The sequence below is a fragment of the Eleutherodactylus coqui genome, chromosome 6, assembly GCF_035609145.1.
Source record: "Eleutherodactylus coqui strain aEleCoq1 chromosome 6, aEleCoq1.hap1, whole genome shotgun sequence".
NCBI classification, from domain to species: domain Eukaryota; kingdom Metazoa; phylum Chordata; class Amphibia; order Anura; family Eleutherodactylidae; genus Eleutherodactylus; species Eleutherodactylus coqui.
The window spans coordinates 95,238,194-95,310,282 of NC_089842.1; the positions used below are offsets into that span (position 1 = coordinate 95,238,194).

Sequence of the window (72,089 nt, forward strand, 5' to 3'; positions counted from 1 at the left end):
ACTTCTGTATGGCTCATATTTAATGCACAATGTACATTACAAAGTGCATTAATATGGCCATACAGAAGTGCTTACCCCCACTTTGTTTCGCGGGACAACCCCTTTAAGAGAAGTCACCTGAAAAGGTGTTAGCATCGTGGAAACAACTGTCTGTCTGCATTTCTGCACTGCATGTGAATCTAGAAAAACCTCCACTTACATCTCAATGACTTATTGTGATAACATTCTATTGTATTTCTTACCCCAGTGTGCTTTGTGCTATGAGATTCTCCCCAGAGTCTTGACTAGTTTGTCAGTGCTAACTCTGGCTGTAGTTTCAGTTTCAAACTGTTAACCTCTTAACGCTCTAGGACATACAAACCCTGAATGCCATAACTGTATGGAGGCAGATCAGGAGTTGATCCACTACATAAAATGCAGGTGCCAGCTGTTTCTTATAGCCAACACCCACAACAGCTACAATCAGCAGCGCCATTGATCGCAGCTGTTAACCCTTTAAATGTCACCTACAATTCTGGCAGCGGTATTTAAATGTCTGATGCACCGATGTTCGGGGGTCCCGAACAGCCCCTCGCGATGAGATTATGGAGTGATGAGCAGTTTCCATGGCAGCCAGAACCTTCTGAAAGCCCCCAGGGCTGCCATTGCAGATTGCCCATCAAGCTATGCCTGTCAGTGTGCGGTATAATGTAATACTATTGTATTACATCATACCGCAGTTCATGTCCCCTATGCGGACTAAAAAAAAATGTAAAAATCAGTTTAAAAAAATAAAATAAAATATAATAAAAGTAAAAAAAACAAACATGTTTTGCCATATTTGTAATTTAAAAAAAATCAAAATAAAAAACCCCAAAGACATATTTGGAATCGCTGCGTCCATAAGTCTGATCTATCAAAGTACTGCATTATTTACCCTGCACGGTGAACATAAATCAGAAAAAAACCTATGCCAGAATTGCACTTTTTTGGTCACAGTGTTTCCAATAAAAAATGTAATAAAAAGCAATCAAAAAGTCATATGCACGCCAAAATGGTACTCATAGAAACTACAACACGTCCCGCAAAAAGCGAGTCCTAGCACAACTGTGTCAATGGAAAAATAAAAAGTTATAGCTGACAGAAGATGGCGGCAGAAAATTGTTTAATTTTTTCTCGAAGATCTTTTATATTTTAATAGTACATAAATTTGGTATTGACTCATAGAATAGAGTTATCGTGTTATTTTTGCTGCAGTTTGTAGACCGTGGAAACAAGACTCCCTCAAAAACGGCAGAATTTCATTTTTTTTCCTATTCACTTCACGCAGAATTTCTCAAACGTTTTTCAGTACATTATATGGTACATTAGATAGTACCATATAATGGTACCAGTGAGAATTCATGTGTGACTGGGAAGTATGAGAAATCTTTAGCACAGATAACACCCTGGTGACCCTCTAACACTAATTCAGAGACCATAAAACTTTCACATCTTTATCAGTGGACTATTTAAGTATTTATTTATTTCTCTACTCATCCTGTTCTGGTAAAAAAATAAAATAAAATTTCAAGTGAAAAGTAATCACATCACGTCTCTGCCTTGTCATATGCATGTGTGTGTGTATAAATTATATATATATATATATATATATATATATATATATATATATATATATATATATATATACACTTCTTCTGATCTATTTCATTATGCCTGTTAACCATTAAAAGGTATCATAGCTACCAGATTACTTGGTTTCTCTTACTGGGAACAATCCAATTTTGAACTTTTTTCATTTTACTTAATGGAGGATACCAGAATGTGCCGTACACAAATGGAACTGAAACATCTTCTGAAGAAATTGGCACAACTGGACACCGACATTTTCCTTTTAACCAGATGTGGAACTTCGTGTCCTCTCCTGGGGACTTTCATTCTGTTCTACTAAAACGCTTGATAAAACAGAATTCTGCAGTGACATGGAGGAATATTTCAGAAGACTAAGACTGAAAGAGTTCTGCCATGACAAAGAAGAGACAGGACATTTAAGCACCCAAACAAAGGACAAACTAGGGGCTAAGTAGAGGTCTGATTGGACCACCCCTACTGGCCGGAACCCCACTTTGGACAAATATATAGATTCCTTTAGACATGTGGTGCAATCCACTATACTGGACAAGCAGAAAAAGGAAGCATTTAATATCAATATCTAGGAAAGAAGGGCCATCTATGCACTCAAAGACAACAAGGAGATCACTATTAAGCCTGTGGATAAGGGTGGTGCTAAAGTTCTCATGAATACATCAGACTACACGAAAGAAGCAGAGAGACAGCTGACGGACACCAGATAGTACACCAAACTGGATCAGGACCTGACTCAGAAATATGTAAGGGAATAGAGAAGGGTCATCAGAAGCCTATCTGTGGGCTCCACAAAACTTCTGGACTTGATACCCAAGAACCCGAGGGTTGGAACATTCTACATGCTTCCAAAATTACACAAAGCTGGCAACCCAGGGAGGCCAATTATCTCAGGTGTGGGTGTCTTCAAACTACTGCTGAGAAACACAACCAGCTATTTGCAGGATACCACGGACCTACTGAACAAACTGTCAACCGTAGGTTACCTCCCCGATGACACCATCCTGGCCACCATGGATGTGGAATCCTTATATTCCAACATCCCACACAAAGATGGACTGACCACCTGCCAGGCACACCTTGAAGCCAATGGGGTTGTCTCTGAATCCATGTTACAACTCCCGAGATTCATCCTCACACACAATTATTTCTCCTTTGGCAAAGAGATATTCCTGCAACTCACTGGAACTGCCATGGGCAGTAAAATTGCACCGCAATATGCCAACCTTTTCATGACAAAACTGGAGAGTGACTTTCTGGCCTCCTGCTCCAGTAAACCACTGGCCTACTTCCACTACATTGATGACATAATCATCTGGAACAACACCGAACCAGAACTAATAAAATTCTATGACAGATTCAATGCATTCCACCCCACCATAAACCTGACATTAAGCTACTCATATACTGAAATCAACTTTTTGGACACCACCATAAAAATTTCTCAATACAGACATCCCTATGCTGAAAACCGATTGATTGACCCACATACCTTAGCTGGGACAGTTTCCATCCCAAACACATAGAAACGTCCATTGTCCATAGCCAGGCCATTAGATACAACCGGATCTGCTCCAACCAAACAGACAGAGAGGAACATTTAAACTACCTTAAAAGGACATTTTTAAATCAGGGCTACCAACCCACCTCAATGATGACCAAATCACCAGACCCACCAGGATACCCAGGAATCAACTACTGCAATACACAGAGAAGGAAGAAAACAATTTCGTACCTCTAGTAGTGACCTGCAATTCACAACTAGAGGTACTTAGGAAAACCGCGAAGAAACTTCATCATACCCTACACAAGATGAGTGTCTGAAAATCATATTCCCTCCCCTCCCCTTCTCTGTTACAGGCAGCCTCCAAATTAGAGAAACTTTATAATCAGGAGTCCATTTCCCTCTGATACACAAACTGGAACTTATCCCTGTAATGTGAGGAGCTGTAAGACCTGCTCACATGTACTGACAACGGACAGGATACAAATCCCCAAAACACAGCAGGATATTCACATGTTCCATGTCCAATTTTGTGTACCTGATCCTGTGCAGTAAATGTCCCTTTATGTTGGGGGCCTTTATGTTGGAGAAACAGGACAAAAACTGAAAGCGAGGATGAGATCTCATCGCCACACGATTAAACAGAGAAAGATAGAATTACCTGTGACTGAGCACTTTTCTAGTCACGGACACGACATAGAACACATGAAAGTCACCATATTAAAAGGCAATTTCAAGTCACAAAGCCATAGAAGAATTTGGGAGTACAAACTTAGAACAACTTTTGATACTTTCAACAGAGGCCTATATTCTTCAAGAGGAGTCATGCGTAACTGGGAAGTATGAGAAGCCTATAGCATAGATAGCACTCTGGCATGGTGACCCCCTAACACCAATTCAGAGACCATAAAACTTTCACAACTTTATCAGTGAATCTTTAAGTATTTATTTCTCCACTCATCCTGTTCTCATCCTACAGAGAATAGCTGATATATGGGGATACCAGATAAAAGAATCCAGCATATCTACTTTTGATGGCCTATCCTACAGATAGGCCATAATTTACTTTAATTCTCCATGGATGTTTTACGCCTATCTCCCTTACCTGGCATCTATAGGGCAGAATTGATTTTGCTTACATTTAAAAGCGGATAGGAAGCAGATGGCAAGTGTATAATTTGGAAATAAAGATTATTGTTTTGTGGTTTCAGGAAGCCTCTAATGTGCATCATGTGGGCACATTGTGCCACAGGGCAGTAGCATTCTGATAGGGCACCTATTTTATCCAGAATACATGATAAATCTGTGCCTGCACTGGAAGTGGAGGAGCTTTTGACATTTTTGTATTTTATTTCATGAATCGTCTTTTTACAGGAGAGAGGAAAGCATTTGCTCTTAATTTTGGAAAACCTGCACTTACTAAATAGCAAAAATGGTACCAAATGTGACACACACATAATTATTTCACTAATTTGTCACATTATCACCATGACAGTCTGGTCCCGGGAATTACAGTCTACAATTAAAAGTAATAAGTCAACAAACTGCCAACTTAAATACACAGACTATAGACTTGAAGGGGATAAAATACGGAAGCAATTTAGAAATTGCTGTTATTAGTAAACAGTTTTTAACATGATGGACAAAGATGCCCTCTAGTGGCAAGATCCGATGACTACAGAAAGATATCCTGTTAATCTGAGGTCTATATACACAAATAATAGTAATAATCACCTTTTTTATATAGCGTGTGCATATTATGCAACACTTTACATCACTTGATCACCCACCAACCCATAATAAATCTTGTAAACCTAATGGATGGGAATTTCCTTCATTCAACAGTAACCCCCACACTCCTTGCACCTTAAATCGTCATTGTGTTTTAACAAGCTTGTATTAATATGATAGTCAGGCCGCCTGCAGACGAGCGGAAATCCCGCCGCGGGATTTCCCGCGGGATTTCCGCTGCTGAAAGTCTGCATAGGAGTGCATTACAATACGCACTCCTATGCAGACGGCCGCGGTTTGGCCGCGCGAAATCTCGCGCGGGAAAGAAACCGCGGCATGTTCTAATTTTGTGCGGGGCACGCACTCACCTGGCCGCCGGCTCCGGTCTGCGCATGCGCCGGCTGCGCGGCAGCCGGCACATCAAAGAGCCGGGGCCGCCAGGCGCGGGTGAGTACGCGCTCGTCCCTGCAGGCTCTGGGGTCGGATCGCGCGGCGAGATTTCTCGCTGCCGGATCCGACCCGCTCGTCTGCAGGCGGCCTCAATCTGATAACTAGGAAAATGTCATTTTCTTATTTACCAAAACTGACGCTTTTGTGTCTGAAAAAATTGCTCCGAGTGCTGGCCACTAGGGGTCTCCCTTCCTTCTAATATGCTGTACACTGCCTGTTGTCAAGTGATGCCTGTCTCTAGTAACAGACAGATTACATTAAATTGAGGCTAAACTATGATAAGAGAGCTCTATGTCATACACACAGCTCAGACATCATGTGTACTGACCAGTGTACCTCCTCTCCTCCGCTCTGTACAGTAAGTAGCCACAAGTCGATAAAGCCGTGTACATCTACAAGCCTGCCATGCTGTGTCTGCTGGACAGCTATGTTACTGCATATATAATATAGGATATGAAAGGTCTAAAGTCAAAAATATTTATTCCCACTTTCAGTGTGACCTATTTATGTACAATTCCATTGAAAGATAACACGAAAACCTTTAGCAGACTTGATGTAGGTTTGGGAAAAATGGTAGGTTATGGCCCTCTGCGCATGCGTGTGACGTAATGCCTTCTGACGCGCATGCGCGTCTTGCAGAACGCTGGGGGACATCGCAGAGGACGGGGGTGAGTATTCTCAGCTCTCTTATGGATCCGATCTCTGAGGAGAGTTGAAACTTTAACTTCATTTCTCTTTCTGTTCACTTTTATTTACTTTCTATTGACCTTAATGCAATCACCGGTATCTGGTGGATACCAGCGATCGCGTGACTGGGGGGTGGGTCCCGCAACCCAGGATGACAGCTCCAGGATGTCGGCTACCTCCAGTAACCAACAGCATGGAGCTGTCACGTCCAGAGCCTGCAGACTAAAAGACTGGGAGGGAGATATACTCCATCCACAACCTCACCCTTTAACTGCCTACATACCCCCCCCCCCCTCCTCTTCTCCAGACTGGAGGGCTGGGTCTTCTTGGTGATCAGACAATGAACCCTAGACAGGGCATCAGCATTACCTTGTGACTTGCCAGGTCTATAGTCGAGGGTGAACTTGAAGTTGTGAAGCGAAAGAAACCACATCGTCACCCTTGCATTCTTATCCTTGTTTTGCTTCATCCAGGTCAAGGGGGCATGGTCTGGCACCAATTTGAACTCTTTCCCCAAGAGATAGTACCTCAATGTTTCCAGTACCCATTTTACTGCTAAACATTCCCGTTCAACAATAGCGTAATTCTTCTCCGGAGGAGATAGCTTCCGTCTTAAATACAGTACTGGGTGTTCTTCCTCATTTATGTAGTTTTTATCGGCGCCATTTTTGGGTACATTGGCTATATTGTAAAACTTTTATTATTTTTTTTATGATAACAGGGAGAGAAAACGCATCAATTCTGCCATAGATTTTTTTTTTACAGCGTTAATCATGCAGCATAAATGACACAATCCATATTTTTCTGCGGGTCGGTACGGTTACAACGATACCAAAATTCTTACATTTTTTTTTAGGTTTTTCCACTTTTCTGCAATAAAAACCCTTTTTTTGGAAATCTTTTTTTTTGTTAATCGCTGCATTCAAAGTACTGTAACTTTTTTATTTTTCTATGTACAGAGCTCTATGAGGGCTTATTTTTTGCGCGACAAGCTGTAGTTTTTATTGGTACCATTTTGGGGTACATATAGCTTTTTTGATCACTTTTATTGCGTTTTTATGGAGGCAAAATGCTAAAAATTAGCATTTTGCCTCAGTTTTTTAGTGTTTTTTTTTAACGCTTTTTTCCCTGCACAATCAGAAGCATGTGCAACTTATTGTACACATTGTTACAGATGCGACAATACCAAATATGTGGGGTTTTAATTTTTTTTTACCTTTTTTATGCCAATATGAGAAAAAGCATTAAAAGGGGTTTTTTAACTTTTTTTTTACATTTTTCTTTTCTTTTTTTTACACAATTTGTGTCCCTCTGGAGCACATACAGTATAGCACTGATGATCGCTGAGATAAGGCATGGCAGGGCTTATACAGCGATCATAGGCTATGGCAATACAACCATAGCAACCAGCCGGGCTCTCTGTGATTATATCGCGAGAGCCCGGTGATGTCACAGAGGGAGCGCGCTCCCTCTGTGAACCCCTCCCATGCTGCGATCTACATAGATCACAGCAGGGAAGGGGTTAACAGCGGGGGGCGCATCTCCAATGCGCCCCCACTGTTGCAGCGGGAGGCCGGCTATGACTGACAGCCAGATCCCACTGCGGGATAGCGCAAGGTCATAAGTGATCTCGAGCTATCCCCAGGATGTAAGTTTACGCCCTGTTGCGGAAAGTACCCCGCTGCCAAGACGTAAACTTACGCTCTGGAGCAGGAAGGGGTTAAAGAGTTGGCACAATTCTTTTGTTACTTTGGACATGAACGGGGGTCCCTTGGTCTGTGAGGATTACTTTGAGAAAACCTATTCTGGAGAACATAAGGGACAACTCTCGTGCAATGTTTTTGGCAGTAGGGCTTTTTAAAGGGATTGCCTCAGGGTATCGAGTGGCATAGTCTAACACAACCAAAATGTATTGATGCCCTCTAGCCGACTTGACTATGGGACCCACTAGATCCATTCCAATTCTCTCAAAGGGAACCTCTATAATCGGGAGAGGCACTAGGGGACTGCGGAAGTGCGACACAGGAGCAGTGTTCTGACAGGTGGGTCACAACTCACAGTACTCTTTAATGTCCTTGTACACCCCTGTCCAGACTTCCTCTTCAAGCATCACCTCCAACCAAGACCTGTAAAGGAAAAGTTACATTCTCTGGTTCAACGTCCATCCTGCGAAGGTGTAAGTTCCGCTGGGTTTGCGCCAGTCTCTTTGGAAGGGACTATCATTTTTCCCCACAAGTTCCAAAACACAGGAAAATCACACGCCAATATCATGCTGTGCATTAGCCCTTTGACAACACCTACATCGTAGGTCACGGTTCCGAACCGAGTTTCAAAGTTACATTGTGCCACAGGATACACCCTTGTATCACATGTATACATACCACACTTAGGTGCTTACCCGGTATAAAGCCTTCTGCTACCAGACTAGCATGCACTAGGGTGACCAGGCTACCCAAGTCCAGCAGAGCCTCCACAGAATGGTGGTTTACACTTACGTGGGGCTTAGTCTCTAGTCTCTGTGAGGCATTGCAAACAGGGCATGCAAACAACGACCAGTGCCAAGCACTGTTACACTCCATAGGCTCATTAGTCATAGGGCACTGAGCCAACACATGCCCGAGCCCCTGGCATCTCCAGCACCTCAAAGGCCCTGGTTTCTTTGACTTAGGAAACTGGTTGGGGCTATCAGAGCCTTTCAACTCCAACGGTGCCCCTTCTGGTGGCCTTGACCTCCCTCCCGCCATGCCACAGCTTTCCTCCGACATCTAGTGGTTTCTTACCCCGTGTAGGTCTGGAACTCGTAGCAGGTCTGGGCACAAAGGTAGCTCTCAGTCACAGTGTAGCTGTCGACCAGATCCACCAGCTGGTTAGCATCCTTGGGTCCTCCATGCCCGACCCAGCATTGCAGATCTGCCAGCAGGGCACGGATATACCGATCCAACACGACCTTATCGACCATCTGGGCGGGTGTGCACACGTCCGGTTCCAGCCATTTCTTTACCAGATGGTACAGGTCAAACATTTGTGACCTGGCTGATTGGTCGGACCTGTAGCTCAAATTATGTACTCTCAGAGCCCGGACCGCCGCCCTAACACCCAGATGAGCCATGATCTCTGCTTTTAACCTGGTGTAGTCAGTTTCATCATAAGCACTGAGGTCGTGGTACGCCTTCTGTGGTTTCGCAGTGAGGAACAGTGATAGAACCTCGACCCACTCAGCCTTGGGGAGTTTCTCTCATTCGGCGGTTCTCTCAAACACCGTCAGATATGCCTCAATTTCATCATCAGGTGTCATTTTTTGTAAACATTTTTGCACAGTCTCTCTGGGCCTAGGTGCGGTCAGAGTTCTTTACTTCCATAAGGCAGGATGCTTTAGGGGGAAATCCGTCATCCGATCCATCCGTGCCAATAACTCCTCCATAGCTGGTGTTGGCACTTGCATTGCAACTGCAGTCTTTACCCAGGACATGCAACAGGGGCCGTGCCGTTGCCCTTAGTCGTCAGGATTGGTGCTTGCATCCAAACACCATATGTGGCAATGTCTCTCAGGGGGTGGGGTCGGCAATGACACTCTGGACTCCAAAAGTGCATAAAAACTTACTTCAGTCTTTATTTAAGGTGTGCTCCAGGCAACAAAGAAAAACAACACAAAAGTCCATGCAGCAAACAGATGCAACACTCCACCACGCAGGGTGCTCAGATGGATTCCTCCTCAGGCTGTTAGGCACTGACTCCCTGGAGCTGCAGTCGTTTATGCTCCAGTAATGGGGTCAGTGCCGACAGCTGAGCTTCCTTAGAACTAGGGTGAAGTTGTGGACTGGACTGCCACCCTGTCCAGACTAAAAGCCTGGGAGGGAGATATACTCCATCCACAACCGCACCCTTTAACTGCCTACAATATATATATATATATATATACTAGCTGATATACCCGGCTTCGCCCGAGTTAATTTGGTACTGGTGTTTATCTGGTGTTCACACGGAAAATCTTATGAAGTCGTGGTTACTTTAGAGATACTGAGGAAAAACATATGTTCACCATTTTGCATAGTTCTCTGCGTTACCCAGGAAACACCACGTGGAGGTAACCATGCGACGTTTCCTTCATATAAAATGACATCGGGAAGTGAGAGAATTAGATCACGTACATAAAATTTGGACACTAATTATTTTGCGCTTAGAATTGAATAATCGAGTTGGGACCTATTAACTTTTCATATTTATGACACAATCAATGCTTGTGCCAAATTTCATGTTTCTATGACATTGGGAAGTGAGAGATTTAGATTATGTACGTAAAATTTGGACGCTAATTCTTTTGCGCATAGAATTGAATAATGGAGTTGGGACCCATTAGCTTTCCCTATTTATGACATAATCAATGCTCGTGCCAAATTTCCCGTTTCTATGACACCGGAAAGTGAGAAAATTACATTCCGCACGTAAAATTTGGACGCTAATTCTTTTGCGCATAGAATTGAATAATCGAGTTGGGACCCATTAGCTTTTCCTACTTATGACATAATCAATGCTCGTGCCAAATTTCCCGTTTCTATGACACCGGAAAGTGAGAAAATTACATTCCGCACGTAAAATTTGGACGCTAATTTTTTTGCGCATAGAATTGAATAATGGAGTTGGGACCCATTAGCGTTTCCTATTTATGACATAATCAATGCTCGTGCCAAATTTCCCGTTTCTATGACACTGGAAAGTGAAGAAATTACATTCCGCACGTAAAATTTCGACGCCAATTCTTTTGCGCTAGAATTGAATAATGGAGTTGGGACCCATTAGCTTTTCCTATTTATGACATAATCAATGCTCGTGCCAAATTTCATGTTTCTATGACACCAGAAAGTGAGAAAATTAGATTCCGTACGTAAAATTTGGACGCTAATTCTTTTGCGCATAGAATTGAATAATCGAGTTGGGACCCATTAGCTTTTCCTACTTATGACATAATCAATGCTCGTGCCAAATGTCCCGTTTCTATGACACCGGAAAGTGAGAAAATTACATTCCGCACGTAAAATTTGGACGCCAATTCTTTTGCGCTAGAATTGAATAATCGAGTTGGGACCCATTTGCTTTTCCTATTTATGACATAATCAATGATCGTGCCAAATTTCCCGTTTCTATGACACTGGAAAGTGAAGAAATTACATTCCGCACGTAAAATTTCGACGCCAATTCTTTTGCGCTAGAATTGAATAATGGAGTTGGGACCCATTAGCTTTTCCTATTTATGACATAATCAATGCTCGTGCCAAATTTCATGTTTCTATGACACCAGAAAGTGAGAAAATTAGATTCCGTACGTAAAATTTGGACGCTAATTCTTTTGCGCATAGAATTGAATAATCGAGTTGGGACCCATTAGCTTTTCTTACTTATGACATAATCAATGCTCGTGCCAAATGTCCCGTTTCTATGACACCGGAAAGTGAGAAAATTACATTCCGCACGTAAAATTTGGACGCCAATTCTTTTGCGCTAGAATTGAATAATCGAGTTGGGACCCATTTGCTTTTCCTATTTATGACATAATCAATGATCGTGCCAAATTTCCCGTTTCTATGACACCGGAAAGTGAGAAAATTACATTCCGCACGTAAAATTTGGACGCTAATTCTTTTGCGCATAGAATTGAACAATCGAGTTGGGACCTATTAACTTTTCCTATTTATGACATAATCAATGCTCGTGCCAAATTTCCCATTTCTATGACATTGGGAAGTGAGTGATTTAGATTATGTACGTTAAATTTTGACGCCAATTCTTTTGCGCTAGAATTGAATAATCGAGTTGGGACCCAATTTCTTTTCCTATTTTGGAGATAATCTATGCTTGCGCCAAATTTCATGTTTCTACGACATCGGGAAGTTGGAGAACTTTTGGCGAGTCAGTCAGTCAGTCAGTGAGTGAGTCAGTGAAAGTTAGGGCTTTCAGATATATATATAGTTTTGCTGAAAGACTTGGCATGCAGTTACATCTCAGACAAATATACAACTGATGAGAGTTGTGGCGTAATTAGATGAACGGTCTTGCCACCTGAAGTCCTAAAAGTGGTTTCCCCCTTGGCCTATAAAAAGGCTCTCGGAGGCTACTTGTGGGTAGTGATCTCTTCTTCCACTTGTGTAGAGCTTGAGGACCACTAGACGCAAGCCAAGAGATTTCACCCCGTTACCATAGTCTGAGCGGAGCGCATTATTGGTGCAATAGGGTCAATAGGGATGCTACTGCAGAGAAATGGCTCTCTAGCCACGCATACGGCTAGAGTTGGGAGGGTGTAGTGCGTTAACCTGTCACGGTGGCACTTACCAACTCCTGGTCCCGCAGGGAGTTACCGAAGCAGAGGATAGGACCAGTAGTCCTCGGGATGAGGGGAGTAGTAGTTGTCAAGTTCATGACGCCACCGTTCCACATACCAGCATTCATACACGGCGGATTAATAAACACAGAGACTTGTGTAAACTTTACTTGAATTAAACTTGTGCAAAAATGGGTAGTTACAGGTATCATTCACAGCAGCAGTTACAGGCAGGAGCTCAGAGGTTGGGAGGAAAAACACACAGGAACAATACGGCCCTATAGTCCACGTTACCTATATGTCACCGGTCCTGGACATTAAGTATACTCCAAAGGAGTATACACATACTCTCTGGCAAGAAAATTACTAAAGAAAAGGCTTAGCCTAAACACACCCCGCACATCATCTGCATGGGTGTCACAATCATGTACCTCTGTGTGGTGATTCTAATGGCGGACGGCCACACAGGAAAAATAATGCCTGTAGTGTGAACGGGTACCTGTTTTAGTAAAACTGGGGTCTGGTGTGCTCTCTCTCGGTATGGGACGCACTCCTCCCACATCCACTTTCCGTGCGCTACGGGATGTCGTTCCTCCTCTTCCATCTTCACCAACATGGAAGCTGATGGTGCTTCCATGCGGCTCTGTGTTAGCACTCCAGATGAAAACAGACCGATCAAACTCTTTCCCGCTCTCAAACACTCACTTTTATAAACTCACTTGTACCACATGACACGGTAGAAAAGATACATGCAGCAGAGCTGACAGTCAATTATTTTAGGGGAGTTAACCCCTCAGACGCAGACAATACAGGTATTAGTGTATCTTGACGCCACCGGAAGCTAGGAGTTTGAGAGGAGGAACGCCCCTATCACACCCCTAGCTCCCGATAGGGTGAAGACACTAAGGTCCTAGCAGACCACTGTGCATTGATTACTGGCTGCTGTGATGACATACGCTGATGTTAGTTTGCTTGTTAGTCGTACATTAACAGCTGTCAATGCTGGCATGTTTCCGCTGTTCCATGCTAGCACTGACATCTAATAATCTACGTATAAGAAGCGAAATAAGCATCAACGCAAGGCACCACAGCAGCCAGTAATGATTCCTCTGTGGGCTGCGAGCAATTTCAGGGGAGCAGCCGTCCTAGGCTCCTGGTCCACCGCCGCCGCCTCCTCACAGCTGCCAAGTGTCAGGAGTTGCAGCGTCTGGTCTCACTGACGGCCGCTCCCCCGCTGAGCCCGATGTTGCCGCTCACCGGCCATGTGTTCTGCCTCCGTCGGGACAGTTTACCAGCGGGTGCGTCAGTGGTCCCTGATGTCCCGAAATAAGTGACAGCTCAGGCGGGGGAGTTGCCGACACATCAGTGCCCACACTGTTCTTCTGCTAAGCGGGGGGAAGTCCCCAGAGCAGGCAGCACAGCATGAAGGCTACTCAGAGCGAACGCCGGAATACTCATGCAAATGAGCCTCAGTGACACCAGGGGGAAGTAAGTACCCGGAGCAGGCAGCTGAGGAACTCGGATACTGACAGCGGACGACAGCACATACTGCTACTGGACCGGAGTAGTGACAGGACATAGGGGCAACAGATAGCAGCAGGGACAGCGGCTAAATAGTCGCCTTCTAGAACCTGCAGGGCAGTGTTCTCTGCACCCAATCACGTTGAGGGGGCATCACCCCCCTGTCGGTCTTGTCTCCACCAGGAGTTCCTGGTGGTGTCAAGCTACACTAATACCGACAATACATGTATGACAATTATGGAGGGGACAAGGATGACGTTCTCGGACACTACATTGGAATGCGAGAAGATGGATGGTCGTATCGTTGAATTGCCCTCCACCTGGGCCGTTCTGACCAGACTGTTAGGAGGTGTTGGGGGCTAGTGGATGCATGAGGGCACACAAGGCGACCGGGCTCAGGATGCCCTCGACAGACCATCAGTAGGGAGAATCTTCTGATCGTTCAACAAGCATGAGCATCTCCAACTGTCTCGTTGTCTGCCATCCAAAGACAGGAGGCACCATTGCTACATCCCTGTGTCTGTCGGAACCATTTTGGGTGCTTGGTTGAAGGACTTTTGGTCTCATAGCGCCCATTACATGAATGGTTTTACACACACCATCACCTCCATTTGCAGTGGTGTCATGACCAACGAAACTGGACTGCTAAATCCAGGTGTAATTTGGGCAATGATGACTGTCGTGTTCATGTCTGGAGACCTGGGGTGAGTGCCTCAATCTTGCTTTGGCTGGGGAGCAGCACACTGCCCCCTGCTGGTGTGAGGGTGTGGGGGATCACTGCACATGACAGTTAGTCACCCCTAGTAGTGGCACAAGGGACAATGACAGCTCAGCGATATGTTCAGGACATCCTGCAGCCACTTTTTTTTTTAACAGCCTACGAATTTGCACGATCTAGAGGCTCAGTTACATGAAATGTGGAGTGATACGACGCAGGATACCATAGGGAACCTGTATGCATACATGCCCGCCCGTATCACATCTTGTATCCAAGCTAGAGACAGTACAACAGGGTACTAGAGCCTCCATGCCTCTTGTATCACATCTTGCATCCAAGCTAGAGGCGGTACAACAGGGTACTAGAGCCTCCATGCCTATCCATATCACATTTTGTATCCAAGCTAGAGGTGGTACAACACAGTACTAGAGCCTCCATATCCCCTGTATCACATCTTGTATCTGAACTAGAGACGGTACAACAGGGTACTAGAGCCTCCATGCCTGGCTGTATCACATCTTGTATCCAAGCTAGAGGCAGTACAACAGGGTACTAGAGCCTCCATGCCTACATGTATCAAATCTTTTCTCCAAGCTAGAGGCGGTACAAGAGGGTACTAGAGCCTCCATGCCCCCCCATCACATCTTGTATCAAAGCTAGAGGAGGTACAAGAGGGTACTAGAGCCTCCATGTCCACCCGTATCACATCTTGTATCCAAGCTAGAGGCGGTAGAAGAGGGTACTAGAGCCTCCATGCCCACCCGTATCGCATCTTGTATCCAAGCTAGAGGCAGTACAACAGGGTACTAGAGCCTCCATGCCTACCTGTATCACATTTTTTATCCAATCTAGAGGCGGCAGAACAGGGTACTAGAGCCTCCATGCCCACCCCTATCACATCTTGTATCCAAGCTAGAGGCAGTACAACAGGGTACTAGAGCCTCCATGCCCCCCTGTATCATATCTTGTATCCAAGCTAGAGGTGGTACAACAGGGTACTAGAGCCTCCATGCCCACCCCTATCACATCTTGTATCCAAGCTAGAGGTGGTACAACAGGGTACTAGATCCTCCATGCCCCCCCTATCACATCTTGTATCCAAGCTAGAGGTGGTACAAGAGGGTACTAGAGCCTCCATGCCTACCTGTATCACATTTTTTATCCAAGCTAGAGGCGGTACAACAGGGTACTAGAGCCTCCATGCCTGCCTGTATCACCTCTTGTATCCAAGCTAGAGGCAGTACAACAAGTTAACAGCTGGAGCGATTAGTACTGGCTTGTTTCTACTTCCCTTGGTAACATGGTTTAGGCAAAAGTTGCCCAAAATTGAGTCTTGCTATGAAAATTCTGTACCATTGTATGATACGGGTTTGAAACCGAGAGGACTTTGACTGTACAGCTAGGATGCTATCACTACGAGGGCTCCTTCACAGCAGCGCTCTGTGTTATGAGGTTAACATAAAACATTTGTTAATTAAACAAAAATAAAAACAGATTTAAAACTAAAGCAAACAGAATTTGACGGATCCAACAGGCAGATCTGCCAAAAAACAGACCAGTTTGTTCCATTTTACTCCATTTACATCCGTTTTGTGTTCTTTTCTCTTTCTCCCCCTGGCGCTCATTTAAAAACGGATCCGTTAAGCGGACAACAAGAACAGAACCAAATATAAACCTTTCGGTTCAGTTCCGTCATCCACTGACTGTAATGTGAAAAGAAATTGAAGGGTCCTACTAGTTCCTTTTCCAGTATTTATCAGAAAAAAATGCTGCAGTCAGCGCATTTTTTTCCATTAAAAAAGTGGAAATAGACGGGACAGAACCAAACTGCGCAAAACTAATGCTAAGAAGACCCTTTTGAAATGAATGGGAAGTGAAATAAAACCATTTTTTCCTTCAGTTTTGCTGCTACTCGGACAGAACTCCAGAACGGAAAACTAAAACGCTGCCGTTGTGATGTCCGCTGTTCTGGAAAATAATTAAATAGTGCTGCGTCCAACCTGATGGAAGCTGTGATGGCCTCTAAACGCAGGTAAGAACACAGCCTGAGAAATGTTTTTGTTACTCTCACAGCAAAGTGAACAAGCTATGGTATAAAAATAGGAAAAACAAAACATGCTATACAACTTTATTCCACTAGGTGTCACTGTTTGCTAGCATTCAGTTTTCAAGCGCCCTAGTAGTGCATCACACATGACTGCCCACCGCCTGGCCCTCCTGTATGCACTGCCTTCTTCATGGACAGAAATCTTCCCTTTTCCCATTATGTCAAGAATCTGTGGTCTGTTCTATGCTTCAGAGCAACGGGTTTTGTAACGGGACATGTAGAGGATCACTGAGAAACTCGCGAGAGATTGTGCGTTGCGAGACTAACAAATCTGGCATGAACATGAACCCTATTTTTTTAATGCAGACACATACATTAGCGATGTTTTCCCGCACCGCTGCATGTCCTATCCTTTCTGCATTCCCCGTAATGCATTGCCCATTGTTTTCAATGGGACAGTAAAACAAATCACATGGCGTGCGACGGGTTTTCTCGAACAATTACACAGCGCATCACGCATCTCCTGGCGGATTGCGCACACATTTGGGCATCCCCTTTGACTTCTCTGGGGACTTCTGGTCGCAAATGGGAATGAAATCATCAAAAAGCATGAGCTTCATAATTCTGCATTTTCATGCACGAAAAAATTGCGCAATTCTATCACAAGTGTGAAGAAGACCTTAGAAGGCTGGCTTCATACGGGCATATTGGCGCATGCATTACGCAGGGAATAGAACCCATTGATTTCAATAGGCTCCTTCACATACGTGTATTTTTCCTGCGCATTTCGGTCGCAGAAACAAAAACCGCAGCATGCTCCATTTTATGCAGGCTGGCAACCTATTAATGACGCCATATTTCAATCCATCGGGCTGCCCTGTGCCCTAAAGGGGAACCACACCAGCACCCCGGGCTCCCCAAGTGGAAGGTGTGTGAGTGGCTGCATACTGTGAGTGGCGCATATTCCGGCGTGGCAAATTCATTGCGCATTTTCCGCAGTGGAAAAATCCACAATTTTGATGTGAATCGGCAGCAGATTTCATCCGTTCAGTTGAGGTGAAGCAAGGACATCCGCTGCCGATCCACATCAAACGCTGGACATCCGCCACGCATCCACATCAAACGCTGGACATCCGCCGCGCATCCACATCAAACACTGGACATCCGCCGCTCATCCACATCAAACGCTGGACATCCGCCGCTCATCCACATCAAACGCTGGACATCCGCCGCTCATCCACATCAAACGCTGGACATCCGTCGCGGATCCACATCAAACGCTGGACATCCACCGCTCATCCACATCAAACGCTGGACATCCGCCGCGCATCCACATCAAACGCTGGACATCCGCCGATCATCCACATCAAACGCTGGACATCCGCCGCTCATCCACATCAAACGCTGGACATCCGCCGCTCATCCACATCAAACGCTGGACATCCACCGCTCATCCACATCAAACGCTGGACATCCGCCGCTCATCCACATCAAACGCTGGACATCCGCCGCTCATCCACATCAAACGCTGGACATCCGCCGCTCATCCACATCAAACGCTGGACATCCGCCGCTCATCCACATCAAACGCTGGACATCCGCCGCTCATCCACATCAAACGGTGGACATCCGCCGCACATCCACATCAAACACTGGACATCCGCCGCACATCCACATCAAACGCTGGACATCTCGGTGTGGATTTACTGAATATAAATGGGAAACACTTAGGACCCCATCACTTGTGCGAAAATTGCAATTTCGCTGAAACAATGTGATTTTAAAAAAAATCAAAAACGCTTTGCATCGCCATGAGAATCGCACGTTGGCATGCGTAATAACGAGCCGAGTTATCACACTCATCCGTGTGAATGTAGCCTTAATTGTACCACCTAGGCCTCCAGACGGCTGCACTTTCCATCCATGCATTTCACGGACAGCACAGGGACCATTATAGCCTATGAGGCTCTTCGTATGGGCGAGTTTTCACACGGTCCGCGGAAAAAAGATGGCTGCACGCGTATTCTGGTCCGTATCATGTCGGAGTAGGACATACAATATCCACTGCCCCAGCCGCTGGGACCGCACACAGATGTAACGCTGGCTTCACGCAACTGCGCACGCCTCACCGCTGCATTTTTGAGCAATAAACAATATTTTCTTTTTTTGCGCACGTATCGGTGTGTTTTACTGTACTTTTTCAGCCCGCAAGGCATGATCATGTGGAAGCGACAAACAAACACATCGATTGAAATAGCTAATTCGTTCCAGATTTCTTTCTTTTCTAGCAGAAATACGCAATATTTCACGCATCTCCTTGCGTATTGCGCAGTGCAGATATTTTTTTAAAATATTTGTATCTCCCGTGCCATCGCTGGGTGATAATGCGGGTACCCGCGGCCTAATGCAATATTAATAGATGCGATTTCACTAGAAGCCGTCCGTGCAGAGTCCGCAGCAAAATGTTCACGGAACACGCAATTTGTACACGCGAGTGTGAGCGAAAAACAGAAAGTACATGCCATGTAATGCGTGCGGTTTGCTGCGGATCCTCCGCGCTGAATCCGGTCGTGTGAAGCCAGCCTTAGGCAGGATATCACGCTCGCCAATGTGCGATTAACCTGCGGATGCATCACTTCAGTAACGCAGTCCTCCCCCGGCGCGGCTTTCAGACGCATTGGAGGATCTGCAAGTGGTTCCCATGGAAAACCTTGCATGGTACGCCGTGCGATGTGGTTCCCTGTCCCATTGAAAACAATGGGCGATGCGTTGCGATGAACACACACAGACAGAGCGAGTCGTGGAGGCGCTCATATGTATGACTCCATTCAAAAGAGATTCGTGATTCTGGCAACGCAAAAATCTCACGCGCTTTTCTCGGTTGTGTGAAAGCCACCATACTGTGTTTTCATGTGGTTGTGCGCCACTATGTAGTGTTACTACTTAGCCGGCTTTTTACCTCATTTCATACAGTCTACATTCATGATCTGAAAAAAATCGCACTTCTCTGCTTTTTGTCTCAACCCGGCACCCGTACTACACGCCTGCCATTGCTTGGCAACGCACGGGAGAGAGACGCTCCGCCCCAGTGCTGCACGTCTACACCCACCTCAGAGCCACGCAAACACGTGGTCCTGACAACGTGGCGAGCACCAGCCAATGAGAAACGTGCGCTCGGTTCAGAACGCATATATTGTATTTCAGCAGGAGTTCAGTAGCGTGCACATCTCCAAAGGGGGGGGTGTACCCAACAACCAATGAGGTCGCTGGAATCGCTCAGCGCTACTGAACTCCTGCTGAAATACAATGTATGCGTCCAGAACCTTCTCTGACCACGCCTTCGTAGGCGTTCTACTGTTCTAATTAGCAAAGGCCCGCCCTTTCCACGCCTACTCTATGCGAGTCTTTTAAAGGGGCCGTGCAGCAGATTCACATAGTCTGCTACCACAGTGGCTGGAGGAGAGAGCATCAGCAAGGTAAAGTTCTGAGTAGCTGAGTATGGGGATAAGGGGGTTTATTACCTAAAATTTATTACATGGCATGATGAAATCTCTGCATCAGACTTTTCAGCTGATTGCAATTCTATACTAGAGGGTGCAGAACTACAACTCCCAGCAGCCTGTGTGACACGTAGAGAACCACTGAATAGAGACCGCTGCCTTAGACTGAACTGGTTCACTTGGAATAAGGTCAGAGGTCGCAGTACTTGGCGCTGATAAACTAGTTATCTAAAACTTTGTTTCTGCAGGCAGAATAATGCGGACTTTTCTCGTACTTCTCCTGCTGGGGGTCTTCGCCTCATGGGTGATCTGCAAACCCACTCAGGAGAAAAAAGGCCGTGTCCAGCACAGCAAGGACCTGAGCGACCACAAGCATGATGACAGCAAGGACTTCCAGTACGACCACGAAGCCTTCCTAGGCAAAGAAGAGGCCAAGACGTTTGATCAGCTCACTCCTGAAGAAAGTCAAGAGCGACTGGGGTAAGAAAGTTGTTTCTAACCCTTTATCGTCCTGGGAGGATGGATCCAAAACTTTTTCCCATCATGCAGGTTGGCACAGGGCGTGATTACATCCCTGGCATCACTAAGCATTTACCATAGACTTGCACAGTGATTGGCATACTTTATGTGACTCTTGCAGTTCTGCATGGAGAACAGCAACGTCATCCTATGTGTGTGTGTGTGGGGGGGGGGGGGTTCTGAATGCTCCCGAAACATGTTGCATATTTAATAATCTGTGATTTGGGATGGTTTTCTCCATGCATTATAGGAACTTGTTACAATTCTCCTTACTTTAACCCCTTAGGTGCGTGGCTAGACCCAGATGGGCACTGCAGGGCATTGTTCAGCTGTCGTCCCCAAACTTCTTGTCCCTTCAGCAGTTGCAAAACTAAAACTTGTGCTACATGCCTTCCTCTGGATTAACATTGGGGGTAACAGGCTGAACTGGATGGATCGGATTTATATACAATGTTGCTATATCAGTCATGAGCCAGGTTATGGCTGCTTTGTGTTAAGGGGGTTCTGCAATCTTATAACTTGCTGACATGTCATTTGCATGTGGCTGCTGTGTGCATCAGTAGGGGGTGGCTGGTACTCTTAACAAAGGGTTAAATAGCAATGCTCCAGATTACCCAAACACAATAGTTTACAATGCATTTACACCAAAATTCAGTTGCAAATCCATTGATAAATCTGCTTTATAGCTGCCCCCTTTACAGCAGATTGGATGGTCTAGCCGTGTGATGCACCGCAATGACCCTTACTACACAATAGGTTTTGCTGCTTTCGGTGGGCTCTGCTAGGTTGACATTGACTTGCAGGAATGCTGCCTTCCAATAGGTGGCGCTGCAAAGCAATTGTTCCATCTTCTCTCTTTTCCTCTACCCTACTGTGATGCTGCAATTAACTTCATGGTCCTGCTCTGAACACATGATTGGGAATTATTGGTTTCACATATAAAAAGCTGCACAGAGGTCAATTAAATAACCTCTAGTTCTGACCCTCCAAAATGGGCAGAAGTTGCAAGATATTGGGGTGCTGAATGCCGGCTTGGTACTGGAAGAAGGATGGATCACCATAGAGTGCAGCTGTAACCTCAACACATCCCAGCCTTCATGGAGGAGGAACAGTGTGCACATCTCCCACCCTACAGAGAGCCTGGAGGGAGGCGGGGGCCGGAACATTCCAGACTGTTAACGTGGCACTATCCAGATTTTTTTTTTCTTCTTCTTCTTTCTTAGGAGGAGGGATAAGAATGGGAAGGAATGGCAAATGTTACTGGGCTCGCCCCTTTAGGGATGCAAAAGATATCTGTGCAGGCAGCACTGCTACGCAATTATTACAGATGTAGCAGAGTTTAACTTGCCTGTGATAACTTTTTATGAGAAGTTGCATTATGACATTCGAAAGTTATTGTTATCAGAACACAAAGTCCTTGTAAAGCAATTGTAATGGGGAACTGCGGCGTAGAAAGCTATCTCAGCGGGTTGAAAATCAAGTTAAACTCTGCTACATCCATACTTTGTATTTATTATATTTTATGTATGTTCTTACACCACAGTCCATAGCATCAATGAAATGTCTTAAAGGAGTATTCCCATCCAGGCCACTGCCCCCCATCTCGCTGGCATTACAGTTCTGTTAATGTATTACTAATCCACCTCAATGTCTGAATGTGGACCAGTTGAGTCAGGGCAGGGTCACGGGCCCCTGGTTCTAGAGATTGCTGTGGGACCCACCTATATCAGATATTTATGGCTTGTGGATATGCAGTAAATGTCTAAGATGGGAATGCCCCTTTAAATCCCTGCTGCTGCTCTCCTATATTACTTGAAATACATGTAATTAGCATATATTAGGAAATTGCTTACAATACAGTTCCATAATATATTAAAGAGGCACCTAAGATGGACCTTCTCTTCAGATCAGCTGTAGTTTGCACCCAGTAGTGTCTATAAAGGTAAATCTGGCTTTTGCACTGTCGGCTGTGTTGCTGAGTGCAGAGTCAGTCCTTGTAAGGACATCAGTGGTGGATTATGATGAGGCTTCGAGGACCGCTGTCACGTTTATAGCCACTTTCAGCAAAGCGAAGGTAGATAAAAGTAAGAACTTTAAAGAGTAACTGCACTTTTTAGAAACTTTTAACATGTCAAAAGTTTTGATCAGTGCGGGCCCCGCTGCTGAGACCTCTGGTTACAACAAGGGGGCTGCAGCGCTCGCCTGAGCATAGTGCCCCTTCAGTCATCTTTGCTGCTTTTCATCTAATAGAGGTCTATAGCGCTTTTCTATAGACCTCTTTGTAGGTTTGGGAGTAGCCGGAAAGCACTGAAGATGGCTGAAGGGTTCTAGCCATCAGCAGGGTCTCAGCAGTTGGACTCCCGCTGATCAAAACTTTTACAACTAACACGATCAGGATGTGATACATATCCATGGCTTACATTGAGTATTCCTATTCTTTGGGCGGCTTGGGTCCAGCACCTCAGTACTGGCAAACCTTGTCCTAAAAGGCCATATTAAACTGGGGTTGTATGAAAATAGAATACTCCTTTAAAGTAGAACTGTATTTTCAAAAAAAAAAAACTTTTGACATGTCAAAGTTTTGATCGGTGAGGGTCCAGGTGCTGAGACCCCCGCTGATCACTGGATTGAAGCAACAGAAGTGCACATCTGAGAAGAGACCATGTTCGGATGTGCGCTTTGGGTGCTTCATTCTAGTGACCAGTGGTGGTTTTGGCGCTTGGACCCCACGGATCAAAACTTTTGATATGTCAAAAGTTTCTTAAATACAGTTCCACTTTTAGCTGCCACTTGGCACATGCCCATCTAATGCTTGCAGTATTACTGACTGGCACAGGAGATGATGCCCGGGTAATAACGTTTGCAGTTTTCGCTTCATTGCAGGAAGATAGTTGATAAGATTGACAGTAATAATGACTCCTATGTCACAGCGCCTGAGCTCTTGGCCTGGATCAACCTTGTGCACAAACGATTTGTCTCAGAAGATGTGGATAAGCAGGTGCTGATGTCCGATAAGAACCACGATGGATCTGTGTCTTGGGAGGAGTACTCCGATCAGATGTATTCCCATCTCATAGGTACAAGCCTTGTCTTGGTTAATTGCTCTTTCCTCTCTTTCATCTGCAGGAAGATAGTAGATAAGATTGACGGGAATAAGGATGGCTTTATTACTGGTGAGGAGCTGAAATATTGGATCACGCACACCCAGAATCGGTACATCTATGAGAACGTGAACAAACACTGGGCAGATTATGATAGCAACAAAGACAATAAGATCTCCTGGGAAGAATACAAGAACACTACTTATGGGTATGCTGCAGGTAAGGGGGTGAGAGCATTGCCTGTCTTCACTATGGAGGGCTTCCGTCAAACTGCCCACTTAAAGATGTTCCTCACCTAAATGTTTTATGGGTAGCATAAACCAGGTTTTAGTCTTCTGAACGCCCCCTACTGGAGAGCTGAAGATGTGAATAATCTGACCGCTTGGTTGCTAGGGATCTCTAATGCTTGGCAACCTGCTTTAAAAACCCTTGGCAGACATGACTCAAAATTAGTTCACCAGAGCTGTCAGCAGAGACTGGCAGAAGCCATAAGGTATAAGTCATGCCAGGGCATGCCGCTTGCCAGCCTGCACTATTAATCAGATTTTCCCAAATCGATTTAGGTGGAAAAGCCCTTCTTAGCTTGTAATAAATTAGCCAGCCTTGGTTGAGATGCTGTTAAAACGACATTGGGAAACCTGCAGGAGTTTGTGCTGTAGTTTTCCATGTGGTTGCAGTTTTTACTGGTGAAAACTGCAGCAAAAGTACATGCAGTTTTCCAATGTGATTTTAATTGCACGGCAGCCATGGGAATACACCCATAGGGTGCATTCAGACGACCGTATATCGGCTGTGTTTTCATGCCTAGACGATACATGGCGTCTCGCTCTGCAGGGGGAGGAGGCTGGAAGAGCCGGGAGCAGTACTCTGAGCTCCCACCCCATCTCTGCCTCCTCTCCACCCCCCTCCACTATTTTAAATTAAGAGAGGCGAGATGGGGCGGAGCTAATCCCCAAAAGTTAGCCCTGCCCCGTTCCGCCTCCTCTCATTGCAAATAGTGCGGAGGGGTGGAGAGGGGGCGGGAGCTTAGAGCACTGCTCCCGGCTCTTCCAGCCTCCTCCCCCTGCAGAGAGAGACGCCGTATATCGGCTGGGCGTGAAAACCGAGCCGATATACGTTCGTGTGAATGCGCCCTAAGAAGAAGGCTAATTTGCATGATGTGCATAAATTTTTCTGCTAATGGCTTATTAGCTTTGATAACATGCATGACTATCACATGCTGCCTATACCTGCCCCTCCGCTTCAAATAAATCAGTATGACTATATCCCTACCATAGCAAGTATACATTAAGGATAATTTCACACGGGCGACAGCAATATTGGGCCGTAAGTCACAGCCTGATATGGCGCTCGCCATCATGTGAATTTCCTGTGGATGTCAAAACTCTGATGGATTTTGACATCCACGGGGAATGGATGTTTTCAATGGGGAAACCTCGCCATCGGCCCCAATGAAAGCAATGGGTGATGTGATGCAAGAGCACGCACAAGATGCAACATGCCGCGATTTTGTTTCCTGCATCACAGAGCACAAATCTTGCAAAATTTTCTCGCCTGCGTAAAGGCGGTCTCCTTTATATGCTGCAGAGATTGCTCTCTTCCATTTCTTTGTGTCCCACCATTATGAGTTATTTTAGGATAACATTCTCATGTAAGCAGGCAAAGATGTGGATATTTGATCCCAGTACTGGGTAAGCACATATTACATGCCCCATCTAAGAACCTACAACCCATAAGACCTGCACAACCGTACATCCATATTTAGCTCTTAGGCGTGCACATTGACTTTTTTTGGCTGGCTTGGGTGCAGTTTGGGTGGAAATGCTTGCTCCTGGCAGGATTATGCTTTCATTCTCTTACCATGCATGTTGTAGGGGCTGAATAGCGGAGTTCAGAATAAAGATGTTCTGGAAATACAAATGGATATTTTTAAGAAATGCTTGCTGCAAATCCGTGTATAACTAGTGCGCAACCTGCGGGACATGCAAAGGGATTCGGAGAGAACTCCATTCATACCCGCTCCTTCAAGCTCTGTAGTGAGCATAATGTGTATTGTTTGTGCTTGGTGATTTAATAATACCATCATATCGGGCACGGGCGCTGCGAGGGTCATCTACCGGCACGGGCGCTGCGAGGGTCATCTACCGGCACGGGCGCTGCGAGGGTCATCTACCGGCACGGGCGCTGCAAGGGTCATCTACCGGCACGGGCGCTGCAAGGGTCATGGTGTGACGCATTAATGTGAAGTCAGCTGATCAAAAATAATGGCAGTCTTTCGTTTCTCAGGAGAAGACCAATTTTATGATGTTCCTGATAAAGAAAGATACAGGAAGATGATGAAACGAGATGAGAGAAGATTCAAGCAAGCAGACAAAGATGGTGATCTGATCGCCACCAGGGATGAGTTCACAGCATTTCTGCACCCCGAAGAGTTTGACTATATGAAAGACATGGTGGTCACGGTGAGCATTTTTTTTTTTTCATGTGACGGTAGGTTGCTGAAATAGTGATTGTTTAAAAAAAAATGTAGTTTTGCTTTTAAGAGCAGATCAATGCATGTCTGAAGTATAACTGCTCAGCATTAACTATATCTACAGTTTATTCCAGTTAGTCCCACAGGATTCCAGGATGCACTAGCCTACTATTAGTAATTCTCACCTTAGCAAGAATGAGCGAATGTTGTGGGCATGCTTTGTGACCTGTATAGAGGTCTTTGTGCAGGAAGGGGGAGGAGGTGAACTGTGATCATCACTTATTGTGAACAGTGAATCCTGCGTTCTCTATATATAGGTGTTACTTCTCATTATAATCTTGCCTGTTATTAGATAACTATTGAAGTCCTCTCTACACAACAGGAAGTGTCAGACTATTATGAAGCTCAGTGGCCAGAGTGAAAACTGCAGGATTTTTCCTTTTTGATATACAGCCGTACCTCTACTTTCGATACCTTCTTCTTTCGCTGGTTTCCAGTTTCGCCAATTGGACCAAACAACCAAGTCTGAGAATGGTTGAATTGTGTGGATATGTTTTTTTCACCTGTATTTTTAATATTCGTCTCATTGGATTTTACAGGAAACCATAGAGGACATGGATAGAAATGGCGATGGCTCAGTGGATGTCAATGAATATATTGGTACGTTAGCCTGATTAAAACAATATATTTTCTGTAAATGGTAAAGTGCCACTTCATATATCTGATTAAGGGCTCTTTCCCATGAGCGTATATCAGACGTCAGTTTTCACAGCTGGCCGATATATGCTGTGATCTGATGCATTGGATTCCAGTGCATCAGATCACATGGCCGTATTCCTGAGACGACTACATGACCATATTCCTATATTCCAATATAGCGCCGGGCGTTTTTATGTCTGGCCCAAAAGATAGTCCTGGAACTATCTTTTGGGCCAAAATACGGTAGAGGTGGGAGGCTGCTAAACTCCCTCCCTCTGCTCTCCTCCCTCCGTGCAGGCTCACCTCTGCTCTCCTCCCCGCTTGTTCTTTGCAATAAGAGGGTGCAGGACGGGGCGGAGCTAAGCACCGCCTCGTTCTGCCCCCTACCATTGCTGGCTGCGGACAAGGGGCAGGTTGTGGGTGAAGCTAAGCTCCCTGCCCCTTGTCCAAAGCCATCAATGGGAGGAGGCGGGACGGGCTAGCGCAGTGATGGGCAACATTTTGAGCTCGGTGTGTTAAAATTCGCCAAAAAACCGAGCATAACTCGGTGGTGTGTCACTATGAGAAAAAAATCCATAAATTTGCGATATTTATAGTTTAAATAACAAATATGTATAATTGTAATGTATAACTGTATTTAATAAACCCAAAGCACCCATAGCACAGGCTCTCGCCTCTCCCAGCCTCCCCCTCACTTATCTCAGTAATGACGAGCCCCCCTCAGTGACAGCGCACCCCACAGCAGCCCCCAGCAGCGACAGTGCACCCCACAGAGGCCCCCAGTGTTACTTGCCTCCCACAGAGGCCCCCAGCATTATCTGCCCCCCACAGAGGCCCCCAGCATTATCTGCCCCTCACAGAGGCCCCCAGCGGTGACTGCCCCCCCCCCCCCCACAGCGGACCCCCAGCGGTGACTGCCCCCCCACAGCGGACCCCCAGCGGTGACTGCCCCCCCACAGCGGAACCCCAGCGGTGACTGCCCCCCCCCCACAGCGGACCCCCAGCGGTGACTGCCCCCTCACAGCGGAACCCCAGCGGTGACTGCCCCCCCCCCCCCCCCCCCCACAGCGGACCCCCAGCGGTGACTGCCCCCTCACAGCGGACCCCCAGCGGTGACTGCCTTCCCCCGACCCATGTACTTACCTTGTGGATGCTTGGATGCCCCCCTCCTCCTGTACCCTGCGCCCTCCAGCAGCGATAATCTCCGTCGCACACTGTGACGTCAGTGTGTTGCAGGACGCCTTCTCCCCCGGACGCTCCCGCGGAACCAACAGGTAGGAGACGTCGGGGGACGGGGGGGGCAGGATCCTGGCTGCACACTGACAACACAGTGTGCGCCGGGATCAGCGCTGGTTAGTAGTGCTGGTTAATGAATATCAGCAGGGGAGCACCCCACAGAGGCCGCCAGCGTTACTTGCCCCCCACAGAGGCCGCCAGCGTTACTTGCCCCCCACAGAGGCCCCCAGCGTTACTTGCCCCCGCACAGAGGCCCCCAGCATTATCTGCCCCGCACAGAGGCCCCCAGCATTATCTGCCCCCCACAGCGGCCCCCCAGCGGTGACTGCCCCCTCACAGAGGCCCCCAGCGGTGACTGCCCCCCCACAGCGGACCCCCAGCGGTGACTAGCGGACCCCCAGCGGTGACTGCCCCCCCACAGCGGACCCCCAGCGGTGACTGCCCCCCCACAGCGGACCCCCAGCGGTGACTGCCCCCCTCACAGAGGCCCCTCAGCGGTGACTGCCCCCCTCACAGAGGCCCCTCAGCGGTGACTGCCCCCTCACAGCGGACCTCCAGCGGTGACTGCCCCCTCACAGCGGACCCCCAGCGATGACTGCCCCCCCCACACACACACACAGACACACACACAACGGACCTCCAGCGGTGACTGCCCCCTCACAGCGGACCCCCAGCGGTGACTGCTCCCTCACAGCGGATTGAAGAGGGGAGGGGGGAAACATGAAGAAAAGTTCTTGTCACCCCTACCCTGGGTGAGGGTAAGACAGGGAAATTAGATCTTCTATACTGTCTGAAAATGACAGCTGTAAATTCAGTATTCCCAACCCCATTTCATGCGGCTTTTAGCACCGGTTCTGGAAGAATCATGGCTTTAAAAGCACACCAAAAGCAAGTCAATAGCCGTGATGGAACCAAAGCTACAGCTGTTTCAAGTAGAACAAGGTCTGTTTGTCCTAAACCGTAATGTCGTTTTCATACAGAATGAACCAAACTCGGCCTAAACTGCTGGAGGTTAATACATGGTCACCTGGCTGGCCTTAATTGAAAAAAGGGTGTTTATGTTAAAAGGGAATATTTGTTACATAATTAGTCATTGTTTGTACCTCTTAGCTGACATGTACACACCTGAAACTGATGAACCAGAGCCTGAATGGGTTAAAACTGAGCGTCAACAGTTCAAAGAACATCGTGACTTGAATAAGGATGGCAAGTTGGACCGGTCTGAGATCAGCCACTGGATCCATCCACATGACTATGACCACTCAGAGTTGGAGGCCAAACATCTTATCTACGAGTCTGACAAAGACAAGGTAAGAGGAGCGCTGAAAATTACAGCCGATATTGGAACAGGGCTTATGACAACGCAAAAAAAACCTTTGTAAGGCACCCTCACAAGGGTGTATTTGTGCATTCATAATTTGCAGTGGCAATACATAGAATAGAACCTGTTGATTTAATTGGCTTCGTTCACACGTGCATATTATACCTGCACATCTCGTTCATGGAAAAAAAAATCAGCGTGCTCTATTTTCCTGCACATTTGCGCACCCAAAGTCCACAAAGAAGTCAATAAGGATGCACAAAATACACTAGGCAATGACTCGAAGAAAAGGTTTGCTATGGTGTTAGCCTGTAGAGCAATGTGTGATTGCTCTCAGTGAGAGAAACTAAGTAATCTTGTAGATATGATATCTTTCAATGGCTAACAAAAATACATGATGTTACAGCAAGCTTTCTGGGATATCTCGTCCCCTTCATCAGGCTATTGAATGAAACTCGTTCGGATGGCACTTAATTATAACATACTGATGAAGAGGGGAGCAGAACACACTCCTCTTGGTCTACATAAATGTTCACACACAGAAATTTGAGACTGTTTTGCACTCAAAACCTAAAACAACAGACAAACAGAGCTGAGGCATAAATCGTAAATCAGTCCACTGAGCTCAGGACAGTTTTATGAGGTCTTATCTCTCCTTCAACCTGCACATGGAAGGAGATGCAGCAACACCTATTGGATGGCAATATTATTCGAAGTCAAGTTCTGAATTTTTATAAGGTTTTAAGGAAAGAAAACTTTTTTTGAAGAAATTAAAAATAAAAAAATTATAATTGGGAAGAGGACACCTGTCTTGACCTCTTTCAGACCTTTCATATTCTCCGCTTATGCAAGAATCCTGGGCTGAGGTTCATTCCATTCTTGAGGGAATCAAACATGGCCATAAATTTGTGCTCCCAAATTCTTCTGTGATGCTGTGAAGTTGCCCTTCAGTATAATAACTCTCATCTGCTCTATGCTATGTCCCTGACCACAAAAATGTTTTGCCACAGGTAGTTCAGTCTTTCCCTCTGTAATTGAGTGGCGATAGCAGAAAAAAGGACACATCTGGAACTCGTTAGACTAATTAGCTATTTCAGTCGGTGCATTTTTTTTTTTGCACATGCAAGGCATGTTCATTTGCACGTGGAAAACAAAGTACAGTAAAGTACACCGATGCACGCGCAAAATATCATCATTTATTCTGCAAATACACATACGCTCGTATGAACGGGCCTAATAGAAGTTCCTGTGAATGTGGAAATTCTGGGGTGTCCTCATAGTAAGCAGGCTGAGCATGACACTGCTACCACCAGCCTGTGCTGAGGCTTGTAGATCACCTGTGTATTATATAAATGGCCATCCCTTAACCCATTTAGGACCAGCCACTGTATATATACGGCGGCTGGTCCTGGGCTTAGAGGACCGCCGATAGTAAAAATACAGCGGTGCTCTAAGCCTCCTGCCTCTGCAATCAGTCAGAGACAGGAACGGGTTATCAGCTGTTAGTGACAGCTGACAACCTGGAGCAGAAGGCAGGAGGGGTTTTTAACCCTTCCTGCCTTCTGCTTCCCCGATATCCAGTGCTCAATGAGCACTGTATGGGGAAACTGAGAGTAACATGTACTTTCAGTACGGGAGCCTCGGGGGGGGTCATCTGACCTCCCGGGATTCCCTGCTACTGCAGAGCTGGAGGGTCAGACTTAGACCCTGGCAGCTCTGCAGGTGACTAAAGTCACTAGAGGGGTTGCTTTCCCCTATAATTAGGGCTCCTATGGACGCCCCAACTATAGTGGGAAAGTGTCAAATAAAGTGAATGTCCCCCAGAGGTCTTACATGACGTCATGGGGGACACAGATAGTAAAAAACACAATTACATACATCAGTAATATAAAATAACACAATAAAACAACAATACATACATAAGAAAGAGAATAACACAAAGCAGACGCCAACAAAAACCGTCACCGTATGCGCCCTGTAAACCAAAACCATACATACTATTGATCAAAATGTCCGAAACAAACAGAGGAACCCATTCCTATACTTTATTTTAGTGTAAATATAAAAATAATTTTTTTTTAAACTATAAATGTTTAAAAAAACTTTTTTTAGCATTTTACCCCCAATAAAACTAAAAAACGGAAAAAGTCAGTGAAAAAGATATTAAAAAAATAGTCTTATATGTCACGGAAAAAAAACGCAGCAAAAATTATTTTGGTAGCTAAAGGAAAAAAAATGGAGCAGTAAAACCGCCACATGGGTAAAATCCCTAAAAAGTGTCTGGTTCTTAAGGTACAAAACAACCTGGTCCTTAAGGGGTTAATATAATGAAGTACAAATGGGCTCATTAGAGGGGCATCACCCATATATCACTTGGGCTTGGTGCAGGTTCACTGGATCATTGCAGCCTAATGTTCCCCATGAGACATCACCTGGCAGTAGAGTTCCAAGTTCCTCAGCTTTGCTAAGTAGCAGGGGGGTGACACTGATACAAAGTCAGTAATTGATGCGCTAATTGCTGTCACTTCTGTGTACACAGGGTGATGGGGTTTATTGCATTTCCCTTTTTGTGTACTTCAGTAATGGGCTGACGCTGGGTCCTGCTGAGTGCAAAGTGTTTCCTGCTCCTATGGAGCATGCAGTGCTGGTCACCTGTCCTGCCATAAAGGTTTACACAGCTGTCGGTACATAGGGCAAATCTGCCTTGTGACAAAACATCAAGTTTAACTCTTTAAGGATGCAGCCTAGTTTGGTACTTAAGGACGCAACTATTTTTTTGATTTTCATCTCCGCTCTTGAAAAGCTATAATTTTTATTTTCCGATTGACACCGCCGTATAGCAGGGCTGGTTTGTTGTGTGCTGAGCTGTAGTTTTTATCTGCACCATTTTGGTATCGCTTACTTTTTTTTGAGCGAACAGGATGATAGAAGACATCAATTTTGGACTTTACTATGCGGTATACGTGATAGGTTAACTTTTTTCTGCAGGTCGATGTAATTATAACACCAAAACACACTAACTCTATGTAATTCATTTTTTCCACTTTTGTACAATAAAGACTTTTTCTTTTGAAAAATGTATCTTTGCCATCACTGCATTCAGAGACGTAGCATTTTTATTTTTCTATGAGCAGAGCTGTGTAAGGGCTTATTCTGACGTGCATATATCGGCGGGGTTTTCACGCCCGGCCGATATATGCTGTCTCTCTCTCTGCAGGGGGAGGGGGTGGGCCGGGCTGGGAGCAGTGCACTGAGCTCCCACCCCCTCTCCCCTATTTGCAATGGGAGGGGTGGAGTGGAACTTGGCTCCACCCTGTCCCGCCCCTTCTATTGCAAACAGTGGAGAGGGGGCGGGAGCTCAGTGCACTGCTCCCAGCCCGGCCCACCCCCTCCCCCTGCAGAGAGAGAGACAGCGTATATCGGCCGGGCTGGGAGCAGTGCACTGAGCTCCCACCCCCTCTCCCCTATTTGCAATGGGAGGGGTGGAGTGGAACTTGGCTCCACCCTGTCCCACCCCTTCTATTGCAAACAGTGGAGAGGGGGCGGGAGCTCAGTGCACTGCTCCCAGCCCGGCCCACCCCCTCCCCCTGCAGAGAGAGAGACAGCGTATATCGGCCGGGCGTGAAAATCCGGCTGATATACTCGCGTCGGAATAAGCCCTAAGGTCTATTTTTTTTGTGTGACCAGCTGCAGTTTTTATTGGTGCCATTTTTAGGGTGCATATGACTCTTTGGGTCACTTATTGCATTTTTGGGAGGCAAAATGAACAATAAGCATTTTGGCACTTTTTTTTTTTTTGTAATCCAATGTTTGCAATGCACCATAATAATTGTACGAGTTGTTACATATGCAGAGATACCTGGCATGTATTTTTATTTATTTATTTTGTAAAAAGGGTTTTTAATATCTTTATTAGTTTTGATAATTTAACTTTGTTTATTTATTTAGCCTTTTTTCTTTGTCCCTGTAGGGAGCTTGAAATCCTACTTAAATAATACAGTGCAATACTCCTGTGCTGCAGTGTATTTTTTTTCTTATATTTGAAAATCACAAGTCATGCTGAAATCAAGAACATTGGCAGGTGGTCAGTTAGCATGGCAATTCATCAGCCCTCCACGCTTGGCTAGCCTATGACATTAAATAGGGAGCTCGCTGTCTCTGTTAATCGCTTACATGCCATGATCAACATTGATAGCAGCATGTAAAGGGTTAACAGCAGGAGTCAGAGAGAATTCTTATTCCCAGCTGTTAGTTGCCAACGTCTCCTACTGCGGATGGTACTGGCTCATTTCTATACATATTCCCTCCAATGAGACACATGTAGGTGATAGGGGAGGAAGGGATTAAGAATAACAATATGGAGTGCATTGCTAAACTATAGGTTGATGTAATAGTCCCCAACTGACTGTGTATTTGCCTGTACCTTTTACAAGGGGCCAAAAAAAACCAAAAAAACAACAATGGCTTGACTTCTCATATACAAATATTTGCTATGCATTTTATGGTGTATTCACGTCATGTATATGTGAAGATTTACACTCACTTTTGTGGGCCTAAAACAAACAGCTGTAAGGATCTTGGTTCAGCTGACACTCACCAGGAGAATTTCTTCTGAGTTAGGCACCCATGATCAGCAATTCTGGGACATCTTTAATACTTGCTGTATTGCACACTAGCCCCTTTAAAGGCACACTCCAGATAATGCTGAATACGGGGTGTGATGGATGATGCAGGGATTCAAAGAATGCTGTGTGTGCACTCCATCCTCTCCACCCTGTAGTAGTGTTAGGCAGTGTCCCTTTAAGAAAAATGCTATAGGCTACTGCCACTAGTGGCCAAAAAGTTAGAATACAGCAGCTTTTGTACATAGAGATGTATGTATAATTTACAGAGACTTTATTCTTCTTCAGGATGATAAGCTGACAAAGAAGGAAATCCTGGATAATTGGAACATGTTTGTGGGCAGTCAAGCAACGAACTACGGAGAAGACTTAACAAGGCGGCATGATGAATTTTAACAGTCTTTTTGCTCCTGAACGAGCGTATAACACCCCAGCACATTGTTGGTTACTTACAGATTGGATTCCAACTGCAGCAATGGGGAGGGGGGGGCGAGGAACTGGAGAGAGTAAAGCTGTGTATATTTCTACTAAAGACTTCTCTTGTGCTCAGGAAATATGACTGCTGCCGTCTGGGGGCATCATGTATGTGGTGACTAGATGGAAATTACGCTATCTGTGCCCTCTGTTGTAGTCATTTAGGCAGATTTATGAAAACTATCCAAGGGTGGCTTCACACACACACCATTTGATGCAGATTTTCTCATGGATTTTGGCACGGCTCTGCTGCAAACTTCACCCATTTAACTGAATATAAAGTGAAAAGGGTGAAATCTGCATCAAATGTTGCAGAGGGTTTTTTTCACTACTGCAGCAAATCCACTGTGTGAATGCATCCTTAGAAAACCTGTTACTCATAGCAATCAATCACAGTTACGAAGATAGTTATTCTGCCTCAATTATCTGTCCACTGATTGCCGATACTATTCCCACACCCCCATTTAAAATAGGAAGCCCAGAACTCAGGGGTTCACACTATCCAGCAAAGCAGTGAAAGGTCTGCAAACTGCTGTGTGATTGTGAATGGAGACAATGATTGGTTGCCATAACCATCACATCTTTTCTAACATCTCCTTGTAAGCTGTAGTCTGGCAAAGCTCAAATTCCACAGCTCGCACACAATGAGCCCAGGTACTGGAATATACCCATGCAAGATGCCCTGTAGAATGGAAGTGCAGTCAAGATCTAATGGATCCTCCTGCTCATTGCTTACATCACGATTTTCTTTTTTTTTTGTGTCCCCTAAAACATTTCACTTACATGTGACCCAATCTCTTCTAGAATATTTCTTTGTACACCTATTGAGCCATTTGAACAATGTGTTTTTTACTGTCCACAATTAATTTTTTTATCAACAATCCAATAATAAATTTTGGAATTCTTTGTGACTGTTAATTAAATTAACAGGGATTCTGTGGATACTATTCTTAAGCTTCTTTCACACGAGAGCATATGGGCCGTTCATCTTCACAGCCGGCCGACATACGCTACATTGTTAGTAAAAGATTTGATGAACGGGCGCACAAATCAAGCATTTGTGTGCCCCTTCATATGGCCTGGTGAGCCCGGCGCAAATGCGCCAAGCTCACAAGGGCATCGCGCACTCTCCCTCCCCATCGCAGGCTCACCTCTCTTCCTCGTTCTGTGCAATCGGAGAAGGCAGAAGTGGAGCTAAGTGGCGGTCCGCCCCCTCCCATTGATGGCTATGGGGAAAGGGCGAGCACTTCGCTTGATTGATTTGGCCAGCGTTGACTGCCTCATTTCCCTTGTGATGCTACAGGTAAACTGAACTCTTAGATCTTTATTCCCCCTGATATTAGAAACAGGAACCAAAGCCTCCAAATACCAGCAAAGAGAATGCTACTTCGACCCCTCCTTAGCTGATGATAAACTATGGGCATGTTACAGGTACACAGGAATAAAATGTAACAAAGAGACAAGCAAAGGTTTTGTTGTTTCATTACTCAAAACCAAAGTGAAAATTTAGTGCATTGTCATGACCCAAAGACTCATGTATTTACCCTTGATGGGGGAGATAAAACATTTAAGTGGCCATCTTGGTATGTACATAAAGCTTGCAGAGTGCAGCAGTAGTCTAAGACACTACACATGAGCAGCGCTGGCCAATCAGAGCAGCATGTCGTGGCTTGGACTACAACGCAGTGCGCATCAAGGAGTCACGAGCATTAAGCCCATCTTGGTTTGTCCCTTGCCAGAAGGTTGCTTTAATCAGAATAGTGGCAGAGCCTAAAGAATTGTAGGATTTAAAGAAATGAATCATGTGGATGTGACCAATGCGTCTGGTCTGCACAGATGAATTGTATATCCAGAACAGGGGAAGCTAAAGACTAACGAGTTTACAGCATGTTATTGCTATTTAAACAGTAAGCTCTGCACTGAAAGCAATGAAAATTTTTATTTCCATTTCTGAATAAAAGTTACACTATTATACATATCACACGTCAATATAGACTGACACATCAACTAAAAAGAAATAGAAAGCTTCCAATCACCCAGCACCTAATAGCTGAAAACCCACCGGTCCAGCATGTAGCCAGACACGGATATAACAATAGGTTCACAATGTGTTACAACTCTACCCTGAGTTTTCGGGCAGCGGGTTCTATTTGAATACCCGGATCGTGAAGCTATGAATGCAGTGTGAATCCAGCCTAAGGCTACATTCACATGGGCGAGTGCGATATCGTGCTTGCCAGTGTGCGTTATATACACGGAGTCGGAGTTTTTTTTAATCAAAAACTCCTTGCATCACTTCTGTGTAATTACGATATTCAGACATGATTTCCATGCGTGCTAGAGGATCATAAGGGTTTCCCATTGATTTCAATTGGTAACATCATATCGCACTTGGATGCGAATGCCAAGTGATGTCTTCAAAGGTCCCATTGAAAACAAAGGGCAAGGTGTTCCAAAATATCAAAACTACTCCTTTGGAATGGTGACTGTGGGGAAAATCTAATGCATAATAAAAAGGTATGTCGCACACAAACGCAGATCTTTTGGATGCAGACAAGCGGATGTTGCAGTATAATCTTCACGCCTGCATGACCGGTCGAGCTTCTTTAGCTTCCAGTTGAACTCCAGACCCAGAGAATCCTGTTCCTCCCTGTAATCCAAATATCAGAATAGATATGAGCTACAGATATTACATTATGCTCTTTAATTGGATGTAATGGAGTATGGTTGTGTCGCTGTGCTGCCGATGGCGTCACTGCAGTCTGAGTGACTGAGTTAAAGGGCCCATGCACATTAACTAATCTTCCCATCAGGTGCAGCCCGGCAATTATCATGAAACGACTAGCGGCTGCCGCTACCATAGTATTTGTGACATAGCAGCCTTATACATACTGATAAATGTCTGTCTTGTAGTTACTAAATATTATACAACATAATTATAGGCTTCGGGTTTATTGCCCTTGGAACAAAGGCTAGAGGCATGGAGAGATGGTACATACCCTCTGCAACACAATGATGTCCTTCTCCGTCAGTTTATCCCCACTGATTGGATCAGTCATATCTTTTTTGATGAGTCTTTCAACGCATTCGAGGGTAACCACTGCACCTCTGGATAACAACAGAACAGAAAAGAGTCATTTAAGCACAGCAGCATCATACGTGACACTTCACAATACATATCAAAGCCAACGTTAAGAGTCTGTAGTCTACTAAAGGACTACTCTGGGCAATATTACTGGCAAACACTCCTTCAACCCTACAGTCTCACCTATTCCAGCAGGCTCTAGCTTCATGTCACTACACCCCATGTCCTGCACTACCAGATAACGCAGATAGCGAGGTGGTAACTGGAATAACCACAATAGACGGGCCGAGGGGACAAAAGAATGTTTGCCTAGAATGTCTCTTCAGAAGGGAGACCAGCATAAGTCTATATTATATACCATATTGCAAAAAACATTTGGGCACCTATTAGGTTTGCCAATTTCAACCGTAACCTTAGGTCGGCTTCACATGGGCATATTCGTGAATACAAAATTTGCGCACGCAGTGAATAGAATCCGTTAATTTCGATCATTAGTTCACATGCACGTATTTTTTCTGCGCATTTAAGTCATGCCAACACCCACCCCCCACCCCCCACCCCCATAAAAAAAAAAAAAAAAAGCACGTTTTATTTTCCTGTGCCTTTATGCATCAAAGTCCCCATAGAAGTCAATGGAGACATGCAAATGTGTGCATGATGAGATGCATGAAACACTGCGTAGTTGTGCAGGAAAAAGAACACATCTTGTCCTTTTCAGTGGTGTTTTTTTTTTTATGGCGTGCACAAATACACATGCCTTACATGTGAACAAACAGCAAAATATACACTGCTGCACGTGCAAAAAAAACCCCCCAAAAAAACACATTGCTTATTCCACAAATACATGGTGCTCATATACAAAAAAAATAAACACTGTGCCAATAAGTCAGCAGTAACACATTGACACATTCTGTGAAAGGACTGATTGACAGAGGTACATAGACCTCCAGCTGAGGTGGGCAGGAGGCTTGGGCGTTCATATGTTACTGCCCATGCAAAGCCTACATACAACCATGAGATGTACTATGACTTTCAACCACCAGGTGTCAGCATAAATCTACAAAGCGGAACCACAGATAAAAATCACGCAGGGTAAGAAATAGAGGGTGAAAAAAAAAAAATTATGTCTAGACTGCAGACGAAAAAGGATGTCCGCATCACTAGTGGAGACGAAAATACAAGTCAGCATCGCAGAAAACAAACATGCTGCATACAGACTGTTCAACAAACTCAGATTTGGTCATATGGAGATCACAAACAAAAAAAATTTTTTTTTAAGTAAAGAAAAAAAAAAATTGTTACAGGAGATAAGTACATATCTTCAAATGCCGTATAATCATAACAGCGTCTGAAACAAAGAGCCCATGACGTCCGTATAAGACTCATCATGGGTTTAGAATTGGTTAGCAGGTGCCAACTGTATGTGAAACTTCACAATGATACAATCACAGCTCTAGACTTACGAGGGCCGCAGCACGGCACAAGGTACAGAGTTGCCCAGCATATCTCGAGTCACGGCGCACACGTATCTGTCCTGTCGATTTATGAGGCCCACGCGATCCACGTTGTCGTCTACGGCAGTAAACTTCACAGAGAACAAGTCTTTCATCTTCAGGGATCTCCCGCTCATGGGGCAGTACACAGTCTTGTCCTGTATCAGACAGCAGAAATGGCTTTAACTGTCCTTGCAGCGGCGGCACAGATGCCACCTGCCCCGAGTTACAGGTATCTAACCAAATCCAATTGGCAATGATCACGGAGACATGCCAGAAGATCAGTTCTGTGTCAGAGACTTCAGATGCCACACATTTAGAGTGCCCCAAAATCCTTTATACCACATTCCAAATGAATAGTTATTCGAATCCATGTTACTTCGCCTGTCTAAACAGTACATTATGGGTGTGTGACCTGCGCGGCTGTTCTGGCACATCATCCCTTCTAAGAACAGGGGGCGCCATTGCTGCTAGTAGAAAGGCAGCGTGATGCCTCCACACTTCCGCCCCAAAACGAAAATATTGGTTACATCGTCAACTACATCTTTGCCTCTCCGAAATGCTTATGCAGGACGTGGAAAAGGGGTGCTATCTTACCAAATGCCAGCTGAAGGGCATAGAAGATTAGCAAAGGACCTTGGCAGATTAAAGGCAGTTTTCCAAGGCTAGTATACTGATGGTCTACCCTTAGAATAAGCCATCAGTATCCAACTCCTGCTGATCGTGTAACTGAAGATGTTCGGTACGCTCGTCCCCTTTGTTTTCCATGTACAGTGCCATACTTTTCATAGTGGCTGTGCCTGGTTTTGCACTGTACCTCCATCCTATTCGAGTAAATGGAACTGAGCTGTAATACTAGGCACAGACACCGCTACAGCTGTGCCTGGTAAACAATGAAGCAGATCGGTGATTGGAGATTGGTGCCAGGGGTCGGACCCCACCATTTTAATATTATGGCTTATCCAAATATTCTAGCTATGTTCAGATGATGCAGAATTACCGGGGATTTGTGCTGAGATTTTGTTTGACTATGAAATATCTAAAAGGGGTTTTTCCCCATCAAACACATTTAATCACCCATCCACAGGATTAGAGATAATCATTTAATCAGACGGGGATTTGACAATACTCACCGGCTTCTTCACAAGTGTAGATTTTGCTTCGGGTGTCAGTGATGGTATCCAAAAGCTGGGAAGTTGTTTAGACTTCTCCTCGCCGTTCTGCTGACTACTGCTGCCGGCCTCCGCTGTTGCCCCGCTGCTCTCTACTAAAAAAGAATAAAATTCCTCATTAAAAAAAAAAAAAGGGGAGGTCGGAAAAGTTATCATTTTTCCTTAAGAGGAGTGAGAAGGCTTTTAAGGCCATGCAACCTACTCTGGGAAATATATGCAAATAAGGAAGGTTGAACAATACCTCTGCAGCGCCACCTATTGGATAGTAGCATTCCTGCAAATCAATGTCAGACCCTTTATAAAAAAAAAAAAAAAAAAGGCCAAACAGCCTCAAGAATTGAGAATTGACAAGCCAGAAAACCTACCCCACCCCCCAAAAAAGATGTCTGTGTATGGTTTTAAAGACTTGTTTAAAAGGGTCGGACATCGAGCTGCAGGAATGCTGCCATCCAATAGGTGGCGCAGCAGAGGTAAAGTTACATCTTCCTTATTTGCATTAAAAAGGAAAAAAAGTAATTTGAACATGATCCTTATTTTTTCTACTAGCCTAACGGAAACCTTCCTGACAGGTAGCGAAAAAAAGTCACAGCGCAGAACGCTTCACATGGCAGCCGTGAGGTGTGGGCGTTACCTGCTTTCCTTGTAAAAGGATTAAGTGGTTTACTGATGATTGACATTTCCTTTTCAAGAAAGACTTTCATTTTGGATTCTTTCGCAGCTTTGTTTAATTCCTCCAGTTCTGTTTTTTTCTCGTTCTTCTGTTTTTCATAGGCCTGTGTGACAGTGGATAATACTTATTACTTGATGCTCTGAACTATTTAGGATTACAGAAGAACTCCTCAAAGTGTTCTCAGAGCTACAATGCACCCCTTCCCCATGTAAATAAATAGCGCTGACTTATTTGCATAAGTACCAGGGGGTTGTTACCTAGCAACTGTCTGTCTGACAGCAAGCGACCACCAGCTCCGTGCTTAGGTTAATCACAGTCTAGTGGTCATCTTGTTAAAGGGGACTTCCAGGACTTTACAAACTTCAAACCTTTTACCACAACAGCCTCAAAGCAGCATTCCACAATGCCTTTGGTTTACTTTAACCCTTTCCAATCCAATTTGTATCCTGGTTTTCCTAGGGGGCTTACTCTTTTTCTGCCATTATACAACAGCGCTATAGGCTGGCTAAAGCCAGTACTGCATGAGGTGACACGTTGGATAGGCTCCGACAGCAGAGAGGCTGGCAATATACAGTAAGAGAACCCCGACGGATGTCTTCCAACATCGGAGCTGTATAGCCTTAAATCATAATGTCTTCAGAGGTCAGACAGTGGATTGGAAAGGGTTAAATGAGCACTTGTGCTTCAATATTGGCGTCACATGATGAATGATCATGGTCAGGGACTCCTAGCTTCCTGTCCTGACCATCCTGTCTCAGCCACATGAATATTTATGAGCTGGGTGGGCAGTCAGGAGCAGAGGATCCCCCAGAGAAGAGGATACTGCATGCTGACTAACACCGCCCAGCACCGCAGCCTTCTCCCTCTACCTGTTACTGCTCTGATGGCCGCCATGCATTGGGCACTAGAATCTAATCTATTCCTAGATAGGAGCTCGTGTTTTATTCATGGACAAAATGTAGAATAGTGGATAGATGAGCAATAAAGGTTACACTTCTGGATGGTGGGTATGTGCAGCATACATCCTATTCCACAGCATTGGTATTCACTGGAATAAAGGATCTGGTAGGTAGGTGTGTGCGTGGCACTGTATGGGCAATAGACAACAGACACCGTGCACGTGTGTCTGAAGGACCTGGATAGCGCAGTGCTGAAGAATGCTGCCTTCAATGCAGGAGACGGTGTCGAAATCCTGGCTGAAACCTACATTACTGATACATGTGTGCACACTATTTGGTCAAAAAGAAAATTTTTGTGGAAGGAGATTTTATATTACATACATTCATTGTCAAAAAAAAAAAAAACACGTCCCCTATAAAGGAGTTGTATGAATCAAATGAAACTTTCTCTGTGTGATTGTAACATTGATATAAGTGATTACATATCAGAGCAAATGGATCATTTATTGCAGACAACTGACTTGAAGGGAGACTAGTACCCTGTTATACCACATCTAGCTTAGATACAAGATGCAATATGGTCAGGCATGGAGGCTCTAGTACCCTGTTGTACCGCCTCTAGCTTGGATACAAGATGTGATATGGTCAGGCATGGAGGCTTTAGTACCCCCTTGTACCACCTCTAACTAGAATGCAAAATGTGATAGGAGCGGGATGGAGGCTCTAGTACCCTGTTGTACCACCTCTAGCTTGGATACAAGATATGGCCCAGATGGTGGACTTTTTAATCTGCACGTCAAAAAGCGTAGAAAAAAAAAAAAAAAATTGAAAACTGAGGCAAAATGCTTTTTTTTTTTCATTTTGCCTCCCAAAAAAAGCAATAAGTGATAAAAAAAAAATCTGTATGTACCCCAAAGTGGTACCCATAAAACTGACCGCTCTTTATGCAAAAAACAAGCCCCTACAGAGCTCCATTCATGGAAAAAATAAAAAGTTATAGGACTTTGAATGCAGAGATTTAGAAAAACTAATTATCCAAAAAGAAAAAAAAAAAAAAAGGTTTTAATGCAGAAAAGTGGAAAAACCTAAAAAAAAAACAAAAAACTTGGCACCTTTGTAATTGTACCAGCCCACAGAAAAAAACATGTATTGTGTCATTTATGCTGCATGAGTAACACTGTTAATATAGTCTTATGTACCCAAAAATGGCATAAATAAAAAACAACATCTATTCAGATATGGTCTGTGTGAAGAAAATCACTGACTGTCCTATTCTTGTCTCATTTTATGGATGAGAACAGGGCATGCAATGGGCATGGTTGGTGCAGATTGGACAGTATATGGACAAGTGTGTGCGCCGTCCAGTGTGTGCTGCGCCCAAATTTCAGTTGCAACACGCGCACGATCCTTATGTTCAGACTGCAAAAGCAAATCCAGAAGAGAAGATTGTCCTCCCAACTACGGCCACGCCACTACATTGCTACAAACCCCATTCACAGGTACCAGATTGTTCCTCTGCAGGTCTGAGGGCATGCTCAAGACTTACACTAAGAAGTTTGCCTTTTACAAGTCATGGGGCAATATCCACTGCAAATCCATGTGCAACACATTGTAAGATATGTTTTGCACCACATCTGATCTCATCCAACAGATAAATCATATATTCACCTTCATTTGACGAGCAATCTCCTTTTTCTGATGCAAGATATACTCCAAAATTGCTTCCTTCTCATAAATGTATCCATCTGGCCTGGACAAAACAAGATAAAGAAGGATTGTGACTTGCAATGCCAAGGTAAGATTTCACTACTTTAGGCCCAATGCACACAGGCGTATTTGAATTGCGAAATCCGGAACAGGCATCCGCCTCTGGAGTCCGCAGCAAATACTGCCCATAGACATGCTATTGAAAAATCGCTTTTCCGTATCCATGAGCGGAAAACAACTGTGATTTTCGCTCGTGGAGGGAAAAATTGCAGCATGTTCTATCTCAGCGTGGATTCTACACAGACTGCTTCCAACAGAAGCAGGTTGATCCGTGGCACCACCTAGTGACGGTGTGGCATAATCTGTACTGTAATAATAATCTTTATTTGTATAGCGCCAACATATTCCGCAGCGTGTACATAGACAGGGGGAATACAGAAAGACAAAAGTACAAACATTACAGAACCACGGTTACATAGTAATCAGTTGATGGAAGCAGTAGGGGTGAGGGTCCTGCTCCAACGAGCTTACATACTACAAGTAATGGGGGGATACAGAAGATAAAGGGCTGGAGATGTGCACAGTATGGCGAGGTGGAGTGTGAGAGATGCTATACACAGACAATGGTCAGACATTTAGCCGTGTGACGGCAGGAGCGGTTTATAATGGCTAGCAGGGATTGCAATCAGTAGGTCAGGGAGCATGTTATCAGGCGGAGTACAGAGGGGTTTGTTTAGGGAATGCGGTATGCCTCCCTGAAGAGGTGCGTTTTTAGAGCACGCCTGAAGTTCTGCGAGTCCTGGATTGCTCGGGTAGCCTTTGGTAGTGCGTTCCAGAGGACTGGTGCTGCTCTGGGAGAAGTCTTGGAGGCGGGAATGAGAAGTTTGAATTAGAGGGGTGCGCAGTCTAGTTTCATTAGCAGAGTGGAGAGCCCGGGCTGGGTGATGGATTTAGATGAGGGAGGCAATATAGGGGGCGCTGCGCTGTGGAGGGCTTTGTGGAAGAAGTCATTGAGTTTTAATTGAATTCTGTATTTAACAGGCAGCCAGTGCAGTGACCGGCACAGGGCAGAGGCGTCTGAGTAGCGGCTGGACAGGAAGATGAGCATGACTGCTGCATTCAGGATGGATTGCAGAGGGTAGAGTCTGGTGCAGGGGAGGCCGATCAGCAATGAGTTGTAGTAATCGAGCCGAGAGCGGATGAGGGCAACAGTGAGCGTTTTTAGCGTGTCTACAGTGAGAAAAGATGCCAGAGAGAGGTTGAATATAGTGGTGAGATGGGAGATGACAAATGGAGAGAGGGATCGGAGGAGGTGTAAAAGGAGAGGGTCGCTAGCGCAGGCGGTGGGGCGAGCAGAGAAGAGCCATTTGGAGACTTCTACCTCTGTCGTTGGTCTGAGTACAGGCAGTGAGCAGGAGCTAGATGCAGTGCTGACAAGACTAGGGTCAGGGCTAGTCTGCGATTGGGAAGTTATTTCCTGACGGATGTCATCAATTTTTTATTTTTGAAGTAGGCAGCCAGCTCTACAGCACTGAGATCCGTCACAGGGGGCTGCGATTTAGGGCTGAGAAGGGTACATGTGCGCTGGCCGGCACATCCGCAATACAGATCATGAATAATCCAGACAGGTACACCAGGGTCACCGTCCAGATTCCTCTGCCTGGCTATTATATGGCTTGTATCTTACATTTATCCCCAGTTTTCCTCTTCTGTGCGCTCCATCTCAGATTGTCAGTTTTCCCTGAGCTAATGGGTTGGGACTGGCTGTTACTATGTCTTCACACACAAAAAAAGGAGACCTTGATTCCCTACATCTTTGTAGGTCACCCTTAGAAGCAACAGCAGCATAAAGGACATTTTACAGCAGTACTGAGCAGTGTAGATGTACATCTAGTATTGGTGTAAGACACTGTACATCACTTATTAGAAGCAGCCACATCTCTGTGTGCCACTGTCTTATTAGCTTGTACATAACTAGTGATTTAGGCAACGTTTGTTGCAATGGCAGTAACCATTTGACTATATGCCAAAATTTACACATTCTGACCCAAACTAATGGGGTTTTAATTGAGTTCTGATTAATCTGTGCTGATGCTGGTTCTATGTCACTTACGTTACTACCGGGTCTTTACACGGCTGTAGGGACAAGCAACAACAATCAAAATCTTTCACGGCATCTTTGCTGAGACGAACTGTCTGAGTGCCATATCCCGAAGCAGCTGAAATCACAAGAGGTTAATGTATTATTAGTCAAGGCAGAAAAAGACACAGGAGAGTAGAACATTGTAGACGTTATACATAATAGGTGCCATGAGATGTGTAAACTGTTAGCTGCATGCAAGACTGCATACATCTACTGCACTGCTAAGAGATTGGTTTTCATAACCAACACCGTAAGTTGGGCTGTGACTAGGGCTATGGATCAGTAACATGGAAACCAAAATACTGTTCAAACAAAGGCTGGACAGACGTCTGTCTGGGATGATTTAGTGAATCCTGCACTGAGCAGGGGGCTGGACCCGATGACCCTGGAGGGCCCTTCTAACTCTACTATGATTCTACGAAACCATTCACTGATCGCATTTAAAGGCCCAGTGTACTATAGATACACTTATGAGGCATACAAGAAAGGGTTAAGCATGGCTAATATTAAAGGGGACCTGTCCCTATCCCTAAACACCATACACTAAGTTATGGTGCACATACAACTTACCCCATTCTTGTGCTGTCCCCTGCACGTCTGCGTATGGACAGTGCATCGGACTCCTCTCTCAAGGCCATGTGCACGCTCCTATAGAAACACACAGCCTGCTGTATTGTCTGCGTACCGACTTCCACAGGTGACAACATATGAACGGGGAACAGGGCAACTATAAAACGTACATTCCCAGACTCCATGATCTGTATATGAGCACTAGAAAACCCCTTTAACAGGAAGCGGTCACCACCAGACACTACGTTATGTTGCTCGTAGGCCAGGTCTAGAGGAGTCTGGGGATATGCTTACCCTGCTCTCAATTCCTTTGATGTCACCTGTGGTTACAGCAAGGGCCACCTAAATCCATCACAGTTGCCTATCGTGGGTTATAGATCGGCGAGGGTCGCACTACTTCTATAGACGTGCTATGAACAAGGTACAGAACTTAATGTTACAGAGACTCAGATCCACCAAAGTGATACAAAATCCTGTCTATCCCAGAGTACATTCAGCAAACAGCAGTGAATCCTAAGGGGCAACTACACTGGGGAATAGCGAGAACTCCCTAATCCATTCTGCACTGGAAAGTCAAAGACGGAATACTAACTTTATATATAGAAAAGTGGATTATTATACAGATTGTTACTAACCGGTATCCTTCTTTTTCTCGTAGTAGGTGTAGACGGCGCCGGCGGTGCAGTTCTTTCCATGTCTTGTCATTTTGTATCTTTGTGTCTGTAATTCTGTGAATAGATAAATAAAGCAACAAAGTCACAGTATTTACACCAGATGCGAACATGTGGCCCACGCTCAGCCTACAGGGGGTTCTCTTCTGCAGATGGGGCACAGCTGCTACTTACTTGTATCTGCACTAGAGATGAGCGAGTATACTCGCTAAGGCACATTACTCCAGCGAGTAGTGCCTTAGCTGAGTATCTGCCCGCTCGTCTCTAAAGATTCGGGGGCCGGCGGGGAGCTGCGGGGGAGAGCGGGGATTAACGGAGGGGAGATCTCTCTCTCCCCCCGCCGCAACTCACCTGTCACCGGCGCCGGCCCCCGAATCTTTAGAGACGAGCGGGGAGATACTCGGCTAAGGCACTACTCGCTCGAGCAATGCGCCTTAGCGAGTATACTCGCTCATCTCTAATCTGCACGTGTACCTACTAGTTTCACACGGGCAAATTTGCACGCGTAATGTGCAAATACTAGAACCCACTGATTTCAATGGGTTTGTTCACATTTCTGTATTTCGGTTGTGCAAAGAAAGAGAAATTATATATATAATTACACTCAAAACAAACAAACAAACATGTTTTATTCTGTGTATTCACACCCCATGGAAGTCAATACAGAAGGTGTATGCAAAAGCGCGCACAATACACATGAAGATGCGTAAAACATTGCATAATTGCACAGGGAAAAGAATATCTGGAACTCACTAAGACTAATTAGCCATGTCAATCAGTGCACTGGTCATGCACAGATTAACCCGTGCAAAAAGTACAATAAAATACACCAATGCGAACAATTAAAAAAAAAAAAAAAATGGGGGAGTGGGGGAACCATTGTTCAAAGAAAATGCAGCAATCAGTCATGCACCAATGCACTTGCGCTCATGTACAGCCGGACATAAAAATACCCTAAAATCAGTCCCTTAAAGAGGTTGTCTGGGACTTTTATTAGTAAAGGGATTCTGGCACCAGGTTCATGAAGTTTGACTGGGAGCCGAGGTCTAAGTCATGGAGGCGGGCCGTGCGGGCTTCTCCCTGCCTGCATTACGGCGACTGACAGCTCTCTCCCCTTTTGTGTACAGCAGAGACCTGTCCCTCTGCATGCTGTAGCTCGGCTCATAGTCAGACTTCATGAAGTTGGTGATAGGCCATTAAGGGGATTCTATCCTCAGGATAGGTCATCAATAGTCCATTGCGATCTCCACCAATCATTAGACCACCATCAGTGCGGACGGCGCAGTAAGCAGATAGCGCTGTCAGCATTGCAGTGGCCTGGGATGGTACTGCAGGCACAGCTACAATATGGATAGTACCATTTGCTGCCAGCACTGTCCACAATGGCTCGGCCCAGTGAACAGCTGATTGGTGGGGTTGATGAGTGGCAGACCACCACGATCATCTATTGATGACCATCCTGAGGATCGGCCATCAATAGTAAAAAGACAGAGACAACCTCTTTAAAGGGAACGTCCAGATGGTGTAATGTGTCATACAGGCACCTCCACTCTGGACCCCCACTATAATCTAGGGGGAGGAGGATCAGGTGTAAGGAGCCACTCTTAAGATGGAGAATTTGAGGTAACCATAGCAACATGGGAGACGCTTCCTCCAATAATAGCCCCATTTACTAGTACACAAAAGTCCTGCGGATCAGGGCATGGCTGGAGAAGCCATCTGACTAACTGCTCATTTACTCTCTAGTTGTTGTCACATAACGTGTCAAAATACAGCCAGCACCACTGGAGACTCACAGACCCCCATTATACAGGGAGCAGAACTACAAGTCCCAGGATACCCTCCACAACAGTGACTGGGACTCCCGCTACAACGGGGCAGATCAGGTAAGTGAGCAGCGACCTCTCAGCAGCCCCACTCACCGCTTACCTTATATCTCTCCGTATGGGAATCCCGGTCTTGGCCCCCCAATACGGGAAGTGCTAGAATGTATTGGCTCCTAGCAGGTCTGATGACGTCGAAGTCACATGGTCTTGAGGTCACATGACTGGCTGAGAGAGGAGGCGCTTCCTGCTGATAGCTGTGGCTGTGAGGGCGGTGTCAGAGGACAGTCTGCAGCTGCTGGAAGGTATAGATGACATATTACCTTGATTCTGCAGGTCTGTGCCAAATGTATATAGTTTATTGTACATGCAACAGAAGAAGAAAAAAGTGCGGAACACCAAATTATGGAATAAACAGACAACTTCATTAAACTCATATAATAACAGAGAGGAAGGAAAACACCATATACCCAAATATGGTAATTAAACCCATAGGACATACATGAAAGAAAGTGCTAGCACCCGCCATATGGGCGGCTTCACATCAGCGGAGTTTTCCACGTGCCGCCCACATGAGACAATTGTGCGTGCCGCTGATCGCCATGCACTATCTTGGCGTGTATGTGTGCGTAATACGCTCCAAGATAGAACACGCTGTGATCTTTATTGCGTGCGTATTTTGCGCAATATGTGTGCCTGACAATATAGTAGCCTATGGCAGATTGGAACAGCATATTCACACAAGAATATTTGCACGTGCAATATGCATTGAATATAGCCCATTTCAATGGGTTCGTTCACATGCGCCTATTTTTCCTGCACATTTTGGTCTCACAAAAAACCCACAGCATGCTGTATTTTCCTGCGCATTTTCACACCAAAAGTCCCCATAGAAGTCAATGGGCATGTGCAAATACACGTGTAATATACAACGGGGTGCGTGATATGTGGTGTAATTGCTTGGGAAAAAGAACACATCTGAAACTCATTAGCATAATTAGTCATTTTAATGGCTCAGAGTGTCAGTGTGGTTTTTTGGCGCGTGAAAAAGTACGGTAAAATATGCATATGTGAGGTCAAAACAGCATTCATGCTGTAAAAACGCGGCACTCATGTGCAAGCAAATACGCGTATGCTCATGTGAAGTCTAACATATCACTTCCCGTACGGTAGGCTTACAGTGGAAAGTAATACCTTTAGTATACGGTTAATTTCACACAGGTGAGTGCGATATCGGGCCGTGAAACTCCGCCTGATATCGCGCTCGCCAACGTGTGATTTTTTGCAGATAGGAGGTGCTTTTGTTTTCAATGGGAAGCATCGCATCGCACTCGCGGGCCCCCTTACGTTGTGCTTTTGGCGGCCCCATTGAAAATAATGGGCAATGGGTTCTGAGGGAACGCCGAAAGATAAGGTACACCGCCATTTTTTTCCTGCACAGCGGAAAAAAAAAACGCTCATGTCTATGAGCCCATATTAATGCGAGATTTATGCGTCTCGTAACGCACAAACATGAACCCCGCTGTTTTGAATGGGGTCATACACATGAGTGATGTTTTCCTGCATGGCGCCGCGATGCGATGTTATGTAGTAAACAAATCGCAGCATGCTCCATTTCAGTGCGGTTCCCGAACGGACGGCTTCGATTGAAGACAATGGAAGCCATCCGATCCGCGGACGTGCGCGGGAAAGCAGGAGAATTTTTTTTTAAAACTGTACTGCACATGTCAGACGGCGAGCCATGAGGACCACGCGCAGTACGGCGAACCCGGAGGAGAGATCCACGCAGACGGGGAAATACAGGTAAGCAGAGCTCACTGGTCGAGGGTAGGGATGGATTCCGTGTGGGATTCCCCGCATGGAATCCGACCCAACCGTGGACATGAGGCCTTAGTATTACCAACTGACGTCCCCATCCCAACCAGTCAATTAATACTACCAAAAGCACCCTTTTAATCAAGTACCGGGATGGGTTAAACCAAAGGGGAGTGAGTGTGGGGGAGCTTTAACTTGGATTCTTTAACTGCTGCTGTATCACTGATCTCCAGGGTTCTTATAGAACAGCTCCCTCCCCCTATTTTACAGCCAGCCAATCAGTCCTTGTCACTAGGCCAGCAATTGTGCTCCTCTTTTTCCCTCCATTTCCGCGCTGGCCAATCAGATACTGTTGTCAGGCCAGCTGTTACCGGGGAAGATTTCTAAGGATGATCTCATCTGACCCTGAAATGAACTCAAGCACAAGGTGAGATACCTACCCCTCATTACTGAGGGTATATATATATATATATATATATATATATATTATACTTACTATTAAACGCTCAGATAACATGACACTTTTCTGCCTAATAGTCATCAAGCTTACTACTGTACCATTGATGTGCCACCGATGTTCACGAGAATTAACCCCATTCAGCGGGGCAAATACACGGCTCCTTCTTGCAGATGATTTCTTTTTCTATTGTGCTGACAAAATCCGTTCAGATTTGTCTGGAACGTGCCATCTGGATTACAATTATAGGGAAATTATGGTAGATATGATAAGGTTTTTCGACACAGAAATCCTCATCAAATCCTATGTGTGAATGGACCCTAAAGAGGCAGATCCAACAGGATCACACCTTAACAATAGATGATGGTCACAGCTCACCTCCTCCTCTCCCTGTGTCGTCTTTTGACACTAGTTTTTTACTTTTATGTATAACTACATGCTTCATGTCGAGAAATCACTGCAAGGAGTAGTGAATGCCAGGCTGGTTTTCGGGTAAGGATGTGCCGTAACAATGGAGGACTCCAGCGCCAAAGGTGAAATTAAAACTTCATGCTTTATTAACCCTTTCCAATCCACTGTCTGACGTCTGAAGACATTATGATTTAAGGCTGTACAGCTCCGATGTTGGAAGACGTCCGTCGGGGTTCTCTTACTGTATATTGCCAGCCTCTCTGCTGTCGGAGCCTATCCAACGTGTCACCTCATGCAGTACTGGCTTTAGCCAGCAGATAGCGCTGTTGTATAACGGCAGAAAAAGAGTAAGCCCCCTAGGAAAACCAGGATACAAATTGGATTGGAAAGGGTTAATAAGCAAGTTTAAAAACGTATGCAGACTGTAAAAATGCCAAGTTGTCGCGTTTCTGACTCGGTTCGAGTCCTTAATTATGGACCTGTGCCGCAGCCAATGTCACCATGTATTTTTAGTATAAATGAAATCTTCAACAATGGAAACTAGAATGTAGTTACTTCCGTTAACGAAAACTCCTAGGAGCCAATACATTGTAGTCTGTTCAGAACTGAACAGAGTAGAACAGGCTACCGGGAGAATCTCTTAGGAGCCAATACATTCTAGTCACAGAATCATGCTAGAATGTATCGTCATATAATGATATAGCAGGGCTGCCAGTAGTTGACATGTGACCAAGAGAGATGAGAACAAGGAGCCGTCCCTACTCTGATTACGTCATTTGGGCGGGATGGGGCAGGTTGTTCTGTGTACGCAGGTATGAGTCAGTCAGATTACAGACAACTACACTGTACAGGTTTCCCACTATCTCCATAAAGATAAAGTGTAATTTTTACTCAAACACCAAGTGCTGATATAATACATATTGAATGCAAAAACAAATACTATAGAAGATATGGGAGAAGATGCTGGAACTTATACATAAATTGGATAGGGACATATACACAGAAAACCATTAAGTCTGTGCTGAAATATAATCTAGCTGCGGTATACTCAGGAACAGCTTTTGGGTTGCACAACCTGTGTATCTGCACAGGGCGCATCACTCTATCGAGGTGAAGAGAGCGCCATCCAGCCCTGCTCCTATAACTCTGGCAGGTGGAAGGGGTTAAATTCAGTAAGACACAGGGGCTGCCCTCTGCTCCGAATCTCTGATACTCTGAGTCTGTATTCATGCATAGCTTATTTGCTGCTCCCACCAAGTTTCAGCACTTGGATGATAGTGCCGGAGCCTGGCAGCACAACGTGCACCGGACAGCACATGGACACACATCCATGTGCTGCTGCAAACCCGCAGACAGAGGATATAGATGTGGACCAGAATAGGATATGTTTTGATATTCTTGACACAGACCATTGGTTCATGTGAAAAAGCGCCACGTCAATATAACCTGATTGCCTATAATGAAATACACAGCACATGGATGGGAAATATACCCTTGTGAACGGATCCTTAATGTGCGTTCACATATAATGGATTTTCTGTGCATTTTCCACAGCAGGAAAATCTGCAATAATCCACATCAAAAATCTATGTCAAAGTGCGCACCTTTTGGTGTGGATCCACAGCAGGTTTTGCTCCGGTAATTGTGGATCTGCACCAAAAACGCCTCAAAATCCACGCAGAATGGCGCAGATTTGGATCCGGATTTGCTGCGGATTTTTTCACTACAGAAAATCCTTAGCAAATCCAAACATGTGAACGTATCCCAAGGGTGGGCCGGTGCTTTGTGCAACCTTTAAGAAAGTCTTCAAAGATGACAAGATACATAGTAGAAAACTGGTTTACACATAAGTCATACTTGGCAACTCTCCTGGAACATCCTGGAGACTCTCGGGAATACGGAAGAACTCCCATGCTCCTGGAAAGTTGGAAAGTCTCCCGGACAGAGGGGAAGGAAAGGGATGCAAAGGGAAGAGTCATTGTCCGATGACTTGACATGCTCTTATAACATGCCTGAATGTTAGCACTCATTCATACAGGCGTATGCAGTCTTGGCCTGTGAAATGCACAATGTTTTCACAGACCGAAACTGTAGATTCCCCGCGTATTTGCATTTCTTTTGCATGCATAGCATTGTGTTTTTCATGCGTACAAAAAATGCAGGAAGGCCCCATTGATTCTTCTTGCCTTCATTCATAAATATGTAGTGAATACACATGTATAACGACTTTACTGAGCAATTTCAGTCTAATAGGGACCACAATGGGACAGGATGCGATTTTATTTTTCATGTGCTTGAAAAACGCATGCCGGAATACCCCAATTCAAGTCAATGATGTTTAAGTGCTCCAGATTTTGTGCGCAAAAAGAAATGTGCATAATATGTACCGCCTGAGTGAATGGGCCCTTATGTAAAGTAACATATGGAAAATAAGAACTAAAATATACTCGCCTCCTGCGCCCCCCCCCCCCTCCCCTATCAAAGTCCCACTGCTTTCCGCTCATTTCCGAGAAGCACAATCACGTGCCATGTGAGCATTTGACTGCGGTAGTCATCCACTGACATACCAGAGATTGTCGAAGTGCCAATGGCACGTGACTGGCTGCCGGAAAGTAAGTTGGAATCGGAGCATTGGGTGGGGGAGACCAAAAGAGGTGAGTATAGTTTAGATTTTAGGGCCCTGGGGAGCAGTGTAAGGCAGCATTCACACTGTGTTTATCTCAACATTTCGGGATTCCATGTCGGAGTTCAGTCTGAATCCCGTTTTCAAGGATTTAGGCAAAACTCCGGGGAAAAAAAACCAAAACGTAGCAATAGATTTCCACTCAGTGTATTTTTTGCAACCTGCAACTCCCTCTGTGACCCCATTGACCTGAATGTGAGTGCAAGGCTACAAGGTACACAGAGATATTTGGTTGCAGACTCACAGAAAATGTCATGTGACATTTCTGTCCAATCCAGGACCCTCTCAGATATCGACTGCACGAGAAGGAAATATTCTGTACATGGTTTGAATGTAGACCGCATCCTAGCATCATCTACATTTAAGCCATATATATGCAAAGTTGATGTTTGAGAAAGTCCAAGACTGGACAGAAATGTCACATGAGGTTTTCCTGGAATTCTAACTAACTGATTAATACATATACTACACATTTGTTTGAGTGCTGGATTCTCTTTCTTATATATACTATGGATTGTTGCTTGGGGGGGTCGTATTCTTTGCAGAGGGGTCCTCTGCACTCTGTGTCCGCCCCTCGAATCGGCATAATAGAACAATAGGACACAGCCTATGAATTAAGACAAAAACTATTCTGAATTCATGAACACAGGATAGAAATAAGGACAAACACAATTGGAACATCATCCCAGTAGGACACATATTAAGGGCTTATTCACATGAGCGTATATGGGCCGCCGTTTTCACGGCTGGCCGATATACGGTACCATCTGAGCTGTCTCCCACTTCCCTCCCTCTCGCTGGCTCTCTGCCTCTGTCCTCCCCTCCGGCTGTTTGCAATGGGAGGGGGTGGGGCAGAGCTAAGCTTTACCCCTCCTATTGCTGGCTGTGGGCAGGGAGGCGGGAGCTTAGCTCTGCCCCCATCCCGCTCCCTCCCATTGCAAACAGCCAGAGAGGAGGAGGGAGGCAGAGAGCCAGCGAGGGGGAGGGAAAGACAGCTCAGATGGTAGCGTATGTCGGCCGCTGTTTTCAACGGCCGATATACGCTCCTGTGAATAAGCCCTAAAGGAGTATTCCAGAGCATTTTTAATTTTTGCTATTGATGACTGACAATTCATCAATAGATGATCGTCTGGGACTCACTGCTCAGATCCCAACCAATCAGCTGATTTCCAGTGCTGCTGTGTCGCTAGGGTCAGCAGAGGAAGCAGAAAGGTTAGTAAAGCAGCGGCCAAGGTTAGTACTGCAGATGTAGCTCCCATTGAATTCAATGGAAGCAGCGCCTGCAATACCAACCACTGATCATAGCGGCAGCGGGAATCAGCTGATTGGCTTGTCCTCGCAAGTCATCTATTGATGACTGTCAGTCATCAATAGCAAAAGTTAAAAATGTCCCAAAATACCCCTTTAAGTCCATAGTAACTCTAGACATAACTTATGCTCCACCTTTGCAGCTGCACAAGGGCTCTATGGGTCCTCTTCCACTGTAAATAAAAATTGTAGCGCTCCCTAGTGTTCATTAGAAGCAAGAAGTGTTGTGGGACAGCACAACTGGCTATACTGAACATGAGTAGATTCAGCGGGTAGATTCTGCTAGCAACCATAGTATAACTTTGCTGCAAGCATTTTGGGGACAGGGAAATGGCACCCCGCAGTAATAGCCACCATTGCTCATGTTGTAGTTCTCTGCATTTATACTTACTTTTATTGACAAAAATGGGAATTAATACTAGTTTAAAGATGTTTTCCACATTTTCCAAATAAGTACTTTAATTAGACGTATCATAAGTCCTACCACTGGGAACTCCAGATGATGGGTCCTGGTGTGTTAGTGAAGGCTATTGGTAAAGCAGATTAAAAACGGATTGTATGAATATTACATGTAGATGGGAATTCTAGTGTCTCACGCTACTTTTTATCCTTCCTAGTATTAATTATTTACAGACATTTCATATTTTGAGAAACTGACTACACTACATGGAAAAGTTATGTGGAAAATGGGTTTCTTATTAGCACTTAAAACAAATTTGTCTTCTTCAGGCACATGAATATTGATTCTTCTTAAATATTAATGATTATACAACTCCATATTTTGTAGTTTCAGACGTACCAGTGTTAGCAAAACAGCGCACTCATGAGCCATAGGCAGAGCTTACGGTACGGACATTCAGCACCCCGTCCCCACCATACAGCCTGCTCTCTACTGCCTTCCTAAGGCTGGGTTCTCACAGGGCGGATTCTCGGCGGAAATCTCACAGTTTGACCGCAGCGAAAAAACGCGAGATTTTGGCCGGGAGAACCGCCGCTGCAAAACCCGCAGAGGCTTTGAAGCGGCCCGTCCGCTCGCTCTTCCGCTGCGGCCGGTGCTCCCATAGAGGAGAGCAGCAGGAAAAAAAATGAACATGCTGCGGCCGGCAAATCTGTGCCGCAGCAGCGGCTTCTGATGGCTTAGCCACAGCGGATTTCCCGTCCCGTGTGGACGAGATTTCTGAGAAATCTCGTCCACATGGCTGGCTAATCCCGGGATTAGCGGCCGCATGCGGATTTGACGTGGCGAAATTCTGCACGGAATTTCCGCGGCAAATCCGCCCCGTGTGAACCCAAACTAAAACTACAGAAAACACACACCACCAACTGTTCACTAAAACAAATCTCTATATTAACAGTGTATCAACTTATTAAAAATGTTACACAGTACATACAAAAGCATAGGGCACTTGGCCATGGTTATAGAATGAACCCTATTATCAAGGTAAATGTCCAAACTCCTCCGACTCCTGATCTCATAACTTTTAAAGTGCAAGTGCCATATTAAGGAATTCCAAGAGCATCAATTAGGAGTGATCTACAGAGCATATAAATCACATACAAGCCAGGTCTCTACCACGCTCCAATGTGCGTTTCACATCCAGCTTCATTAAGGGGTAGCCCTTGATGAAGCTGGAAGCAAAACATAACTTGTCCTCCAATATATATAAACTAGTATTACTGTGTTTAGTTCTTCCTTTCTGTCAGAAACTTTCTGGAGTCCCATCTCCTTGTGACCGCCTGGGATTTACTTGGCTTTGTGCTCTCTCAAGAAGTCAGCATTTCAGTCACCAGCATCCCCTGTATTATAAAACTGCATGGACTGTACCACACAGGGTTCTCACAGAGGGGAACAGAAATTCCTATCACAGTCACTACTGATGATTAGAGCCTCTTGTCACACACTTATAATGAGGTAGATGATAGTACATGCTTCTGACTGTATACTTATTATCTTTAGCTTATTTAAGAGAATACAAATGGTAATGGTAATTGCAGTGTCCTCCCAGCAGGCAGAGATGGTAATGGCTTTAGCTGGTCATGTGATATTGTACTGATGCATCATGGGATTGCTAACACAGCATAAAGGAAGAGAAAATGGAGAAATTTAAAAATCATAAGTATCAGATAGGAGGTTGGACTGCATGGAAGTGACTGCAATATATGTACATAGGAGACATCCAGAGCATGTCAGGCAATCATGTGAATGAAAAATGTTTTTTGTTGGATTGACCCTTTAAATATAGAATATTAAAGCAAGGGCAGGCAAATATTGCTAGTCTTGAAAACTGTAGAAGCTAATAAGTAAAGAGCTCCTACATGCTCATAAGAAAAACTGTCATTCAGTACAGTGTGAACAGGGGAAGCTCCTGAAAATGGGGGATGAAAAATTGAGATAGAAAATTTGAGAAATTTCAACGGGTTAAAGTTGCTTGACCAAAGCAGGCTAAAAAAAATTAAAAACTAAGGTAACCAGATGTCCTAATTTAGGCTGGACAGTCCTGCTTTGGGACCCTGTGTCCCACTTTCCGCCGGGACTCCAGGGGGACAGCCATTTGTCCTGCTTTCGGGACGTCATAGTCACCATCATAGTGATTACCGGCTAACCGTCCAGTAATCACTCTGCTGCACCGCGGTCGGATGCACACACTGACAGCAGGGTGTGTATCCGGAATCTTCGTCCCCTCCTCCCCTCACCTCTCCTCTTTGGTTCCACAAGGGGAGAGGAGAAGGAAGGAGATGCTGCTGCGGGCACACACACTTCTGCCCACTGGTAGCAGCGCTGAGGGGAGCGTCGGCGCTGTCAAGATCAGGAAGAGGTAAGTATATGTGTTTTAGGGGAATACTAATACTATGGGGTTTCTGTTTGGGGTCTCTATTATTGCTGGAGCTTCTGTGGGGTGTCACTAATATTGCTGGGACTTCTGTGGGGTGTCACTATTATTGCTGGCGTTTCTGTGGGGGGTTACTTTATTGCTGGGGCTCCTGTCGAGGGTCACTATTATGGCTGGGGCTCCTGTGGGGGGTCACTATTACTGCTGGGGCTATTGTGGGGAGTCACTATTTTTGCTGAGGCTTCTGTGGGGGGGTCACTATTATTGCTGTGACTTCTGTGGGATGTCACTATAATTGCTGGGGCTATTGTGAAGGGTCATTATTATTGCTGGGGCTACTGTGGGTGTAGGGGGGGAGTCACTTTTATTGCTGGGGCTGGTATAGGGGAGTGCTAATACTAATGATGTACTGTGGGGGGGTCACTATTACTGCTGGGGCTACTGTGGGGAGTCACTATTTTTGCTGGGGCTTCTGTGGTGGTCACTGTTATTGCTGTGACTTCTGTGGGATGTCACTATAATTGCTGGGGCTATTGTGGGGGGTCATTATTACTACTGGGGCTACTGTGGGGGTCACTATTCTTGCTGGGGCTTGCTCCCTGGATTCCGGTTCCCAGCGGCCTGGTCAGGTGTGACACTGCTAGTCAGGTGCGATGCCACTGGTCAGGTGAGGCCTCCACAGGCTGATGGGAAACGGAAGCCGCGGAGCGCTGACTGTGGGAAGCCTACAGAGGAGGTGAGGGGGAGTGCCACATGGTATAAAATCAGCTGCGAATATACAACTGATTTCCAGTCAAAATCTGCACCCAAGGTACGTATTTTAACTGTTTTTTGGATGCAGAAATGCTGTTGAATTTGCTCTCTGTCTTTTTTTGAACCGGCCCTGTACATTTTATGATGAAGGAGGTAAAATCATATGTTGTGATAAGCCCCGGCCCTAAACCACACCTCTATGGCCCGCTTTGGCCCTGGAAAAATCTGGTCACCTTATGCAAACCAGTTTTTCATCTTAGTGAAACTACTTTCTGAAATGGAAAGTAGAGTCAGTAAACTGTGTGGGAGTATCGCACCAGTGCTGTGTGTGAGTTTATTGTTTTACCATTATGTGAGGGAAGGAGTGAGATAAGACCTGACATAACCTATTATTGACTGTTAGGCCTGAGGTATCAAGCTTTTTAATGTCAAAGTGCTTTTACCTGTTGTGCTCCCATGAACACATTTTATAGACATTCAACATACAATAACATTATACATTTGTGTAGTTTCAAAAAGGTTTTATTGTCATGGACTTGATTTCTAGTCGTAAAGAAAGGTATACATTCAAAACAGAAGTGAAATGCAGGGGCTATAGATAATGGATACAGCACAGTTTTTGGGTGATCTGTATATTTTTAAGTTGAAAGGGTGAAACATGCTGCAGATCTGCACCAAAATCCACAGCAAATCAGCTACATGTGTAGTGGCCCAGAGTTTAGGGGTCCTCTCCATCACCTCAAAATACATGTTTCATGTTTGCCTCGTGCACCGTCATGTTTGTGGGGGCATCAGTTATGTGTATTGGATGTCTGCAGGCATGAAAGGGTTAATGTCTGGTGTTGTCTGAAAATTGTATCGTTTTGTCTGTTCGTGGATTGGTTGTTGACCATGTGATGTATGTTGGATTTTATGTGGGTGAATGAGGAGTTCAGAAGGAGAATCACGACGAGAAGGGAAGTGAGAGGAGAGAGAAAAGAAAGAGACTGAAGCGCAGAGAGGGTTAAACATGGAAGAGTCCAAGAGGTGGCTCGCTACTACCGCTTGGATCTAGCCCTTTTGGAGGAAAATCCCTAGGACCGCTATCCAGGAAAAGAGTGAATGTGTCCGGACCCTAAAAGACATGTGGTAAACACATGAGTCCCGAGTTAGCGAGAGACGTATGAGTGACTGGCAGTGGAGAGAGAAAGATACCGGGAGAGAGGGGACCAACAGATAACTAGGACTGAGGCTGAGTAAGCCTCCCTGTTCCAGCACTATTTCTAAGGAATGTTGTTCTATGTTAAGATTGTTACATGTTTCTATTGCCGTAAAGACAAGTTTAAGTGAATGGGTAGAACTGAACGTTCCTGGTTCCTACTCAGAAAAGTATACTTTGTGTGTGGACTCTTTTATTCCTGGAATGAATGTCGGAGTGATCCATCGCAGAGGACGGAATGTTCGCATCATGAGTGACAAAGACTGGACTACTGGTAACCTTGGTTACTATGCCCGTGATCTACCCCAGCAGTAACAAGGTCGGGTCTCAAGCTACCCTTAGGGAGGAGATGGTAGAGCACAGTGACAAGGCTAACACTCTACCCTGCTGTCCTTTCGGCTGAGGGTCTGCTCCTTGGACGCTGCACATGTGAACACACCCTTAAAGAAGACCTGTAATGGCATAGAATCAGCAGGGCGGGTTATAGGGCTGTGCCGCTACAGCTCTAATGACTCTATACCAATTTTTATTTTTTGTTGCTCTCCTTCCTTTGCATGGATGAGCTTTCCATAGTTTTGGCCCCTGCTGAGCTCAATCTGTTAAGTAGATGGTCCCACTGTTTAAGCCTGGTTTCGACACGATTATCGCTCAAAAAATCTTTTGAGCGATAATCTTTGTGTGCTTTTTAACAGCGCAAGATGATCGCTAAAATGTTGAGGGATCTCCTTGCGCTCCAAACGGGGGATGCAGAAGACAAGCGGGGTCTTCTGCATCCAGCTGTTCTCTGCTCGGAGCGCCTAGCTATTATACAGCCGAGCGCTCCGAGCGGTGGATGAGGAACACAGCTGGACCACTCTGTTCTTCATACCCCGCCTGTCTTCAGGGAGCGGGATACAGCTGAAACAATAGTGAATTCCTGATAACTGATTGCTGATCTTTCAGCATGTTGAAAGATCAGTGACAGCTTAACGAAAACTGCACGATGTCAGTGCCATTACACACAACGATTATCGCTCAAATGATGGCTTTGAGCGATTTTTGAGCAAAAATCGTTGTGTCTAAATCAGCCTTTACTCTCAATGGGGCCATGGAGGCTCTGGTATCCTGCTGTTCCACCTCAAACCTAGGTACAAGATGTGATACAGGCGGGCATGGGTGCTCCAGTACCTTGTTATACCGCCTCTAGCTTAGCTGCAAGATGTGATACGGAAGGGCATGGAGGTTCTAGTACCCTGTTGTACCACCTTTAGCTTGGATACAAGATGTGATACGGGTGGGCATGGAGGCTTTAGTACCCTGTTGTACCACCTCTAGCTTGGATACAAGATGTGATATGGGCGGGCATGGGGGCTCCAGTACCTTGTTGTACCGCCTCTAGCTTGGATGCAAGATGTGACACAGGAGGGCATGGAGGTTCTAGTACCCTGTTGTACTGCCTCTAGTTTGGATGCAAGATATGATACGGGCAGGCATGGAGGCATACAGGTTCTATATGGTATCCTGCAATATATCTGTCCACATTTGCTGTAACTAAGGCTCTAGATCGTGCAAACTCATAGGCTTTCAAAGTTGGTGTTCCAGTTGATCTTATATATGTTCTATTAGCAATAAATCTGGAGACTGGGAAGCCACAGAAGTGTGACAATGTTGTGGGGACATTCGTGTGACTCCCTTGTGTGTGTGGCTGAACATTATCCTACTGTAAAATACCTTTTGGAAGCCGCCATGAGAGGAACACATGTGGCTGCAGGATGTCCTGCACATATCACTATTATTGTCCCTCGTACCACTACTAGAGGTGACCAACTGTCATATGTGATGGCCCCCCAGACCATCTCACCAGCGGTGGGGGCAGTGTGCCGCTCCACAGCAAAGGCTGGATTGAGGCACTCGCCCTTAGTTCTTCAGACACGAACACAACTGTCGCCAATTCCCAATCTAAACATGGATTCACCTTGTTCCACTCTGTAGCTGTCCAGTTTAGTCGTTCATGGCACCACTGCAAACTGAGGCAAAGGTGGGTTGGTGTCAAAGGTAGTACATGTAATGGGTGCCGTGAGACTAAATGTCTTTCAGCAAAGTGCCTGGAAATGGTTCAGACAAACACAAGCCTGTTTGATGGTGCCACCTGTCTCTGGATGGCAGTGGGAGCTCGTTGTACTTATCAGATGATCCTCTCTACTAGTGGTCTCTCACGCATCCATTGGTCCCAACAGAAGCATCTAGTGGTCAATGTGTGGAAAAAGAGGTCAACTACACACAAACAATCTCTGAGAGCCTCTTTATAGGCCAATGGTGGAGCCAGTTTTAGGACCTCAGGTGGCAAGGCCATTCATCTAATCACACCACAACTCTAATCAACAAGAGGGCATCTGCTATGTCTAGAAGAAAATAAGCTTCAACACCAACACAGAAGGGGGTTCTTTACTGTAAGAGCAGTGAGACTGTGGAACTCTCTGCCTGAGGACGTGGTGATGGCAAAATAGTTAGAGGAGTTTAAGAGGGGACTAGATGTCTTTTTAGAGCGCTATTATATTACAGGATACAAACATTAAATAACAAGCGGGGTTGTTGATGCGGGTCTTAGAGTCACGTAGGGACTCAAACGTTGATCCAGGGATTATGCTGACTGCCATTATGTAGTCGAGAAGGAATTTTTTCCTCCAAATAAGCTAAATCGGCTTCTGCCTCGTTGTTTTTTTTGTCTTCCTCTGGATCAACGGGGAAGGCGGGGGAGAGTTTGAAACAGGCTGAACTAGATGGACATTGTCTTTTTTCAGCCTAACATATTATGTTACTATGTATATCTGCCTGAGATGTAACTGCATGCCGATGTTTTTAGCAAAATGAGAACTCCTTTTAGGTGCTTAATTTTTTGACAAAAAGTGTATATTCAAGTTAGAAATGTCCTTGTTCCAGGACTGAGGTAGCAAGAGGCCAATTCTCAATTTTAAGGCTGTAAATCTGCAGAGAGCATTGATTTGTGTTGTAAAGGGAAGTCATCAACGCAAGTTGCAAAGGAGTCAAAGCAGGCTCTATTTATCCTCACATCATGTCAGGATGTACCTTGTCTTCCACTAAATTCATAGCATTAGAGAACACCTGCAATTTAGATGAATTGTGATGGGGCCATTGTCATTCCGAAAGCCACTTCTGTAATGAAATAGAAGAAAAAAAATTACAATAAGAAACAGCAGCATTGTAACTGCATTCTCCAAATTAGCTATAGAATTGATAGATTGTGGAGAAATATACTGAATGTATAAATTGAGACAGCCTGGACAAATGTCTGCCCCTGCTGTATTCCAATATAATTGATTATAAAGCGATGCTAAAGATAAGGTCCCTCTACAATTGCTGAGCAGTTACATATAATCTGATCTGGTTGACTGTAGTGTTCTTCAGTGGGATGACTGAGGGTGGACACCCACTGACGTTTTTTTCTATCTTGCGCTGTGAGAGCAAGTGAAAACACTCGCCTCGCAGTGCAAGAAAAACGCTGGAAAAATCGCTGGAACATCGCCAGTGTTTTCAATGGGGCTAGCGCTGTGACAGCTGTGGCAGAAGTGCAGCATGCTATCCCATTGCTTTCAATGGGATCGGCACTGCTCCCGATCCCATTGAAAGCAGTGGTTTCTGGCAAGCCCCGCAGTATGATTTACGGGGAAGGGCTTGAAATATAAGCCCTTCCCTGAAATCATCATTAACTGGTTAAAAGAAGAAAAAAAAATTAACTCACCTCTCCGCCGCTCAGGCGCGTCCTCCGGCTGGCTCCCCGACACTGCTGTCCAGCACTTTCAGCAGGCGGGGATTTAAAAATTCCCGCCTCCTGAAAGGACTGTGCTGATTGGCTGAGCACTCAGCCAATTACAGCTAGTGCCTAGCTATTCATGAATGAATTGAAGCCTGCTTGTCTTCTGCATCCTCTGCACAGAGAGCCCGGCTGTTATACAGCCGAGCGCTACGTGCAGAAAATAGCTGGATGCAGAAGCCAAGCGGAGACAGCCGGGTGCTCAGAGCGGAGAACAGCTGGATGCAGTAGACAAGCGGAGACACCCACTTGTCTTCTGCATCCTCCACTCCAAGCGCTCAGCTGTATAAAAGCTGGACACTCAGAGCGGAGAACATCTGGATACAGATGATAAGCGGGGACACCCCGCTTGTCTTCTGCAGCCTCCGCTGGCAGCGCAAGGTGATCGCTCATCTTGAGCGAACATCGTGAGCTGTAAATAACACGATTATCGCTCAAAAGCGACATCTTTTGAGCGATAATCGTTGTGTCTACGTGGGCCTTAACCCAGGAAGAAGTGTAGAGCTGCCTTAAAAAGATTAAAATAAACAAATTGGTGGGTCCCAATGGCATACACCCCTGGGTTCTAGGGGAATTAAGTAATGTGACAGTTCATTGTCTCTTATATTTATGGACTGTACAGTGACTGGGTCTGTTCCACTGGATTGCTGCATGGCAAATTTTGTGCCAATATTCAAAAAGGGGTTGAAAAGAGAGCCTGGAAATCACAGATCGGTAAGTCTTACTTCTACTGGGGCTAAAATGTTTGAAGGGTTTCTAAGAGATGCTATCCTGGAGTACCTCAAGGAAAAAAAACACTTATATAACTCCTTATCAACATGGATTTATGGAGAGATCACGCCTGCCAAACCAGTCTGATCAGCTTCTACAATGAGGACAGTTCTAGACTGGACCGGGGAGAGTCACTGGATCTTGTATATCTTTACTTTTCCAAAGTGAATGGTTATATTATAATGACATGGTAAAAGAATTGCACAACAAAATATCAATATTTGCAAGATATATAAAATTATGCAAAGTAAATAACACAAGAGAAGACAGAATGTGGTTACAAATGGATCTAGATAAATTGGGAGGTTGGGCAGAGGTTTAACACTGATAACTGTAAGGTTCTGCACATGGGCAGAGGAAATGCATGTCACCATTACACACTAAATGGGAAACCACTGGGAAACACTGACATGGAAAGGGACTTGATAAAGACTTATTTACATAGGTCGAAACATCGCCAGCTATTTTATTATGGAGGAATAAAGAGTAACTTTTAATACATTTTATGCTGCCAGAAACATGCATTTATGGAAAATGACTTGAGAATTTTAGTTGACTATAAACTGTACTGGAGCAACCAGTGTCAGGCAGCTGCTGGCAAGGTAAATAGGTTCATGAGGTGCATCAAAAGAGGTCTAGGGGCGCATGATGAGAACATTGTTCTTCCTCTTTACAAGTCACTGGTCAGACCACACATGGAATATTGTGGACAGTTTTGGGCACCGGTACTCAAGAAGGACATATCAGAGCTTGAGCGGGTACAAAGGTGAGCAACTAAAGTAATAATAGGAATGGCCAGAACCATGATCAAAATTGTTTTTTTTTTAGTTTGGAAAAAAGATGGGTGAGGGACAACCTAATAACTATGTATAAATATATCAGGGGACAATACAGAGATCTCTCCCATCATATATTTATACCCCGGACTGTGACTGTAACAAGGGGGCGCCCTCTACGTCTAGAGGGAAGCAGGTTTCTACACCAACATAGAAGGGGGTTCGTTACTGTTAGAGCAGTGAGACTATGGAGCTCTCTGCCTGAGGACGTGGTGATGGCGAACTCACAGTTTAAGAGGAGCCTGGATGTGTTTCTTGAGTGTAACAATATTATATGTTATAGTCACTGATTACTTCAGAAGGGTCGGTGATCCAGGGATTATTTTATTTGCCAGACTTGGAGTTAGGAAGGAATTTTTCTCCTTACATGAGGAAAATTGGCTTCTACCTCATTGGGTGTTTTGCCTTCCTCTGGATCAACGTTGGAGGGGTAATAGACTGAACTGGATGGACATATGTCTTTTTTTCAGCCTTACATACTATGTTACTATATTCTCTGCAAAGGGAAGTATCAGAAGCAAGTAAGTGTCTTGATTGTGATGCCCCCTTTCTATGCAGGGCAATGGCACATACTCATCGTGTTGTCTGACATAGAACAGGGATTTGGGTTCGCTAGTTCTTGACAGTGGTTGGGGTCATTCGAAGTTTATATTGAGCCATAATACAATTATGTGTATGAGCCCTTTCTATTCCGTGGGTGGAATCTGTAGAAGTAGCAGCCAGGAAATTGTTCGGAGTATAATCTGTAACCCCTGAGGGCGTGGATTTGAAATGATGGGTTTTACAGTTGTAATGAGTGGAAAATCCAGTTATGTCCAGGATCCGAAACTGAAACAAAAAGGAAGCAATTGGTTATTTTAAATGAGTAGAATAAAAACCCAGAAAAAACGCACTGGATTTGTTTCTGTATTTGGTGTATGAGGAATTTGGTGTGGATTTTCTGTTGAAGAAAATGAAGTCCTATGTACTGATATATTCATGGAAATCATGGTTGGCGTTGAAGTTAGTTAGGCTGTATTAATACAGGTGATTTTCCCATGTGAGTTATGCGCAAAACACGTACAGAAATTGAACCTATTGTTTTCAATGGGTCTATTTACAAGATTTTCACGCCCCTTAAAATCACATGTTTAGCAATGCGATTATCTTGCAAATCACATTGCACTCACAGTGAAAATCGCATTTTTTCAAGCACGATATCAGTCCAAGTTTCTCTGATATTGCGATCATCTGTGTAAATACAGCCTAAGGGAAAAAACACACGGGCTTATGCGCAACTATGCTCGCCGGTACAGAGCGTAGTAGCGCATGAACTAGGTTTTTTTCCCTTCTCGGGCCATAGCCAGGAGTTTGAATAAAATAGTGGGAAGATGGGAATATGTAGTATTAACTATGTGCAGGAAAGATAGGGCAAGTCCTATCTTTTCTCGCCTGTACTATTAATGGGCGATAATCCCCATAGTGAAAACAAAACCATTTAAATCAGTGGTTTAGTTTTGTCCCGTTATGCGGCTGTGATATGTTTGGTAACAAAACCGCCTCGCATCACTTCGGTGAAGCAGCGATCCTCTAACCTGGTTGTCAGCCTCGGCGGAGAATCACAGAGTTTCTCCTATTGTCTTCAATGGGGCAAACATTACATCCCACCGCATGCATCTAGCGCATGGTGCAATGCTGCTGCCGGCTCCATTGACAACAATGGGAGATTCAAGAGCAAGCACAAAGATGTCATGCCGCGATTTGTTTCCCGCATCGTATTGCAGGAATCGTTGTGTCTAACTGCACTGACATCGTGCAGTATTCGTTAAGCCGTCGCTGATCAGCGATCAGTTATCAGGAATTCACAGCAGGATACAGCTGATATTATTATTTCAGCTGTATCCCACTCCCCGATAACAGACGGGGTATCAAGAACAGAGCTGTCCAGCTGTGCTCTCCATATCCCTCTCCGAGCAGCGTACAGCTGGATGCAAAAGACAAGCGGGGCCACCGCTTGGCTAACAAAAATAGATCAGAAGAGGCATGAATATTTATACATACCTATGACACACATACTTATCACAAGGCACAGACATGGATGTGATCGGTTTGCACTTAAAAGAAATACTGCAACAGAACAGAAACATTTTTAACTCGGCATTAATAAGGGAGGGAAAGTTTTATGGTCCCTGAATTACTGTTGGACTGTCGCCAGGGACCATAAAGCTTTCACTCACTTATCATCTCTTTACTTTTCCTATTAAGGGCCTAAAGAATGGTTGTACCAAATTTCAAGTTTGTACGACACTGGGAAGTTACAGAATTGGTGGCGAGTCAATCAGTAATTGAGTCAGTGAGTGAGGGCTTTCTCTTTTATATATATGGATGACTGCAGTTTGGAGGTCCTGTGGTAACTTGTCTTGTTCCCAGCTGCAGGTAAAGAGCTGATTCAGTTTAGTGTATTGTACTGAGCTACCATGTATCCAAACTTACCACTTTTCAGCCGTTTGATACCCTTGATGGTCTCCTCTATGGTGGTGATCTTGTCAAGTTCATTTTTTCCTGGCTGTTTTGGTATGTGATGTATCACTCAGAGCCTACGCTGAAGGTTACTACATGTACAACAGAAAATTGCTTTCTTGTCAGGGCATGATGGCTGCTTGGTGTGCAGATCTCTTCTTCGCCAGCAGTTCTTGGATCTCTTGAAGATTTTCATGAAACCTATCTTTATTCTTCTTTGCGGAGAAGCCTAGAACTTCTTTTGAAGTCAACAGGATGGCAGTTTTTAGATTTTCCCAGAGCACTTCTTGGGAGAGATCTGTAGAACAACTAGAATCCTCAAGCTTTGACTGTAGGGTCACCTGGAAGTTAGCTTTCACTTCAGCTGACTGTGATTGCTAAACTGAAGCTTTTTTTATTTTTTTTTTTAAAAGGGTTTCTGTCATTAAAAAAGAAAAAAAAACTATACTTACCTATTCCTTCCTAGCATCTTACCGCATCTTCTCCTTGCTAATCATCTCCAGTCCCCCGGGTCACCTCGCCTTCCGGATCCTCTTCTTCCTGTGACGAAGCGTACATTGCCGGCATTCAGCTTTCTGCAGGGCAATATACACTACGTTAATAGTGATGTAGCGTTCACTGCCTAGCAGGGAATGCCAAATCCTCGGCAGCCTGCTTTAGCGCAACTGCGCATGCGTGATGTCTTGCTGCTAGTGTTTTATATACTGTATTAAACACTAGCTGAAAGTAATTATGCATGTGCGCCAAAGCAGGCCATCACTCGTAGCATTCACTGCCCTGCAGGAAGTCAACTGCAGCTAATGGACGCTCCAAAACAGGAAGAAGAGGATCCGGCCGGCTTGCGGTGAGGTGACCCAGGGGACTGGAGGAGCCTGGAGAAGATAGGTAAGTAGAAGATCTGGTAAGAAGACTGCCCGGAGAGGAATAGGTAAGTATTGATTTTTTTTGTAATGACAAAACCCCTTTAAGGCACCTCTTTTAATTAGGTTACAAGTTCACAATACACAAGACAATGATCTGTATGACATCCTGCACTGGGCGTCACTCAAGTATGTAGGACATCATGAAGATCTCTCTGGTGCATCAAGATGTAATCTATAAGATGCCAATGTTTGGATAGAGTGTGCATCTAGGTTGTTTTCAGCCTGTTGGAACAAGGTGTTGGTAATAACAAGTTGTTGGTAATAACATGTTATTGCTCCATGCAGAACTCTTAACATGAGACGCCTATTATCATTTTGGTATCCAGCACCATGCCTGCCAAGTGCCCCTATCTAGGTTACTGAATCTCTGGCATTGAAGTCACCAAGGATGATGATTTTGTCACCCATAGCAGCGTTCTGTGTAAGATTGCCAAGTCAGTATAGACTTTGTCCTTTTCTGTAGAAACTGCTTGAAGGGTTGGAACCAGAGGCGTAACTTGAAGCTTCTAGGCCCAAATGCCAAATCTGTAACAGGGCCCCCAAATATAATGCTTTATTCATAGTACTGGGCTCCCTATACAAAGAAGGGAGGTTTTATGGGATCCTGAAGTTTCTAGAGTCCAGATGCAACCTTACCCTCTGCATCCACTATAGTTACGCCCCTGACACTGAAGATTGTGGCATATTGACTATTTTGAAGTGGAAGATGCATAGACATGATATGGTTGGAGTAACCTGTTGGTTGATCTTAACCCTGTGCAATCCAATTTTGGATTCAGGGTTTCCTAGGGGGATTTCTCTTTCTGCCATTATACAATGGCGCCATCTGCTGGCTAGAGCCAGTACTGCGGTATAGGACATGCTGGAGAGGCCCCCGACAACAGAGAGGCCAGTAATCTACAGTAAGAATACCTTGCCGGACATCTTCCAACATTAGAGCTGTACAGCCTTCAATCAGAATGTCTTCAGACGTCAGACAGTGGATTGGAAAGGGTTAAAGCTTGAAAGTGATGCGATTCTTGACCATAAAACTGACACCAGAAAGGCACCTCTCAGTTTCTGGTTTGTTTGACGAGTAAAGGGTATAGCTTGCGCTATGTTCTCTGAGGCTGCCTTCCTCTGGGAAGCGGGATCTCATTGAGATCTGTGATGTCAATTTTCAGCCTTTAAAGTTGAAGGGCAACTAAAGCTGTTGATGCTCTGGGCAGCCACTGTAAGCTAAATGGAGCATGGTTCTCAAGGTCCTGCATGCACGTGTCAGGCCTCACACCTAGGAACTGTTCTAACAGCCGGTCATTGTTACTCATGGCAATCAATCATATTCCTTTTTAAGAGAAAGTCGGAAATGAAAGACATCTTGTGATTGGTTGCCATGGAAGAACTAGTGGTCAAGGCATTGAGTCTTTCCACTTGATTGGTAACTTTCTTCTTATGAATTGTACTTTATATTCACTGCAGTCTTGATTTATTAGTGATATTGTTAGTATTATTACATTATGATCTTCAGTGATATTTTGTATTAACACCACCATTATCTCCTGGTGAAGTCCCCTTTCTATGTGAGTTGCTGTCAATTGTATAGTTGAGTTAAAACAAAGAGCATAGGGTGCTCAGCCATCCTCAGCCCTGGCAATCCAGCGCTGAAGCCCCACGACTCTCCCAGTCCGTGTTGACAGAAAGTCAGATGAGTTCTGCCTGCCAATCAGAGATCGCAGCATCAACACCCATTCTCCTGGCATCAGCGCCAACATCCTGTGTGCCATGATGGCAGGAGTTAGAAACGATGACGTAGAAGCCTCTGATTGGCAACCTAGGTCACCTGACTTTCACTATCAACAGAGACCGAGAGAAACATTGGGTTTCAGCGCTGGATCGCTGAGAATGGGCGAATACCCTTTAATTGTTTGAACTCATGAGGATCTAATTTTTAAAGTCCATTTCTAACAACCCCTTTAATTTGACCAGTACTGTATAAGTGTAGAGCTCGGAAAACACAAACCACTGATGACCGATCAGCATCCTATAATGATAGGAAATAAAAACCACAATCTCATGTTTTGGATCCATGAGGCAGATTTATATTGTATCGGTCTTCACCTTTAACAAACAAGCGCCAAAGTCATAAGGACCTGGCAGATCCTCCGAGGAGAATAACAAACAGCAGACAATGAACAATCCTGAGATCTGTGTTGGATAACTAGGAAGAATTGGAAAAAAATAAATGAAGGCTTGTATTGTGTGTGAGTAATAATCAGGCTCCTCCGCCTGTCCTCGGTGCACGCTCCCCTGCTATCAAATTAGGCTTTATAAAGAAAATTTGCAAAAAGCTTATGTCAAATTCTTCTTGATTAAACCATACACTCGACTTTGAAGCCTTCACATTGAAAATGGAAGAATCAAGGTTAAAGATATCAGGGCGCCGGCAATATTTCTAACGCCACTATATTTTTGACATTGAGTCTTATGTACTACAGACGACCAGCAGGGTACTTTGGTTGCCATGGGGGTGGAGCAATGGCATTGACCTACTATACTTTAATACAGATTTCACATAGTCAGCCGGAATGCATACACCTGCCTGCAGCCCTTTGTACAGCGTTCTACCTGTTCCTCAGCTGTCCATGTGACCTGTACAACACACCTCCTCCTCCTCCTCCTCTTCTAGCTACCTGAGGCTGACAGCCAAACCTCACATTAGTAGTAGGGGCTGTACTGGCACAGAAAAGGAGAGGGGGGAGGGAGAGCTTGCAGGAAAAGGAGGAACATTGTGATTCAGCATTGGAAAGTAGACCCCTGTTGCTGGAGCTTTCACTACTGCAAATCATTCTAGATTGGTTTCTTAATCCAAGTGCTACCAGAACCTACGAATTTGCATGCACCATGTTTAACAGCGTTACTTCTGGGCTGGGAGATCAAGTGTGTGGTTTTAAATAACCTGCTGGGGCTGCAGTGACCTGAAGCTGGACATGTCCCGGTAAAGGATTATTGATTTCTGCTGCTCTTTTTGAAAGCTGCAACCAA

At 45.0% G+C, this 72,089-nt stretch overlaps 2 protein-coding genes across 4 annotated transcripts; one reads left to right on the forward strand and one right to left on the reverse strand.

The window, feature by feature from the left end:
- The first annotated feature begins 19,957 nt into the window (after window positions 1-19,957).
- RCN3 (reticulocalbin 3) lies at window positions 19,958-35,445 on the forward strand. 2 transcript variants are annotated; one of them, XM_066607191.1, is made up of 7 exons: window positions 19,958-20,070; window positions 20,343-20,574; window positions 23,497-23,690; window positions 26,001-26,176; window positions 26,787-26,847; window positions 29,233-29,432; window positions 34,354-35,445. In XM_066607191.1, exons 2-7 carry the CDS (start codon window positions 20,351-20,353, stop codon window positions 34,459-34,461), a joined length of 963 nt encoding a protein of 320 aa, XP_066463288.1. In that variant the 5' UTR covers window positions 19,958-20,070; window positions 20,343-20,350; the 3' UTR covers window positions 34,462-35,445. The 2 variants fall into 2 exon arrangements, with proteins under 2 accessions (XP_066463288.1, XP_066463287.1); XM_066607190.1 differs by lacking the exon at window positions 23,497-23,690 and adding an exon at window positions 23,740-23,933 and having other exon boundaries at window positions 19,959-20,070.
- A 1,014-nt stretch (window positions 35,446-36,459) lies between these two features.
- On the reverse strand, window positions 36,460-48,980 carry NOSIP (nitric oxide synthase interacting protein). 2 transcript variants are annotated; one of them, XM_066607193.1, is made up of 9 exons: window positions 48,879-48,980; window positions 46,914-47,006; window positions 45,679-45,784; window positions 43,527-43,608; window positions 40,921-41,062; window positions 40,251-40,381; window positions 39,088-39,275; window positions 37,539-37,647; window positions 36,460-37,189 (listed from the first exon to the last, which is right to left on the reverse strand). In XM_066607193.1, the coding sequence occupies exons 2-9, from the start codon at window positions 46,981-46,983 to the stop codon at window positions 37,118-37,120; spliced, it is 900 nt and encodes a 299-aa protein (XP_066463290.1). In that variant the 5' UTR covers window positions 46,984-47,006; window positions 48,879-48,980; the 3' UTR covers window positions 36,460-37,117. The 2 variants fall into 2 exon arrangements, with proteins under 2 accessions (XP_066463290.1, XP_066463289.1); XM_066607192.1 differs by having other exon boundaries at window positions 40,251-40,384.
- Between the last annotated feature and the right edge of the window lie 23,109 nt (window positions 48,981-72,089).

What these genes read in the sequence shown, in the direction of transcription:
- RCN3 (XM_066607191.1), top strand. Translation starts at nt 20,351, where the DNA reads ATGCGGACTTTTCTCGTACTTCTCCTGCTGGGGGTCTTCGCCTCATGG. An exon ending in TGAAAGACATGGTGGTCACG is followed by an intron (nt 26,177 to 26,786) that starts GTGAGCATTTTT and finishes TGGATTTTACAG; the next exon opens with GAAACCATAGAGGACATGGA. An exon ending in GGATGTCAATGAATATATTG is followed by an intron (nt 26,848 to 29,232) that starts GTACGTTAGCCT and finishes TGTACCTCTTAG; the next exon opens with CTGACATGTACACACCTGAA.
- NOSIP (XM_066607192.1), bottom strand. Translation starts at nt 46,983, where the DNA reads ATGACAAGACATGGAAAGAACTGCACCGCCGGCGCCGTCTACACCTAC. An exon ending in TCCTTTTACAAGGAAAGCAG is followed by an intron (nt 40,385 to 40,920) that starts GTAACGCCCACA and finishes ATTCTTTTTTAG; the next exon opens with TAGAGAGCAGCGGGGCAACA. An exon ending in CTACACTTGTGAAGAAGCCG is followed by an intron (nt 39,276 to 40,250) that starts GTGAGTATTGTC and finishes TGTCTGATACAG; the next exon opens with GACAAGACTGTGTACTGCCC.